The following is a 68249-nucleotide window of genomic DNA, read 5'->3' on the forward strand; positions in this document are numbered from 1 at the left end:
CAGCCATGGCCAGTCATCAGCTGAGTGGTGTGGAAGGTCGTTTCCAAAGAAAACGGCCTTGCAACCAACTCCTCAACCTGGAAGCGATGGCCGCTCTCACGCGCACCCCCGTTGTTCCCACTGCGCCAACGAGATTTTCTTCCTCTTCCTTCCATGCGACAATTGCCCTCCTCTTGGCAACAGCGCCCAGCACGGCCCTTGTCCTAGGGGAGACGGGATCCTCCGCCTCCCGGACCGCTGCGTATACATCCGCCAGCTGCGGCGCCAGATGGTCGAGGGGAATAATCCCCGCGACCATCATTGCCGCATGGAAGGACACCGTTTTATACGCGCAACACACCCTGATTGCTACCCTTCTTTGCAGGGCCCGAACAGCCCGCCTGACCCTCTGATCTTCCACAACAGCGCGCCACCACTCCGGAGCACCATAAAGGAGCACGGAGTGGATCACGCTGCTGTAGAGGCGTCGCTTCTTTTCCCTCGGTCCGTGAAGGTTCGGAAGGATCCTCCCAATGACCGAAGGATCCCCTGCACACTTGGAATTAAGGCCTCGAAGTGGGGCCTGAAAGTCATACCTGAATCTAAAACTATGCCAGGTATTTCACACTGGGCTTAACCGCAATACAAACCCCCCTGAGTCTGATCACAGGGGGGGGACAATCCTGCGTCTGCGGAAGGCAGAGGCAGGGAAGGCCATCGCCTCCGTTTTGTGCGGCGCCACTTTAAGGCCCAAAATCTCTATCTCATTTACCAGGACCTCGAGGTCCCTCTCGCACGCTAACATCGCACAAGCCGGGTCCCGCCCCGCTGACAGGAGGGCGTGTCATCCGCATAGCAGACGACACGAAGACCCCCCCGGCAGCGGGACACGGAGGACCCGGTCGTAGGCGATGTTCCACAGTGTGGGGCATAGGACAGAGCCCTGTGGGACCCCACACGTAATTCTTACATTGCTAACGGTGCCCTGTCCTCCTATGAAGGACAGGAGCCTATTTCTAAAGTAGTCCTAAATTATGTTCACTAGATGGGTGGGGAAGCCACACCCGTAATTGACTCGACTACGGTCATCCAAGGGAGCGAGTTAAACGCGTTGGCGATGTCCAACGATACGAGGACACCAACCCGTCCCGCACTCACGCACTCCTGTATATATTGTTGAACCTCCCCAACAGCCTCAAGGGTGGAATGGCCCACCCTGAAGCCATGTTGGCTTGGCGACAGTACACTTCTTCGTTCTAAAAACTCGCTCACCCTGGAGACGATCACTCTCTCGAATAACTTCCCACCTCATCTAGCAGGCATATGGGCCTGAAAGAACTCGGTGCGGCGTCTTCCCCAGACCTTTTCCTTATGAGGACCAACCTGGCCCTCTTGCAGCACTCCGGGAACACGCCGTTCCCCAAGAGGCCAGAAAAGCAGCGAGCCAGTCCTCCGTTGCAGATATCAGCAGCCCTTTTTACGACTAATCCGGCACACCATCAGGGCCTGGTGCCCTTCCAAGGCCAATCCTGGCAGCGGCCCTGCGCACCTCCTCCGGCAGCACCTCCACCCCAGCCAAGTCCTGTAGGTCTTCATTCGGGGACACTGGTTGGCCGTCCCCCGGAAATAATGTTCCAATGATTGTGGCCAGCAGAGAGGGGTCCAGTGCCTCAGTAAGGGGGGGGAGACCCCGAGCTCTAAGCTTGTTCATTACAAGCTTATATGGCCTCCCCCAGGGATCTTCCTCGATGGTAGTGAGGAAGTCCCTCCAGGCCGAAGCCTTGGCCCTCCTGATAGCACGGACCAAACCCCTCTTGGCCTCCCTCCTGTTGTGAAGGCACTCCCCTATCCTGGCCAGGTCGCCGCTGCGTCGAGCCCTTTGGTATCTTCTTCTCGAGAGCATTGCCTCCCTCCTAAGGGCTGCAATCTCCCGAGACCACCATGGCACTACACTCCCCCGGTTCACTCCTGTTCTGACCCGAGACATACCAATGTCACATGCCCTGGTTAAAGAACTGTTCAGCCACCGCACTAAGTCCTCCCCACTGGCACTATTGTTCCGTGTCCAGTCGGCGGATACGAGGGCTGCGGCGAGCCTATCCTCGTCCACAGCCCTCGCATCCCACCTAGGAAAAATTCTCTCCCTAGAGCAAAGGCTTCGGAAGCCTGCAGCCTCACGCCTATAGTTGAATATTACATACAGGTGGTCCGAAAGGGACTCGGCCTCATCCACCCTCCAATCCGATAAGCGGACGATGGCTGTCGGAGATCCCCACGTAAGGTCTATAACGCTCGACCCTTGCGGCCGAACGCACGTGGGGTGGCCAACCTGGTTGCCCAGGCTTAGGTTCGACCTATTGGCCCACATGCAGAGCAACTCACCCCTTAGGTTACTTCTGCCTTCCGGATCCCACTGTGGGACCGGGCATTGAAGTCTCCGGCAACCAACGCTGGAAGAGTGGGAAATGATCCTAAGAGCTCTTCGAGCTCATCAAGGAGTCTACAAAATTTACTGATATCCTCGCTGGGGGAAAGTAGACAGAGACTACCAGCGAGTCCCCCCATTTAGCGGCCACAAAAAACAAACCCCTGCGCACTAGGCTACAGGTTCCTCCCCTTTGCTCACGAGAATCGCGGCGTGGGGCGACCCCCCCAGGGATGAGAGCCATTTCTCATCCCCAGGGGGAACCCACCACGGCTCCGATATTATGGCGATGTCCGCCTCAACCTCCCTCATTCGCTGGCCCAGCAAATCCTGGGCCCTACGCGCATGGTTGAGGTTGACTTGGATCACCGCCATATTAAGTTAGATAACGTTCAAGTTGCATGGAGGGGCAGGAGCCGCCTGCTCCACCTCCATGACACTATCTTCCAGACCCTTAGGTCCCACACACGGTCCCACGCTATTGTCGGCCGGCACACTAATCCCACGCACTTGCGCGACATTTTTGTCCGCGACTCTCAAATTTGTTCTTTTCGTTTGATAGGAGGCACCAATGGGCACTCCCAGGAACCCGCCCTGTGCGAGGTCTGGGAGCGACCCGCCTCCGCACAGACCGGACACTTGGGGCCGGCCCCACACTCGCGAGCGACGTGTCCCGGCTCACCACACCGGAAACAAACATCCGTTCTCGCACAAGGTGCCGGGCAAAAGGCCGCAACGTGGCCCCTTGCGAGACACCTATGGCATCTCAGGGGCCTGGGTCGAACAGGGAAGACCCGCACTCTCCCCCACCCCACCAGAATGTTTCCTCTATCTATGGCCGCCCGGGCAAGGGCCGTCGGTGCCACCACCGTGGCCTCGTAGCGACCACCCCTGCCCGGTCGGATCTCCCCCATTGATATTAGGTTCGGGTCAATGCCCGACCTCCCCTCCAACAACGCGCACCTAATCGCGGTGAGGGTGGTCGTTGGGTATAACCCTTCCAACCTGATGGGGGAGGTCCTCTGAGGCCTTAAAATTTTGGCCTCAGGGAGGACCCCCCTCATCGCCTCCGCGACCCTGTCCGCCTTCGTTTGGGCGTCTTTGCCGCGGACTTCCCAAATGAAGGAGCCCGTGAGGCCCCTCCTGTAAGAAAGCCCCTTGACACCTATGGTGTCAAGGTTTATACTTCCCTCCAATTTCCTTAGAGCCTCTAGGTAGGAGGCTCCTCCCTCGCAGGTCAGGGAGACTGCGGCGGTCTCCCTGGTCCTCGTGGCTTGCTTCTTCTTCTTCCTTTTTTTAACAGTGGGGGGGGCAACCCTCCCGGCACTCGATTGTTTGGGCAAGGGCCCCCCAATAGGCATCGTAGCCCTACCCCTTCTCCTGACCTCCATGAACCCATTCCCGTCTGGGATGGGGGTCAGTGGCATCTGTGTCGCCGTCGAGGGGGCAACTCGTGGTCGTGCCGCGACCTGAGCGTAAGAGCCCCGTTCTTCTTTCATTGTTTTAGTTCCTGCTGAATGGCTGTGATAGATTTAGCCAATTCAGCGAGAACCCTCATCGTCGCCCTGCCGTCCAAATTCTCATCTTTTCTAGTTGCAACCAGTCTTTCCTCAGCGAAAGACTAAGTACGCTTTTTGGTGCAGCCATTTCCGTCGCTGGAGGGTTCCCGATGTTATTGTTCTTCTTGGAAGCCTTCTCAAGGAGTACATCTTTACGTTTGATTTCGCGTCTAAGACGCGAACACTCCTCCTCGAGTTGTTTGAGCCTGATGTTCGTGGCTCTAGTCTCGGAGCGTAACTGCTCCAACGTCTCCCGAATATCTGCGCTGCAGCTCAACCTGTTCCGAGCCTGCAGCTCCTTAGCGACCTCTATTATACCCAGGTGACAGGACTTCATCTTCCCGGATATTTCCCCCTTGATATTGCCGCAGGTCTTCCTTTTTACTTCAGCCTCGGCAGCATGATCTAGGATTAGTCGATCAGTCTCCCTGATTCCAAATTGGAGACTGATGGCTTCTCCGATAAAACTCCCTCCATACTCGTTAAATCTATTACTTCGTCATCTGATGACGTGGAGTAGACAGTTGGAGAGTCGGACTCCATATCATCCCTTCCTGAGACATTGGTCGATCCGCAGGCCAGGTCGCCTACCTGCGAACAGCTTCCCGTATTGGTTACCAGAGTCGGGGCCGGGTCACCTACCCCAGACTCATAGCAGTCGTATGATGACGACGGAGGGTGGCCTGCCATAACACCACCTAGCACCGCCGGTGTGTGGATGTCCCTTCCACACGGGTTATTTACTGATCTTGTACCTTTCATTTTTTATTCGTCAAATTAGGCACAAGCCCAGTAGGAAAGGAAAGGAAAAGAAAGAAGCAAGAGGCAAAGAAAAGAATAGAAAAGAGAGGATAGAAAGAATTAAAGGTAGGAATAGCTACGCAGAGAACAATCACACACCATTCATACCATCCCTTTTAGTCGCCTCTTACGACAAGCAGGAATACTGTGGGAGTATTCTACTACCCCCTACCAGCGGGGGGACCCTGACGCAACCCTGACGCAACCCTGACGCAACCCTGACGCAACCCTGACGCAACCCTGACAAAACACGCACGAAGATCCTTTCCCTTTATTAGTCGTAAGTAAACTAGCAGCACTAGGAACGTCTCTCATGTGTGGGCGATTTCTTGAAATTTTATCTTTTTTACGGTTATCACTTGGCAAAAAAAAAAAAAAAAAGGAAACTTTCATCTCACTTTTCACTTCTATTGCTAGAAATTCCATGAGTCGAGTTAATCGCCCTTTCCACGAATAGTGGAAGCTCCTGTTCCTCCTATGTAATTAGCGTTTAGTAGTAAACAACTACGTTGCCACGCTCTCAATAATTCTTCTGGTAGTGCTGATTCTACGAGAGGATACAATATGGTCGCGTACTTGTCGTTGGTGAGACCTAAAGATTCCAACGCTCGCAAACGTGATTCGAGGTTATCATATAAACCGGAGAGGAAATGATTCGTAGACCTGGCTGGTTTCCGTAGAACAAGTTGCAATAATTGACGTATATATACTTCAATCTGCAGATCTGTATCACCGTATCGCTCCATTAGACTATCAATCGCCTTTGTGTAATTTCAGCGGTAGGCGGATAACTTTTAATCAATGCGGCTGCACGAGATTTCGGCTCCATAGATTGCATTAAATATTGAAACTTGTCTTCTTTTGTCAACCCGGAGTTTTTCGTGTACTTTCTTGAACGAACTCCAAAATGGTAGCCAATCTTTTATATTACCGCTAAATTGATGCAATCGGATCGTCGGTAAATTACAAGACACTCTTATGTCTGGTTGTGCTGGAAGGCGGCGGCAGCTAGTGCGGAGGTAGACGAACTTTCTGTCTCTTTCAGGAGATCCTCGACTTGTGACTGATAACAAAAAATTTTACTTCATATTCCACGGTTTCGTTCGTCTCTTGCTCAATTTCTGCTTCAGAATAATCGTCTCCTTCCATTCTCAGATCCAAGTACGATCGCGAAATTGAAGACAGTTCTTTTATCTTTGATTCCAATGTGCTAGGGAGTTTGAAATCGCTGTCCTACTCGATCCCTTTGCTGGATCCAGTAATGCATTCAAGACGTTGTACACCTTTGTGAATGCAATGCGAGCCATTGTTCTTTTCCTTTTTAAAAGATCCATTTTAATTATAAAGCACTAAAATAACTTTTGCACAAAACTGTAATAGTAGTAAGACCCCAGTCCTGTCACGGTCACCAAATGTTTGATTAAAGGTCGGGGTGAATGACAATTTTGTGCGAAGTATTAATAAATATGGATCATATATTTTAACAAACACAAGAAAATAGAACAAAATACAAGTAAAAACTACCTTGATATATATATATATAGTCGCACTTAAGACTTAAACACTTACTGCCTTCTAATAATAAGCCCTGTACAACTTCTAAATAATAATCCCTGCACAACTTCTAAATAATAATCCGTGTACAACTTGTAATAGTAATTTTGAATATTCTCCTTTTCCGGTCCCGGTGCCCGTCTCTTATACCCCGCATATAGTGGGAGAGGAAGGACTCTCCTTTTCCTACAGGGCGTTTCTCATCAAATAACCGATTCCCTATTGGTCATCTCTATTTCCCCCTTTTAACGCCTGTAACGCCTTAGCGAGAGAGTATCTTTCAAAGCTATCGGGATTTTTCCCGTTTAAAATTACATTTGTTTACCTAAGGGGGGAACGACCATGAGACCCCTTCTTTTGAGGAGACCAAATATCTTAGAATTTTATTTTATTTATATTATTTTATGATATTTATTATCGGTTTTTCCTTTAGATTATATTACTTATTTATTTAGGTTTTTTCCTTTAGATTATATCACGTATTTATTTAGGTTCTTTCCTTTAGAATTCTTATACAAATAGTTCTATCTCGGCTGTAGGCTGCTCGGTTCGGCGTAATGTGACAGCAAGTATCAATTGTGTTCAATCTATTACGGATAGAGTTGCGATCAGGATTAATGGTTTGTTAGCCTATGCGTTATTAGATACGGGCAGCGAAGTAAGCATTATAAATTCAGAGCTATATAATAAATTAAGAAGACCAAGAATATGTGAAACCACTCGACGATTGGCAGGGTTTGGTAATGCGATAACGAATCCAATAGAGATGTAAGGTGAATATCGATATCGAAGACGGTAGATATAAAACGGATGTATTTGTAGTAAGTCAGTCAGATATGAGATATGAAGTTTTTTTTAGGAAGAGAGTTGCTGAAAGAGTTAGACGTTCGTATAAATAAAGGGCGAGTAGAAATAAGACGACCAGACAAAAGACTCAGCGAGGAGATAAGCGAGGGATCGGTAAAATCGAGCGACTATGGTTATGTTGAGCGACGGACGGATACAGACGATATGAATGCAAATAAAGTAGTAGAAATATAAAGGCGATAATGGAAAAAAATATGTAGATACGGATGAAATAGACGTAAAAGAACCGTACAAGGTGCGCATAAAAGAAGTAATACAAAATTATAAGCCAAATACTAAACCAGACGCGCGAACAGAGACAAAAATAAAGTTGACGGATAATATTCCAGTTTGTTCTGAGCCGAGGAGATTAGCTCCGAAAGAGAAAAAAATAGTTACGCAACAATTAAACGAATGGTTGTACGAGGGAATAATTAAACCCAGTACAAGTGAATATAGTAGTCCGGTAGTAGTGGTACCTAAGAAGGACGGAACTTACAGAGTTTGTGTTGATTACCGTAAATTAAATGCAAAGGTGGTAAGAGATCGATTTCCAATGCCATTGATCGAAGACTGTCTCGATGCGTTGACACAGGGAGTGGTATTTTCGAAAATTAATCTTAAGAACGGGTTTTTTCATGTCAAGATTGAGGAAGATAGCCGTAAATTCATTCGTTTGTTACTCCAGACGGGCAATTTGAGTTTCTTAACACCTTTTGGGTTATGTAGCAGTCCCGCCAGTTTTTTAAGATTTATTGATGAGGTTTTTGGCAATTTGGTAAGGAAGAAAATAGTGTTAACATACATGGACGATCTTATTATCCCAGGTATCGATTACGAAGATGCGTGTAGAAAGTTGGAAATAACGTTAACGGTAGCAACTCAGAACGAGTTAATTATAAATTGGAAGAATGCAAGTTCCTGCGGGAGGAAATTGAGTTCTTAGGACATGTGGTGTGGAATGGGAGTATTCGGCCTTTATCCACGAAAGTAAAAGCGGTACAACGGTTTCCGGAACCGAAGAATAGAAAACATATTCAAAGTTTCTTAGGTCTGACAGGATATTTTCGTAAATTTATTAAGGATTACGCTAAGATAGCAAGACCATTATCAGATTTGTTAAAGACAGGTAAGGCATTTGTCTTTGATACCTTTGAAAGAGAGTCGTATTCGCGATTAAAGTATTTTTTGTCTTAAGAGCCGGTGCTTCGTATTTATGACCCCAGAGCAATGACGGAATTGCATACTGATGCGAATATAGACAGGTTTGGCGCCGTATTATTGCAAAAATACGACAACGAAAATAATTACCATCCGGTTCATTACATGAGTTATAAAACGTCAGAAGCAGAGAGGAAGTACCATTCGTATGAATTAGAAGTCCTAGCGATAATTAAAGCAGTTCAGAAGTTTAGAGTCTATTTGTTAGGAATAAGATTTAAGTTAGTTACGGATTGCCAGGCATTCCAAAAGACGCTTAAGAAAAGGGAGTTAGCACCGAAGGTAGCAAGGTGGGCGTTGGCATTGGAAGAATTTGACTTTGAAGTTGAACACCGTCCAGGAGAAAGAATGAAGCATGTAGATGCACTTAGTCGTTATATGGTAATGTGTATCGAAGATACGTTATTACAAAATATAAAAAGAAACAGGAAGAAGAGGAAAGATTACGTGTCATACGTCTTGTAGTAGAAAAAGAGCCATACGAAGATTATATTTTAGAAAAATATTTTGATAAGCGTGTAAACGATAAGAACGTGATAGTGTTGCCTACGAGCATGCAGTCTAATATCATAAGAAAGATTCACGAAAATGGTCATTTCTCTGTACGAAAGGTAGCCGAAAAAATAAAAGAAGAATTTTATATACCGGGTCTGAAAGAAAAAATCGAAAAGATCATCAGCTGTTGTGTACCGTGTATATTAGCGGAGCGTAAGCAGGGGAAAAAGGAAGGTTAGTTACAGCCGATACCGAAGGGGGATAGACTGCTCGAGACTTATCATGTCGACTATCTAGGGCCGTTGACAGCGACGAGTAAAGCTTATAGGCATATCTTGGTAGTGATAGATGGGTTTTCTAAGTTTGTGTGGCTATACCCAACTAAGACGACAACCGCACGGGAATCGTTAGAAAAACTTGGGATACAGCAGAGAACATTCGGTAATCCGACACGTATTATTACAGATAAGGGAACCGCATTCACGGCAACAGAGTTTAAAGAGTATTGTATGACGGAAAGGGTCGAGCACGTTCTAACTACCACCGGTATACCGAGAGGAAACGGTCAGGTTGAAAGAATTAATCGAATTATAATCTCGGTACTGACTAAGATGTCGATGGACGCGGCTGACAAGTGGTATAAGCATGTAGATAAGGTCCAAAGAGCGATTAATAGCACTTATCAGCGTAGTGTAGATGCGTCACCTTTCAGGTGATGTTTGGCGTAAAAATGAAGCAGCGCGAATATTTAGCTATTTTAGAATTATTAGAGAAAGAGGCGATATTGCAATATTCTGACGAGCGCTTAAGACTGAGAGAAGCAACGAAGAAAGTCTGTTAAAATTTCAAGAAGACAATAGGCGTAATTATGACCGTAAATGTAAGAAAGCGAGTGTTTACAACGAAGTTGCTTTAGTAGCGATAAAGCGCACGCAGTTTGGTGTGGGGTTAAAGATACAAAAGAAATTCTTAGGTCCGTATAAGATATCTAGATGTAAGAGAAATAACCGATATGACGTGATTCGTGTTGGTGGGGATGAAGGACCAAAGATAACCACAACGGCGGCGGATTACATGAAACCGTTTGAAGAGTTCCCTTTGGGGGCCGAAGGAGATGCGTATATGGCCGAGTTTGGGAAGGGAAATTAGACAAAGGGGCTATGAATTAAGATATGAATATTCGAGAACGATCATTGCTAAACATATCCGTATTTCAAGGAAAAACAAAGTTGTTTGTCAGTTAGGAAGGGATAGAAAAAATTTAAGAAGAAACGTTAAGATAGGAATATTGGGGAACGATCGTTGCTAAATATATACGCCTTTAGAGTAAGAAAAAAGTTGTTGTTCAGTATGAATGTTCGAGAACGATCGTTACTAAATATTCGAATAAGTGAAAAGACATAAGAAATATCGCCCTTTATTGTGATGGTGTGAGGGAAATGAGATAGTATGAGTGAGTACGTTGCTATGAGGGTTAGTCATCGTATAGCCTTTAAGCAGCAAATAGCTATTATTGCATTTACATGGAAACATTCTATTCATCTTTGTATTAATCCTACATAAATATAAAATACTTACATTATTAGAAAACAAGCATATTTAAAACGAGCGATAAAACAAATTTTTTTATTCAGTCAGCTGTATAATGATCACGCTTCTGATCTTGTTATTTGAAAAACCTCTTCTACACTATTGGGTAAGTATTAAATTTCTCTATAATAAAAGCGGTTGACGAGCTATTGTTCATTAGATACGAAGATAAACTACAAAACTTAGAACTCATCCCAGCTGCATGGAAATATATTCCCTCTGATCGCTTGGGTTGGTTTTATTTAGATTGTTAATAAGTTTATATTTAAATGCATTTTAAAAATACAAAAACTATACGCAGTTAGTCTTAATGGAATAAATTTTTAAAAATTTATTACATATCATTCTTCAATCAATCGCTAATAAGTACAGACGTGTTTATATAGTGTTTTCAAAAGATTATTAGTATTCAAATATACGCTGCGGTATAGTATAACGTACGTTAAGTATACGTCGCATACACAAAGATTAATTTTCTAATGCCTAAGTGACAAACACGGTGAGTCGTCGTGGTTACTGGTCGTAACAAAAACTTCAATTTTATATGCTAGGTTGTCTATGTTACCAATTAACAATGCAAAAATTGAAAATAAATTGTATAGTGTAATTCTTATTATCCTATTAAACCTTTAAGCGTTTTATGAACTTTTATTGAACCCTTATTTGTCAATAACTTGGAATATTGTCCTTTTGTCTTAGTTCCACTGTATGCATTTACAGATTTTTTATTATTGTATTTTGTCCATGATTACAATTCAACTAACAATTAGATAACTTTTCCAGTGATTCACCGTGGATATTTCTGTATTGTTAAAAAAAATGTTTGTTTTAAATAAAAATCAGCCCGATTCTAAGAATAATTACTATATGCTCTTTTTTAATAAGTTAATCTGTTATCAGTACTATTGTTTCAATTGTTTCGGCTCTTACATCTAAAAAGTGTTTCGGTTGTCTTTTGTATAAATCACTGGAATAATGTGTGTTTCTATTAGTTAATTTTATTCTACTCTAAAACATTTTAGGAAGGTATGCGTGGCGGGACATCACTAAAGCATATCAAAAAAAAGTTATTTAGACTACGAGACAGCAGATTTAAAAAATAAAATCTTAACTAAATAGATAGAAATCTTACGAAAATAAACATGTGCTATTGCAATAGCGATTGCAGTCCTAGTTGCCTAATAAATATAATGTCCTGTTTTAGCGGATACCCTTTCTTTGTTAATCTTCCCAATTTTTATAAAGCTGATCCTATTCTAAGTAATCAGATCGTAGGTATGAGTCATTCCAAGGAAAATCATAGTAATCGTGTTATTTTAGATCCGGTAAGTTTTTTCATATAATAAATAGTAATAAAATGTACTTATTTATTAAAAGATTAGAAATGTACAGTGATTCACTTGCAGTATTTGAACAGTTATTATAAATATTTTATTTATATTAAATGTGTTATAAAACACTTATCGAAATAATAATTACATTGTGGATAGTGGTATGACTTTGTATATTATACAGATATAGTTTCAAGCAAATCGAAATATTTATACAATATTTAAGATTTATTTCTCATAAACGTAATAATTGCTAAAGCTACAAACATTTTTGGACACATAGAACTAAGATAAAGAAATAATGAAAATAAAAGTTTTTCCAGTACTAAATAATACATGGATGGTCGTTAGTTTTAGCCTTATGTACATTTTTGTCAGTCACAGTTAAGTAATCGTGGTAAAACATTACGATATTGATTAGGAGTCCGAAAAGATCTGAAATTTCTGAAAGTAACAGAATATTAATAGTCAAGTGGCGCAATGAAGGAAAAACTTACGGTAAAATAAGTAAATTTTTAAATATAAACAGATCTACGATACATTACATTATTTAAAAATCGAAATCTAAAGGAATTATAAAAAATAAATATCGTTCTAGTTGTCCAAAGAAGTTAGCGGAACGAGAAGAAACAGCTTTGATCCGTGAAATAAAAAAAAATTCTAAGGTTACTGCTACAAATCTTGCAACATAAGTTAGCTAGAACTTTAAGAAAGATGTAAATTCAGAATTATGTAGAAGAGTGCTACGTTAAAATGATTATCATGCTAGGATTCCCAGAAAGAAGGTATACACTAGTAATATTAATAAGAATATAAGATAAAAATTCGTCAAAGAATTTAGTAGCAAAGATGATTTCTTCTGTAATAAAGTAATATTTTTAATTATTAGTGTAAACATCCCACTTCTGAAATTTGTAAACTCCCAACACATAAGAACAAAAGATTAACTAACTCATAAGAACATAAGAACATAAGATTAACTACTTCCTACTACTCAGTACATAAGAACATAAGATTAACTAACTTCCTACTACTTCCTTCTACCACCCGTATTGTCCGACTCCCTTTTATACTTTTCCGTCGAACAACGGAACATCGGCCCCCCTCCATGGGTGACGCATACAGCCTCTGTTCCTCACACTTAATCTTAAGAACGCCGATATCCTAAATAAACATCCGCACGCACACCGGTGCAGGCGCCAAAGTGCACGAACCTGCATGAGACGTTTACAATCGGCCAGTCCTGACGGTGACCGCCCTCGGTCACTAGACCATCACACATACATAAAGGCGCAACGTAAGATGAACATGAACATAAGGTTAATACATACATAAGAAGTACATGAATACAAACATAAGAATACAATCAAAAATTAATACATAAATAAAAGTAATAATCTGAAAGAATAAAAATATAAGATAGTCCATACATAAGAAATACAATTACAAAATAAACACAAACGCAAGGCTAGTATAAAAGGTCTAAAAATACTGATATAAAAGGGTCTAAAGATTAAATAAACGCATACATAAGAAATAAAATCACTCGGATACAATATTTCCTTTTCCCCCTTTTTTTTCTTTTCGATCTAATCAATAACTAAAATAACATTTATTCTTTGGCCTGTTCCGTTCCTCGCCAGGGACGCATGTTACAATATTCCCATGTTCCCCGATACGGTCTTTGAGATATTTGGAAGCCTCTTATATCGGCAACTACATATCTATCGTTTCGTAATTTTTTTATAACCTCGTACGGACCTCTAAATTTTGGTATCAGTTTTTTTCCAATCCCTACAGTGCTATCAACATTCCTTATCACCACATAATCACCAACATTAAATTCTGACCGTATCTTATGATGGCGTTTATCATAATACCTCTTGTTATAATTTTGCTTCTCAGCCATTCTATCTTCGGCCTTATTCCTAATTGCTTTTAAATCGCGTTCGCTTATTGTGACTTTATTTAACGCGCGGTAATCGACGCACATCCTATTCTTACCGTTTTTCTTTTTGACTAACACAATAGGGGACGCGTAATCCGATTCGCTCAGTCGAATTATTCCTCTTTCTAGCAAATCTCCTATTATTTCCCTAACTTGGTTTTTCTCGACAAACGATAAGCGACGGGGAGATAAATGAAATGGCTTATGCTCTTGTAATGTTAATTTCGGCTCCATGCTTATTCTAGGCTTTTCCGGACGAGGTGCATCTAAGTAATTTACCTTTAAGATTTCCTTTAATTCATTTTGTTTTTCCACCGCGATTTTGGGATTAATGTCTAATTCGGTAATTTGATTATCGGTGGAATCATCTATTTCTATATTCATAATCTGGTCTATCACTACCTCCTCCTCGGAGCGCTTATCTTTTCTGCTAAAAACTAATCCACATTTTTTTAATGCGTCGCGACCTAAAATAACGGAGTTCATCATTGTAGTATCTGGTACTACCAACAGACGAGTGTCAACCCTTTCGCCGTCATCTAATTTTAAACTAACTTGTATCGAGCCGTGTACTTGCAGACGACTATGATTAATACCATAATATTCACTTCCGAGTTCCGGCGCAGAGTTGATCGGTCCCATCACTAACCCTTTCTTTATGAAACTCACGGGGCTGCCGGAATCCAATAAGGTGTCTAAAACTAAGATGTAGTGTATATTGCCTGAATCGATATCATAAGTTATCTTCCTGATGTAGTCGTCATCGGTGGTCAAGTTCCTGGTGACGCTGTGGACCTCGCCACCCTTCTCCGGGCATTCTGGTCTAAGATGTCCATGTTTACCGCACTTGTAGCAGCTGCCTCTTTCCCTCTTCGGACGGGGGCAGTTCCCCGCAAAATGTCCTGTCTCTCCACAGTTGAAGCATCTGGCATAATTTTCCCCCGACGGCCTCTTATGGTCGATCGGTTTCCCTTTTCCTTCTCCCGTCGCCGCCGATGAAGCGTCTCCCTCGGTGCCGACACACTTGCGAATGCTGTTATCATAGATTCTAACGATGCATAACATTGCACTTTGGCCTGAGTGCGTAACTCCTGGCTTGGGATACCGTCGATCACGTAGCTAATTATTTCTTTTTCATCAATCGGGATGCGATTAGCTAATGTCACCTTGTCATGCACATAATCCGTAAAACTCTCGGTAGGCTTCCACACTCTCGCCTCGAGTTTGCGCCGTAAAATTAGGGGATCGACTTGCTGCCCAAACATCTTCCTAAGCTCGCGCAAAAGGTCGTTGCTACTCAAATCAACGCAATCCACTCGCGAGTGATACCATTTTAAGGCCTTTCCTCTTAGTCGGCTACAAACTAGGGCCTTAGAACTAGGTGCATCCAGATCGTAACTGGCAAGCAGTCCTTTGACCTGCTTCTCCCATCGGTCGAATTCGACATCACTGCCGTCGAATTCACCGATTAACTCCCTAATATCTTGCCACTTCTTCACCCTGGATCTTTCCGTTTCACTTATCACTGACTGAGGCGTCCTTCTTAAAAATTCCAACTCCCTACGTAAGAGATCAGCTTCTCGCTCAGCCAAATCCCGTGCCCGCCGTAACAATTCCATTTCCGTAGGTGCGGGGTTAGGGGGTGGTACGTAATTCAAACCTCGTACCGACATGACTTCGGTCTGCTCGTCCGATTCTTCACAAGTGCCTCCCGATGTTAAACATAAATCTGCAGCAGGCGTTCTTGCCTCTAATAACCGCTTAACCAACTCGGTCTTATTTCCGGTCGTACTTAAATTCTTTGCACTGAGCATGTCCTTAAGCTGGTTCACTTTCAGTGTACTCATCTTAATGTTTTCGTCCAGTATCCTTTGATCCCGAATTCACTAACAGACCTCTAATTCACACACGACGCGTAACACAATAAATCATAAAATTACCGAACGTCCATAAAAACTTAGAGGATCTTAAACTTGACCTTAAGTCTTAACTCGAAACTGAACGTGAATCTTATCCCACTTTTCATAACACACGCGTGAATCGCGAATTTCTAATTTAGCGAGTTTGAATCCCACTTCTGAAATTTGTAAACATCCCACTTCTGAAATTTGTAAACTCCCAAACACATAAGAACATAAGATTAACTAACTCATAAGAACATAAGAACATAAGATTAACTAACTGCTACCTCCCACTACTCAGTACATAAGAACATAAGATTAACTAACTTCCTACTACTTCCTTCTACCACCCGTATTGTCCGACTCCCTTTCATACTTTTCCGTCGAACAACGGAACATCGGCCCCCCTCCATGGGTGACGCATACAGCCTCTGTTCCTCACACTTAACCTTAAGAACGCCGATATCCTAAATAAACATCCGCACGCACACCGGTGCAGGCGCCAAAGTGCACGAACCTGCATGAGACGTTTACATTAGTAATATTTTAAATTTCGATTCATCTGAATCCATCTGAAGACCTTCCATGTATCCATTTAGTATTAAAAAAACTTTTATTTTCATTATTTCTTGATCTTAGTTTTATTTGTCTAATTACTTTTTCGGCTTTAGCAATCGTTACGTTTATAAGAAATAAATCATAACTATTGTATATATATTTCGATTTGCTTGAAACTATACCTGTATAATATACAGAGTCATACCTCAATCAAATGTTATTAATATGTCAGTAAGGGCTCTATAATACACTTATTATATAAATAAAATATTTCATGACAACTGTTAAAATACTGCAAGTTAGTCACAGAATGTACTAGATTACGTTTATTTTGTTAAAGAATAGTGATATGGTAATAAATTTTATTACAATTGTTTATTATCTTCACTAGTTTCTGTAAATATGATAATAGATAACCTAAGATGTCTTAAAAAAGTATTTGACTTTATTGCAATTATTTTTATAACTTTCATTTACTTTTATTGTTATGGAATAATTTTGTAATTTTCTAGGCGACAGGAGTTATTTTCGAATTTTTTGCTAGATTACAAATTAAAATGCTTCTTCATCTTTACAAGGAGACGTGTACGTATATTTTAGGTTGAAGTAAAATATCAAATAACTAAAAAACTAATTATTCTTCTAAAAAACAAAAGTTTTGTTGATTAAAATCAAATTTAATTTCACTATTTTCTTCTTTTTAGCCCCTTACAAGATTTTTCACAAATATACTTTCTAATATTGTTTTACTCAATAGAATTTAAGACTCCTAAATAAATGGTTTTGGCATTGCCGGATGTGCACTTTAATCCATACTTATATACAATTGTTGGTTATGTACTTGGTTCGTTGAGTATTATAGAAGCTTTCAGTATTATCTATTTTTCAACCGAAAACATTAGAACCATGAGTTATTAATAAACTCATAAATTTCTATTATATTTACTTTTATAAAACATTATTTTTATTTAGTGTTTTCGCCAGCGTCCCCGCGACATTCCATTATTTGAATTATAAAGAGGTAGTAGTACGCAAATTTAAAGGAATACTTTAATTTTAAAACCTGAAGAGTCTGTAAAAAAAAAAATAATTATCTATCATCTTAAATAATTCAAATCAAAGTAAAAGTATTTACGTATAAAGTAACCGTTGATTGTATTTATAAATGCTATTAAAAGAATTTAAAATGTTTATTCCTAACAAATATTTTGTCTATGCCAATTGTTAGTTTAAACAAATTCTTCATGTTAGAACTTATTTATTTTAAAATCTGTTTAGTTTAAACAAAATTTTCTTGTACGAACTTATTTATTTAAAAATCTAAAAACCTCTTCGAGACAAGTATCTGTTAATAATAAATGCAAAAAAATGATCAAAATTTTAATATAAGGAATATATATAATATTAAATGTAAGTAAATATAATATGCAAATGTATGAAATATAGTGTATAATTAATATCTCATGCAAAATAAACATATAAATGAAATAGTAGTACATAAATCAATATCGTAATATTGTAAAATTTAAATGTTTAGAAAAGCATAAAGATTTTTTAGTTGTATCTAATAACATATTTTAATCCTAGACAAATAAATTAAAACTGCAAAATTATCTTCAAATCTTTTAGTTTATCATTTCACAAATAGACTACTCAACTAATATTTCAACCTAATAATTTTTTTGTTTTTATTAACTCCATACATCTTTACAATTTGTCCGTAGACATTTGGTTAATTATTATATAAGTGAAAAATGATAGCATGTGAACGGTTTCTTCAATGAGATAGCATCTCGCTATTGTCACTTATTTCAGTAAGGTTTAATTCTTTACAAGGTCTCCTGGGTGGATTATTTTGAGCCTAATAGGAATATATTGGTTGTGCTTATCGTTGGTTTGCTGGTGTATGTGCGTATCAATTCTTCTTTTGTATCTGCAAGTTGTCTAAGTTATTTCTTTTTCTATCGAGGGAATATATTGGTCCATCCTTATCTCTTCGTTACGGACGAAACATGAAGCATTCACGATTGTTCGTAGAGAGTTTATGGATTGCTTAACCTCGAGCTTTGCAAAGGAACTTTTCACTGCTATACCGCATAGCGGTATTCCATAGGTCCAGATTGGTTTTATTATTGTTTTCCAAATTATTAGTTTGTCTTATATGCTAAGTTTAAATTTTTTACCTTTCTATCTACTGTATACGCTGGGCAACGAAGCAGGGTGTGTTCTGCATCGTCATCCTCATCCTACTTGTCAATAAAGCACTGCGATGTAAGTATATTACAACTCTCGCCCCTGGTATGTTGTAATGATAAATAGGAGGTTTTTTAGTAGGTAAGTAGCCCGTACTAGGACCGGTCAAATAAGGCTTTTCCTGGTTAAGGAAAGAATCTCGGACGGTCAGAATATACAGCATCTGTTCCCCACGCTTAATCTTAAGAATACCGATATCCTAAATAAACATCCGCACGCACTCACACTAGTGCAGGCGCCAACGTGCACGAACCTGCATGAGACGTTTACAATAGTATATTTAACTTTAATATATTACTACACAAATTCATATTAAAAGCTGATTTAAATATTTCTTATTCTCTAACATCATTTATTAGTCACATATGGTTGCTAATTTACTATCGATATTTGAAGTTCTACGGAATACATCAGCTATTATAATTATATATCTGTATTTAAAATGTTTTGATACCGTCTATAATTTTTAAATTGGAGATATCTTTTCGTACAAACAAAAGTGAAAACGTCTGATTGCAAAAAAATGTTTAAGGTATAGGAAAAAGTAATTATGCTAAGAACAAAAAATTAACTTATTCTAACCAAAAAAAATTATTTATAAAAATATCTCTTTATTGTTGTTTATCTCAGATTGTTAGAAAGAAAATATAAATGAAAAAACTGAAAATATAACGAATAAAAGATCTAAAGAATCATCACACAAAAAAACCATTTTATCATATAATGAGCTATTATTACCCTGGAAACAATAAACGATAAGGCGAATGATCAAATTTTAAAAAGGGAAAACATAATATCTGTTAAAAAAAGAGATTGTCAAAAAATTAACTTCTAGTAAATTGTCTTGATTCTTCAACTGTCTCAATCGGGACTTTAAGTATAAATATTCACATTCTCTTTACGTAAGTATCAGTAAAACTATCCCAATAAATATTAGAAACATTAAAGAAGAAGTTATGTTTATCGACTACAGATAGCTTGTCCCATAACTTCGAAACGTTTTCATTTGTGTATTCCCCACTCGTTAAAAGTAAAGAAATTCAGTACATATTGAAACTTTTCTATTTTTCTGTAGATATTAAGCAATCTGAAAAAATATACAAAAAATTGAATGATGTTCTTTTTTATCGACGAATAATAAATCGCATGTTAATATAAAATATTGTCAGACATTACCTTGACTTTCTTCCACTAAGATAAGCTAACGATTCCACTATGATTGCTGTTATCCAGTGCCAAAAAATAGTCAAAAAAATATGGAAAGAATAGTTACGATTAAACCATAAGGAGTAGTACCACAAAATTTTTTTCGACGGAATATTCATCGCATTATTTTTCTATAATTTTCAATAGTAGCTCAAGTACCTGATTTTTGAACAGAGGAAAAAACATTATAAATTGGAATCTCTTTGTTAACACGAAAATATTTCTTGTTTCTGTTGGAGAGATTAATAATCTGTGGTATGGACCTTCGATAAAAGTTCTTTCTTATTCACTCTAAATATTATTTTAAAAGTTGAACTAAAAGTAAATTTCAGAGATTTTTCAAAACAGAAGAAAAAACTTACTGTTTTTGTGCAACGTCCCATGCGGCAGCAATAATGTTGTTGACAACATAGTCGGCAGGAATTATTTCGCAAATAAAGTTCTCATTACAATATATCGTGTGTAAAACACCAGTCGCACTTTCTACAGCAATACCTGTTAGTCCATACAGATTTTTTATCCAACCGGCGATTGGTTCCTTTTCCGTTGCGACAACAATGGATGGCCGAACGATGCAAGTAGGAATTCCATTAGAATATTGCCGTACAGTATTTTAACAGATTTCCTTTGAATATACGTAAGTGATGGGCCAATTACCAAGTAGCCCATGAAATAAACGAATTTGCTAATCGACTTAGCTTTAAAAAAAAGCAATAGTATTCTTGTTTTATTACTTTGGGGTTATTAAGTATAATTGATCTTTTTTCAAAATCTCTGTCAATTAATTGTGTCTTCTGTCTTTATAGGTTTTTAGAATTTTTCTTCAATTTTACTATATACGCAATACGAATATGCCGATCATACATAAAAAAGGCCTAAAGATAACATTTATTATAAAATAAGAACAGTTTATTTTTTAAGTAGATCCAATGTTTACATAATTAATTAGGAAAACAGTATCCTCAAGCTTTTCATTTCCTGTGCGTGCAAGAGGAGATCACTTGTTCCTCTAATATTCTTATGAACTATAAAACGAATATTATCCATAAAACGCACGGATTCTGCACCATGGAATATCAAATAGGTATCTTTAATGCGTTCGAGGTTTTTCTCTGACAATCCTAAATTAAATTGACTCGTGTCTCCTTCTTTTAGAATAATCTTTTTTTCGACATCTTTTTGCTCTGTCTTCAATCTTTCAAAAATCTGAAAATTTAAAACCCAGTAATATTTGTTATATTTTTTATTGACATAGTAATTAGTACAAATTACGTAACTTTACTTACAACATCATTAAAATACTCTTTGAATCGAGTCTGCGGATCCTGCTGTTTTTTGCTCTTATCAGCAATTAAATGGTTGCTATTTCTGGACAACATCTACAAATAGCAATGCATTTATATAAACAATTTTTGGTAGAAAATATATTCATATTAAAATAAAATATCATTATATAAGTTTACATATAGAAGGAAAGAGAAAAATAGAGCAAAGAGAGAAAAGAAAGAATAAATATCTTGAAATTAAAATAAATGAGAAAAAAGGCAAAAAGACTTATTAAACGTACGAATAAGTTAGCTAAAGAGGATAAAAATTATTTTCAAAAACGTATAAAAATAAAAGATATGCGTATCTTGTTTCATCTAAACATTAGTTCGATTTGGGATTTTTTTTAACTAGTTGCAACACCAAAATTATTATAGAAAAAATTTAGGACTGAACAGGAAGCAGTGTCTCACGTGAGTGTATATATGAATACAGAAGAAATTAAGATTTAGATAATACAGAACATTTACTATTGAAAATGCACATATAGATATTTCTACACTAGCAAACTAAGTATGAGTGCATCAGAGTGTGTTTGTGCGTGCTCATGGGTACGTGACTAAAGACAGAGCTTCTATAGTATTAATTTTTATCAGAGATGGCGTGATTTGGAATAAAAAAGAGAAGAAAAGTTAAGGAGAAAGAAACCAAAAATAATTGATTTTAAGCGTTTGACGAATGACGATAAAAGGAAATGACGTATATATATATATATATATATATATATATATACGTGTCCAACGAGCAAAAAAGAGAATTATTATTGTTTGAAAGATTAGAAAGAGTTTGCTTTGGATGATGTTCTGTTAGGAAGTACCAAAAATACATATAATAGTTTTAGTTAAGAAAAATTAGGATATTTATATATATATTTTTATAATATCGCAATTCACACTACTTTAAATCTTACTATTTTCTTCTAAATCTTACATTTTACTTTAAATCTTGCCTTATACTTAAAATCTTGCTCCTTATCTTAAAACCTTGCTTCCCATCTTTAAACCTTGCTTCCCATCTTTAAACATTGCTTCTATCAGTTTCTTTGTTGCCTATATATATACATTATCCCCTCTATCATTCTTTTGTTCTTTCCTCTGTTTCAGTTCTCGAATATTCGAGAAGAATCGGTACGAAACGCAATTTGATAACACAGCACTCTCCTATACAACAAAGGAGTTATATTTAGTTTCTACTTTCGCTTCTCTTATACATATTGTAATAAAAAAAATCTAACAATCTCAACAGTTTAGTAAATAGGTACTACAGGTAAAATAGTATAGGAAGTGACGATATTTATCAGTGACTCGGTAGACTATTAACCAAGGATGGCTAACCTGTGACTCGCGCATTAAAAATTAATCCACAAAAACTTTTGAATTGAATTACGCGTAGATTTTTATAAGATTTAATTTTCAGAATAAAGAATAGGATTTTTCTCATGGCTCCAGACACATTTACTGACAAACGAATATAACGCTGCAAGCAATGATAAGCCAAATTTGACCCACGCATCCAAAAATGTTTGCTATCACTGCTATAAACATTTAAATTTCTATTACATTTTACTTGATTAAACTATATCTCTAAATGAATATTTATAGTTATTCTTAATATTTCCTTTTCTCTTTTTTGAGATTTGTAAGAAAAGCTTTTTATATTAAAATAAAAATAATAAATATTAAAAAAATCCCTTTTTTATACTTACATAATACAATTACAATATCTAAAGATCTTTAAAAATTTGTAGGGACAACTACAATTATAAAAATATAGCCTGCAGTATTTCTAATATTTTTTTTAAATTATTTAAAAATAATGGACTATTATATACAAAAACTCCCTGTTATTTAGATAGAAAGCTTACATTGCTGTACGGCAAATGTTAAAATTAAGTTATAGATTTTAAACTTAAGGAATATTCTTTTTATTTATTTCAAACCATATAAACCTCTGGGAACATAAAAAATTTTGAAATACTCAAAATAAGGACCACCCTTTTGTACATAGTATAAAAATTTATTTAAAACTCATGATTGAAATCTTATAAGGAATGTATAAGTTAATTCGAGAACGAAAACATATATAAAAGATTTTTACCTTACCAGTTTTTCCCTTATAAGCCTTCATGTAAATCCTAAACTTTCTGTTATGAAAATTTTTTTTCCAGAGTAAAATGTAGCAATTTCACCTAGCTGATTATAATAATTCAAATCTTCTACCATAGAAAACAGTTCCTCTTGATACGTTCGGCCGCTTAATGACACCATTTTAAGGATTTTTTTATAATAACAAAAAAATATTACATATAAAAAACGTAAGCAATTTCAATAATTAATAAAAATTAATTCCGTGCGAATTTTAAAGATAAATAAAGATGTATAAGTGTTAGGAATAAATGGATTTGATAATGATTAAAGTAATAAGTTATTCGTTTTCCGATAACTCGAAAATTCTGTTTTAATGAACGTAAATATAATCTATTATTATGACAAACATATATGAAATAATTATTTTTATTCTTAAAAAATAATTATTTTGTAGAATTTAAAATTTTTTCTAATAGCGTGTGAAAAGAAACATTTATTTTAACATTTTTAATGATTGAAGCATCTTTTATAATGAATGCCTTATACATTATCTCATTCAATAAAAGCTCCTAAAAATTTGTTTGCAAGCCGTTTTAATGTTATTCACAAAAAAAATCAAACTTGTGAATTTAATGCGGTTAACTTTTCATCTTATTTACAAAATTTTGCCTTTTGTTACTCTCACAGTTTGGAAAGGTATAAAATGATTAAAAGTAGAAAACTTAACTATTTACCTTAACAACTTTTATCACAAAGAATATAATAGAATATAATAAGTTATACAAATTTACGCTATAAGAAAATACTTTATCATATTTGGAAATCTTATGAAGAACTAAGTATGTTGGTTAGTGATTTAAAAGGATTATTCGAAACTAAGTATCAAAAACGAACTCTTAATAAAATAACCGTTGATTTTATTCAAAGTTATTTGATTCATCTACTGTTATATATCGACACCCGAACATGGTTTAGCTTGTCTCTGGATATATTGAGACAGGAATTATTTCTTTTCAAGACTAAAGAAGTTAATCCTTCACCTGGCGGGCCTGGGTCAAGTATCTACCAGGGCTTTAAGTTCAGACAATATAAAATTTATTAATTAAAAGACAAAATAAATTTTGGGCGTCACAATTAGGTTTTCCATAATAAGTATATTATTAAATTACTCAATCTGTGCAGTCTCGACTAGCAGAAGGAGAATGAGACAAACAAGGGCGGGTGTCATTGGGTGATCCAAAATATTGCAAAATTTCAATGGAAAAGAATTAACAAAGACTTAAGGAGATAACTTACGTTACTGGTGCAGAAAACACTGATCTCTAATCTTACAATTAACTGGTGGTATATAACAAAATAAAATACACTTATACTCTCGGTTGAACTCGTAGTCTGTCAAAAGTAATTCAAGAGTAAATAATATAAGAAAAATAATCATATAAAATAATACAGTAATAAATGATATAATAAAGAATAATAATTTAGAATACATATAATTATTAATATTAATAAAGAAAATAATGAAATAAAAGTTATACAATATAATATAATTCAAGAAACAAATCAAAAATTCAAATCAAGAATATTAAATCAAATCAGATATATAGAATGCTGTTAGAGAATCTAATATGAAAAACTGACGGTATCACTTCTGACAATAAAAAAAATTGTACAAGTTAACAAGTTACAGTTAGTAAAGAATTTCGATTAGTCCGAACTATTAGACGGCTGGCAGAAAAGTGCCGATCTTTTTCTCCCTGACAACAACGTGACATTGAGGAGCTTCATCTGGGGGAATTTCCTGTCACGATATATATAAATAGTCCAACACGAATACGATGTACAGAATTTGTATAATTAATTTGCATATATTACAATAGGAAGCTACATTGTTATGATGATAATATTCTTTCACAATATTACCAATAATTAAATTCAATAATTACAATAATCTCCTACCAACGCATCGTATTGCGTCTTTCCTCGTACCTATTTTTCCACGCATTCTGCTGAGTTAACATTATCACAGGTAGAAGGGAGAAAGGGGTTCCTGCTATGTCCATGACGTGGCATAGAATACGGAATGAAAAGAATACGGTGGAGAATCGAAACTGAAATAATAAAGTCAATACGTATATTATAATTGTGGCGGAACTTCACACTTTCCCCTTATTTTAAATAAAGTCATCGCAAATTGAAAAAAAAGTGAAGCGATAGCTTTATTTACTCTTAGGTACAAAGTCTTATTTAGTAATAAAGCATAGTCACTGCAATGAATCGTTTCATATAGGGCATTTAATTTTTTAAAGAACTCATGTTACGCTGTTGTTTGATCATTTTAATGTTTTGAAAATTGTGTATAATCTTATTATTTGTTTCACAGTATCGGCTATTGTTAATATTACAACAATTAAATTATTGTACTATATTCGATAAGTTTCACTTATAATTTCAAAAGAGATTGGGAATACTCTTGTGTCCCAACAATGTCCTATAAGTTATTTCCGCTACACACTATTTATGATTTCGAGCCTTTCAAGCCATGTTTGTGGACATGCAGGCTTATCTATTTTCCATTTGTGGCATTGATTTCAGTTTTTTCACAGCTCTTTCGAAGTACGTTTCCTTGCTGACAAAGTCTCTTTTCAAATCTTTTTTTATGCCGTTTAATATGGATAGGTAAAAGAAGCATTTGCCGTATCTTATGCTTAACTGCTTTAGAAAAAGTAGAAGTGAAAGGAACAGTACAAATGAGATTTGCAAAACTACGACTATAGTACTACACTACTATACTACTACCGTACTATAACACAAGAGCTTATGGAAAGTAGACAAAAAATATTTTACTAAAATCCAAATTTTGTCCAGTCAATCTCTCATACCTACCATACATTAGATTGACAAATGATCAAAGCTCAGCAGCGATTCCTATAACGTCATATAGGTAGGAAAAGTTCAAAATTTAGACCAAATTTAAAAGTATTTTTTGAACGTTGATATTTAGATATTTTATTATTTACTATTACTATTATTAAAATAAAATAATGGCTTATAATTATGACGATTCTAAAGTTATAGCAGACACTTACCAAAGTACCAAAAAAAATCAAATTTTAAAAATATTTTAACAAATCTGAAATATAATGATGTTATTTATTATAGTATTATTTATACGGCAGATATTTTCCTTGGCAATAACATTCTGGTAGACATCGAAACCTTGTCTACAGCCCGAGCATCACTGATTTTAAAAAACACAGAATACGTACTTATTAATTAAACAGAATATCGTTTTTCCGACTATTACAGAATTATTAAATACAATAATACAGACTTACAGAAATACCGAATTAAATTATATTATGAATAACAATGATAATCGTTCTTTCTTCTTGACCTTGGCTCCACTGAACTCTATGAGTCTACGCTTATGGATCTGATATCCGTTCCTTTACATATTTACTTAGGAATGACATTGAAAAGCTTTACAAGCAGCCGCAAAATTGTAAATATTTGAATTTGATAAGATACGTATTCTTTTTCCTCTTTTTCCTCCGTATTCTTTGCATTTCGTATTCTATGCCACCTCTTGTACATAGCAGGAACCCCTTTCTCCCTTCAACCTCTTATAATGTTAAAGCAGCAAAATTCGTGGAAAAATAGGAGCGAGGTAAGACGCACCACGTTACGTTGGTAGGGGGTTATTTTAAATATTGAATGTATTAATTGGTAATATTGTGAAGAAATATTCTCACGATTACAATAAAGTTTCTTATTGTATTGTATGTAAATTAATAATACGAACGTTATTATCATCAATCTTTGGTACAAACTGACGAAGTATCGTTTTTTGCCACAGCTCGCAAGACCGCAAACTTCATTGGCAGAAAAGCAGAAACTCTTACTGATTGATTGAGACGTTCTACCTCATCCTCCGTACTCCACAGACCTTGCCCTATCCGAGTATTACTTGTTGCTCTCGTTAGAAAATTCTCTTCGTGGTAAATGTCCAAAATCCGAAAGCGAAATAAAAACACAAAACAATAAATATTTTGCAAGTAAGTCTCCAGAATTTCGGAAAGAGGGCATAAAGAGGCTTCTTTACAGATTTAAGTAGGTAATAAAGCAGAATTGGTTATATACAACATATTAAATTAACATAAGCAACAAATAACGTCCAATAAAGTCGCATAAAAAAATAAACTGGTGTGTGTACTTATGTACGCCTGTAGGTAGTTATACTTCTTTAGCGTACCAAAACGAATATAACCTCAATAGTTTAAGATATAACTAAAAAAAAAATTAAAAAAAAAATAAATAATTGTCGGGTTATCCAATTAAATTGAAATACGCAGTATCGTTGAAAAAGGTATTTATTTAACATAACTGAGAAATATATAATATTGCAACTCAATACGTGGCTACCTCCTATACCGCGTCGCGCTAACTCTCCTCTATTACACCATCTGCCAACTACTAAAAACTAAGTGGTTTGGTACCACTGTATCGGAGACGTCTGAGATACCAAGATAGGCAACTCGCTTTATTTTTCCAACAATAATAATAATAATTATTATTATTATTATCATTATTAATTTTTCTTGTTTATTTTTTAATTATTGTTATTATTATATTTTTATTTTTAATATTTTTATTAATTTTGTTTTTACATAGAATACAGTTGATAAAGAAACCTGTTCCTTCCTCCCTGCTTGATGATCGATAATATTCGCTATTGTAAGCCGATTATGTTTCTTTTATTCTTAAATTTGTATTCATTTAATTATTTAATTTTATAAATATATGTAGCATGACAAGGTAAAAAGAGGGAGGTTTGGAAGTATGAGAAGATAAGCTACTAATTATTATTATTTAATTATTTAACAAAAAGAAGAAAAAAAATATTTTCAATCGGTCGATATATATATATATAAGAAAGAATATAAAAAAAAATATCAAAATATAGATATCAGTTTACACTAAATATAAAGGAGATATTTCGAATTACTCAACGCTTTAAGTGGCCATGGTGCGGTGACAGCACGAGCTCCAGCTCGATCATTTCTGTCAAGCAACGCTGAGCACGATTTATGCTTGGATTAGGTGACCTATTTGAGGAAAAACCGTTGATGTGCCGTTTACGACAAGACTCTCCGCCTAGTTAATAACTAGCTAGTCCCAAACCCAAACAAAGTAGGAGGGCTTTGGGGTGATTCTAGCAACCTACCCTTGGTAAAAAAAATAAAAATGCTCTAGGAATTAGTAATAGCGCCTCCGATTGGACGGAAATAACGATGACGGCATGGTGAGCGAAAAGGAATATGCAAAGGAAGAACATAAGAACGCTTAGAATAGGATGCTGGAACGTAACTTCCATAAGAAACAAAGACCAGGAAGTAATAGAGGAAATTAGCATACACAATCTAGACATCTGTGTTCTTTCCGAAACAGAAAAGAAAGGCAAATAAAACCTTTGATATGAAAGATAAATCCTATTCTTAAGCGAGAAAAACAAAAACGAAAGAGCTACCTCAGGAGTAGGCCTACCGATACAAGAGAGATACGAAGATACTGTACTAGAGTCTAAATAAATTAGCGACAGGGTACCACAGATAACACTACAGCTCCAGAAGAAAACACCGATACACATAATCAATGTATATGCTTCAGATATCATCAAATCACAAAAAGAGAAAGATAAATTTTATGATCTGCTGCAAGCGCACCTAGAAAAAATCCCTAGACGAGATAAGACTGTAATACTTGGAGATTTCAATTCATGAATCGACAACGAGATAGTAAAAGGGATTAAAAATCATTTCAAAGAGGATAACCTAAATGACAACTGGGATATTCTGATTACCTTCTGCGCAATGAATGAGCTACGTATCAACAACACATTTTACCCACATAAACCATAGTATAAATTTACCTTCAAAAACACTAGAGGAGAAAAATAAACAGTAGACTAAACGATAACCAATAGGAATATACACCCCACAAAAATACTGGACGCCAGAGTGCTAATGTCAGCAAATACGGGCAATAACTACAACCTGATACTTGCGAAAATATGGAAAAACACACTTTACACCAAAATAAAACAAATGAGGAAAACAATAGAAAAACTAAACATAGTTCTTTTGCGATAAATCAATAAGAGACGTTTAACAAAGACGACTAGAATAAAAAATAGAAAGAAACAAAATTTGAGAAACAGACGACGTAGAAACATCATTGGAAAGAATCAAAACAAACATCAAAATAACTGCAGAAGCCCTAGGAAAAAGAAAATGCAACTTCGGAGGAAAGCGTAGAATTACTCAATGGTTTAAAGAAGAAATAAGGGCCCTAGTTGAAGAAAAAAGGTAGGCCTACCGACAGTACCGTAATAACACAATAACATATGACGATTACTGAAGTACAAGAAACAAGGTAAATGAGTCAATTAGACAAATCAAACGAGACTACTGGGAGAAATTTTCGGCCGACATGGAACACGACTTATACGGAGCACAGAGAAAAGTATGCAAAATGCTACGAAATCGAAAAAAAAGCGTAAACGAATCCGTGCAGACCACCAAAATCACAACAGACCCGTACAACAGAAGCGAGAAAGAAGAAGAGGAGGCACTAAACGATTACACTATCTTATCTGAAGAAATACAAAAAACAATAGACAAACTAAAATACTGTAAAACACCAGGAACTGATGAGATACAAAACAAACTAATAAAATATGGATGTAGTCCACATACAGAACAACTAAATACCCTATTCAATGAAATAGTAAAACACAAAAATATTCCAACCCAATAGAAGGAGAGTATAATAGTTCCCATATTAAAAAAAGTAACAAAGACAGAACCGAAGAACAACAGCGGAATCAGTCTCTTAAGTGCAGTAAAGAAGGTGATAACGAAAATCTTTGCAAAGGTAATAGAGGGGACAGAAACAAGCGAAAAGCAGCAAGATTTTAGACAAAACAGATCGACGGTTAATGTAATATTCATACTACGACAAATAGCTGAAAAAGCGATAGAATTTTACAAAACAATATACATGAGCTTCGTTGATCTCCAAATAGCGTTTGACAATGTGAAGCTTAGGAACTTACTACAGATTCTAGAGCCTGAGGAGTAAATAGCAACATAAGACAGGTAAAAAAAGAACTTACCACCCAAATAAACAATAATAAGAACGGGTAGTTTGGAAGCAAAGAAGATCCTAATAACGAGTGGAATTAAACATGAAAACAGTCTAAGCCTGATCCTTTTTTAACCTGAAAATGGACGACGTAATAAAGGAGGTTAAAACAGCTGGAGAAGGAGTAAAGTTAGGAAAAGATAAAATAAAAATAATATGTTACGCCGACGATGCAATTATCATGTCAGAAGACGAGGACGACCTACAAAGAATACTGTACAAACTTAGGCAGGCAAACTTAACATGATTATTTCGACACTAAAGACTGAATCACTTATCAACTCCAAGGAGCCTTGATGATGCAAGTTAGCTGTATATAACAAAAACGTAAACCAAGTTATGCGATTTAAATATCCAGGAGCAATTATTACAAGCAAAAGAAACCTAGAGGAAGAGGTAAGAGATCAAGCAACAAAAGCCTCCTTAATCTCCTGATACCTTAGGGATATCATATGGAGAAAGAAGTATATGAGCATTAAAAGCAAGGTACGTATATACAAGACTTGTCTCGAACCGATAATAACATATGCGGCAGAGACAAGGGCAGAGTCTACGATATCAAAACGTATCCTAAGAATTACAGAAATGAAGACGCTACGAGCCGTAACAAGGAACTCACTAAAAGACAGAAGAAGAAACAAAGAGATAAGGAAAGAAGGTGAGACCCACGACATGATAAGGTTGATACGAGAGAGAAGAAGTGAGTAGCGAGACCATGTAAATAGGATGGACAACAGTAGGTTACCAAAAGTTGAAAAAACAGGAAAAATAGGGAAAACAAGACAACCTGAAATTCCTCAAAAAAGGTGTCATGAAAGCTGGACATCATCATCACAAGATCAACAAACGCCCTACAAAGAGAACTATATAGCAAGCATATAAAAGGACGAAGTCCTAATAATAAGAATAAGAAAAAATATAATCTCTTGCAGCTTTTTGAACAGTATTAGTATGCATTTAAATTTCTATTTCAGTTTTGAGATTTCTAAAACTAGTGAAGGGAAGAGTAATGCCTTTACTATCGTTATAAAAATGTATCTAAAAGAAATATCCATTTAAAAAGACGCGGAATATTGTAAGGCGTATAGGCAGCGAAAAAATGTCTTGCTACACTGAAGAATTATATCTTCTTACGTGCATAAATAAGAGGATACACTAGTTTTTTTTTCTAAAATTTGGAGCAACAATTTTAGTCCTAAATAAAAAATTTTTCTTAAATAGATGCCATTTTGTCAAAAATCAAAATTTTTATTATTCTTTTTTTTAATACCTGCATTATACTATTCTTTAGAAAAATCCACTATATTTTTTTACTTCAGATAATTGAAATCGCCAAAATGAAGATCACTGCCAAGTATCTATTTTTAGAGGTCGTTCGGGGCATCATCTACAAGAGCGGTGCACATTAATACTTTTACATAATCGACACGCTATTGTATTCTTAAAAGTAGGCTCTATTTTAATTACTATCACTTGTAATTAATAAATAAAAACTGTTTCTATAAAAAATTCATAACAGGACGTCTTTTTTGAGCCTCGCAACTGCGTATAACCCCTTAATTATTCATACAGCAATACCTAATCGTACAGAAAGATTCCATTTCAAGTGAAAAGCGAAAGTAATAACGACTTCTTAATCGAAACTCGTAAGTAAAGATTTTTAATTTTTATTTGTCGAGAAAAAATGATAAATTTTCCAATTTTAAAATTTTAAACTTACACTACTGTAAAAAACGGTTTTTTCTGTTTTCGGTAGAACTTATTTGTTGTTTTTATGTATTTTATAAAAGAGCTTACATGAAAAATAGATAAATTTACCAAGGATTTAGACAATAATAATCCAGTTTTTATAGCGTCATAACTCGTCTCCGAATTTATGTCTAACAAATATGTTCGATACCCATTGAGTACGGTTTCTACATGGTAGTGAATTCTGCAATAATAAATTGTTCACATTATTTATATAAAATACGGATTACCAACCGTGTATTGTTCTTGCACGTGTGCTTTTTTACGAAATAATTTTATTCTCTCTTTCCCTCTCTCTTTAAGTAATCCTAACTAACAAGCCAGCGCATGCAGAGTATGGCAAATTGGAACGAAAGAAATTATATTTTCTTTACATACATATAGTAAATACATTAGAGAGAGAGAAAGCATAATATTAAAAAACGAAAAAATATATAAATTTATTTTATACCAATACATGTATATAATATAATATAATCGTAAGACATGCTGTGACAACATTAAATCTTTGTTATCTGTTTCACAAAAAAGTTGTATAAATTATGATAAGAATAACGTAACTATTACTCTCTTCATATGCATATAAATTTTTTGAATACCAAAATTTGTAACGACTTATAATTTTAAAATCATTTTCAAAATAGCCAGTTTCTTGAAGAAGATCAAGTGACTTTAAGAATGTAGAATACTTTCGCCTATCTAATGTATATGTTAATGCTTCTTAGATTTTGCTAGGTTACGACGGCAGTGAATTAGCATTAAATGTTAACACGTGATCACTGTTAGAAAGGGTAGAGTGAGACCTCCCTTCCTCTACTTCCAGCCAGAAAGAATCTTTCGAAAGACTCTTACAGGTGGAGAACTATGAAGTTATTCTAGAATACTCTAAGAATATAAGTAATAAAACACTTTTTTAAGGTTAACTGAGGTATGTATTTTTATTTATTAGTTTTGTATGGGTTATCGAGATAGATATATTATTATTTACTAGTTTTAATTTGTTTTATTTCTTCTCTATAGTGATCATCAATTAAGGTTTAAAATGAATAAACTGGATTACATGTTGTACGATTTTTTTATTACTTAACTATAGGATTACAATTTGCTGATTTTAATCAAAGTATACCGATGAATTACAAATCATTACCTTTATCCTGATTTTATAACAAACAATAATAAGTAGTATATCTTAAAATTTAGTTAAAATACTTTACTGTGAAAAAAGAATGTTTTATATAATTGTTTATTTTAATTTATGGCTTTTTGCTTCTCTTTTTATATTTTCCTATATTTCCAACATAGACTACTTTCTTAAATAGTTTTAGCAAAGTATGCAGCTCTACATTTTTTATTCTAATCAACGACCGTAACACATCTAAGAAAAAAAATCCTTTCCAGCATCAAGTCTATGTATATAGATTTCATTTTTTAATAATTAACGATATAAAATTTCTTTTAACTAATATCTTCTTCGTATAGATCTCATGGAAATTATGCGAATATAATTTTACCACAGTTACTAGGAATAGGCAAGATATGAATCTGTTAAAAGGTAAAAATAATACAAGGTCTGTTCAAAAAATATCGCGAAATTTGTGTTTTTTCAAAAATTATTTATTTCTTCATGAATATTGTGTTCTTTAAAGTTATCTGTATTAGATATTATACACTTGTGCTTACGTTTTTCCAATCCTCGAAGTACTTCAAAAAATCAGTTTTATTGATCCTCGACGTCCTTTCATGGGCCTTTTCACTTTTGGAAAGAAGAAGAAGTCACAGGAGACAAAATGTGGAGAATATGGTGGCTGCAGCATCATTATTATATTGTTTTTGGCAAAAAATTCTCGCACAAGCTACGATGTGTGAGCAGGAGCGTTATCATGATGCAAAAGCTTCTATTGGGATGATTGAGCTTTGGTTTAAATGTAATGACCATAAACCCATGATTCGTCACCAGCTTTGACCATTTGAATCAAATTAGGGTCGTCGCAAGCAGAGTTCTACATTTCCTTAGCAATTGTAATGCGATGCTGTTTTTGGTCGGAACTGAGCAAGTTTGGTACGAATTTCATGGTGACCCTTCTCATGCCCAAATTATTTATAAAAATCGAATAGAACGAGGCAATCGATAAGTTTGGATTCTACGCTGCTTCTCTAACGGTTATTCGACGAGTGGCTAATTCTATTTTCTTTACTTCTTTCAGAAATTTCTTTTAACAACAATAAAACAATTAACGTTAGGCATTCAAATTTACCTCTAATTTGTGCTTCTTTAAAGACAATTTACAAATCACAAGGAAGGACATATCCCGAAATTGTTTATGAATACTATTGAAAAAATCAATTGACTTTAGTTTATGTCGCTTTGTCACGCATAACATGTATTGATGGCTTATATATTACAACAAACGACAATGATAGTACTTTTTATCACGGCTAAAGACCATCAACTGCAGTAATTAATATAATGCAGTAATTACAATTATAGAGTAAAGGCACCAAATATTTTATAAACTAAAGAAAAGGCTTACAATGAATACATTAAATCCCCAAAGTCTACGAGCTCACTTCGGTGATATTATTAATTCCATTTTTGAAGAGTCTAATATTTTAAATTTAAGTGAAACTTAGTTTGATGATAACGAGTATTTAGTATACCAAATTTTAATTGTATAGTTCAATACAAACGACCAAGTGTTCGAGCTGGAGGAGTTGCTATCTATCACAATGCGAATGATACAACTAACTTTCTTACCCCTAATATACACATGACTGTGAGACAGTCCGATTTTGTTAGTTCTGCAAATTAATCAGTAGATGAATTTCGTATAGCGGGGTGTAAAATGGAAGATAATACAACAATTGTGTTAATAACAATTTATATTTATCCAAATCAAAAAATTGAAGATATTCATTTCTTCAAAAAGGTGCTATTTCCATACATAGCAATTAGAGGGCATATTCTGTGGGTAAAGGCGAGGATAAGCTACCAATTATTTTAAGTAGAGATTTCAATAATAATTTAAACTTGAAAATTCTTATGTACTCATCAACTTTTTACGTAAAGATTCAATACTTTTAATAAATAAGGACAGAACAGTTTCTACATTACGACATGGTACTACAAATGATGCTGTTTTTACACAATATTTAGATAAAGGTCTTACTAGACTATTGCTATCATATTTTTGTTACTATAGCCCTCTTGTAACTCACATAGCATTTGAATAACAAACAGATCAAGTAATGGACGTGAATTATTACATTTCAAACTGTATAAATTGTATATGTATATAGTATTGTAATATTGAAGTTATTTAAATCATTTAAATTATAAACCAGGGTTTTTATTCTTTAAAGTATTTCCTGACGAGCCAATAAAGTATTTTCCTTGTAGTATTGGCTCAGCTAAGAGTTTTATTTCTTATTTCTTTTTTCTTATTTCTTATTTCTTATTTTAATTAAACCCTTTTCTTTCTCATATATAAAAAATAAATTAGATTATACTCTTATTGTATAAACCCTTATGAATTGTATTTAATATCTCAATTTTATTTTATCATTTTATCGTCCTATTGACAAATAGTATTATATTGGAATGCAGGATAGTTAGAGTTTTTTTAAATATTTTTTTTGATTTTTTTCTAGAAGTTTTTTTGAGAATAATAAAGTTACAATTTTTTTTGTACGATAAATAAGTTTATTGTTGCGTACTTATATAAGTACACAGACTAGTTTTTATTTTAATAAAACATCTTGAATAACTATTGCGACTTCGAACTGCTGTCTCCAACAGACAAAGATTAAAAAATGGTCCTTATAAGGCTATTAGATAAATAACGTTTACTTCTCAAAATACAAATAGTATTCTAAAAATATTAGGTTGGGGAAAAAAAATTCCATTATTTTTTCGATGGATGGGTTTAGTGATCGATATCTTGTAAAATATAGATCAAGCAATTTCAGATTAATGCTCGTTGGAAAGCTGACATTTCACACTAAAAAAATTCTCTTGCTATTATTGTTTAATCATTATTAACAACATTTAGGTACATTTTAGTTTTTCTTTGATAAAGGCGAAAATGCATGCCAGGCGACTGGAATTGTAAATGGTATTTACAATCTTGATAGTGTGAAAGCTAATAACGTGCAAAAAAAAGTATAATTTCAAAAAAAACGATTAAAAAAAAGAAAAAAAAGGATCCATAAAAATTTGGATTTCTACTATCAACAGCTGGACCGTGTGATACTAGCGATTGACCAGAAACGTTCAAAATAAGCCAACAGGAGAGGTGTTGTGTTCTATTAGGACAACTCAGACCACACACGTCTATAGTGACTCGTTAGAAACTCTGGGAGCTTTGTTTGGAAGTTTTGATTTATCCACCATATAGTCCAAACTTGGCACTAAGCGATTACCATGTTTTTCTTGTATTGCAAAACTTTCTTAGTGATAAGAAATTGACATCAAGAGAAGATTACAAAAATCGATATCTAGAGTTTTTCGACAATAGAGACCAAGACTTTTATGAGAGGTGCATTATGAAGCTATCTTTAAAATGACAACAAATTATAGAACAAAGCGGTCCATATTTGACTAAAATTTGACAATCCAAGACATGTTAAATAAAGTCTTGAAGTTCACGTAAAAATAATGGATTTCATTTTCCTTAACCTAATATAATGGAAGTGTTTTAAAACAAAACGATATATTTTTATATTTTATTTTATATACCTTTCCCAGAGTTATATGCATAAGCAATGACATTAACTTATGTGTTTTTAAGTAAAACAATTGTCCACTAAATTAGCAAAGTAACCGTTTCCGGAATGACAACTAGAAATATGCTACAGTTCAAGGCAATGACGTTTTTCCAAGATCTCATTAATTTGTAAAACGGACGTAAACCATATACTTTTCTATATAAAGTTATTCTCTATATACTTACAGCAAATATTTTTCATGTAATATAATAATATAATGTAAAAAGAAAGTTTTAAATTTTAATTAATATTCTTTCTAAACTTACAACAGGAACTGTTTCATCAAACATTTTTGTGTGTAAACATAATTTTGCAGTTTTACCCGCCTAAGAACTCTTAGCAATTATGTAATTTAAATGTATAAATCCTAATGTAAACTCCGCCTGCATGATCGCTGGACGGATCAAGGTCAGCGATCATGTTGCCGGTCCTAAGCCCGGGAAAAGGAGGAAGGTTGTTGGATCAGGTTAGCTCCCTACCCAACGTAAAAAAAAATTTGCGGCTGATAGAAACGACACTCTGTCTATTAGCAGAATGGACAACAAGAATCAGCAGAATTGCACGGGATAAATCACCGATTAGCCGCAGAAGTGCGGGGCGCCCACGAAAACGATTGTGCGACAATTTAAAAGTGCAATAGGCAGAAAAACGTCGTTACGAAACAGGCAACTTGCCTAAATTAAAGAATGAAGAAGAAGAAGAAGAAATCCTAATGTAGTAGTAGAAACAAGAACATTTAGAAGATTTCTAGAATTTAATAAATCTTGATTTTACCACGTTTTTGCGACATACATCTTTTTCTTGTGGTAATCCTCAGATAATTGATGTAAAATGAAATGGAAACATTATGGAACTAATTATAATAAGATGATTTACCTCCTCGTCGATTTAATTAGCTTTGATATTTGTCCCATTGTTATGTACTAAATAATCAATATAACATACCACGATTTCTGTAGCATCTGTGCAGAGCAGAGTGTGTAGTCGCTTCAAAAATGATGACATTTTTGTTATATTAATTAAATTTATTTTCAGTGATTTATTTTCAAAAAATTAGGCAATAAAAATAATACCCTATAAATACCAGATTTTTTCTTTCTATTCATAACTTGTTTTTATTGAGGTGTCGTAAGTCACCTTAGTTTAACTTAGTTACATTGGATGACGAAAAAACGAAAAATACCAAACGTAATGGGCAAAGCTTATTGCTAAATTTATCGAATACTTTAGTGACTTTGTAATACTCAGCGAAAGAATTGACAAATTCGTTTTCTTTTCTTGTCGATCAAAAGTATAGTCAAATTGGCTCATATAAATAGCTTCTTTTTTTATTTTCACTATACAAAAGGACTAGTTTTTTTTTTATCTTTGATTAACTAATTAGTAGCTATGAATAATTATCTGAATGAAAGTTATTAATATAAATGAGAGATTATTATTATGTCTAAGTGATAATCCCAATTCACAAACGGCTAACGACAAGAGCTACTAACTAAGCAGTTTTGTTGTAATTTACATAAATAATAATGTTTTTAAATAATTTAATAAAATATAATGTTGTTATTTTCAAGACTCTAACAATCCTGGTTTTATGTTCCTTATCTTGTGTTTCAAAAAAATAATATTAAATTCTTAATCACCTTCTCAAAATACTTTCATTTACTAATTTAAAAAAAATTAAACTATATTGTCATAATATTACAGCATTTTATAAATATTGTACTACTGTTTGCCGTTTGTATCGATTTTCTCTTTAAGGTAAATAATTTCTATATTCTCTTGAATTTAGATTAACTGAATAAATCATGGTTTTAACAAAAGTCATTCTCACGATAACATCGTAATTTCCTATTGTATTGTATGCATATTAAAAATATTAATTCCGCACATACTACAAATACGAAATAATACATATGTAGATCAAGTGATTATTTAACGAATATTAGCCAGTTGATATAAAACCGCAGTCGAATCGAGTTACATCGAGTAATATCTAGAGAGTTTTTATCGGGAGTACGTTTATAATACTTAGTTTCCTACAATTGTTTTAAATCACTCACAAACATACTCAGTTCTTCAAAAGATTGAAAATTATTACAAGTATTTTTTGAATATCATAAAATCAGAAAATTGGTATATTCTTTGCGTAAAAAATTTTTAGATAAATAGGTAAATTTTTTACTTTTCAACCTTTTATATCTTTTCTGACTAAAAGTCAAAAAAAGTAAAACTTTAATGTAAATAAGATGAAATAGCAAGTGAAATAGATTATTACATTTATATGCTTTTTATTAAAATAGACTGTAAATTGTTGATTTGTAAATTAATTCAAACTAAATAGTTGAGAAATCTGAAAGAGTAAAAATTATAATCTTAATCATTATCAAATGCGTCTATTTTATTATAAGTTATGACTTATAAATATTTTTTTATCTTGAAAATTTACTTAGAATTTATTTATCAATTTTATTTATCCAAACTTCTTTCTTTGTTTGTATGTAGAAGAATCAAAAAAATGGCGTCACTGAGCGGTAAAACGTATCAAGAGGAACTGTTTTCTATGGTAGAAGAACCGAATTTTGATAATAAACGAAGTGAAATAGCTACATTTTATTCTGGAAAAAAAATGTTCATAACAGGAGGTTTAGGGTTTTTAGGAAGGCTTTTAATGGAAAAGCTTTTGAGGTAACAATGTTTAACATTTGTTTTCATTCTCGATTAAACTTACACATTCATAGCATTATAATCGTATAATATATGATATGTAAGATAAACTTGTAGTTATTTTGAGTAATTTTGAATTATAATGCTCCAAGAGGTTTATATGGTTGGAAATAAAAAATAAACTAGTGGTTTTATTATGTATGCACTTGTTTTAGGTAATTAAATTGTTTTTGAGAGATATTTTCTTCTAGATAAATTTTTGAAATAATAGTGAAATGATAGTAGGAATTACACTTCTCTGCATTAGTTTAAGAAATATCTTAAACTAAAACAGGAATTTAAATCAATACTGATACTGAACAACAATAGTTTAATAATTATTAATAAAGAAAAGTAATTTTTTTATAAATAACGTATTTTTTATAAAATACAACAAAAATCAAAATTTTAAAACTTTTTTCTTTAATTCTTTCTCAAATTTACTAGGCATTTTGAAAAAACCCTTTACCACGATAACACCCTAAAAGTATAATACTAATATACCAAACTCGTTAAAATCCGTGAGTATCCCAGTGTATGTTCCCCTTGTAAGAACTTTTTGTATAAATCTATTGCTATTTTTATTAGATGTTGTCCAGACATAAAAACGGTTTATTTGCTAATAAGAGCAAAGAAACAGCAAGATCCGAATACTCGATTCAAAGAGTATTTCAATGATGTTGTGAGTAAAGTTACAAACATTCTACTTATTATTGCTATACTTATGAAACAAATCACCTATATTATGGTGTATATTTAAATTTTTAGATTTTCAAAAGATTGAAGAAAGAGCAGAAAGATGTCGAAAAAAAGATTATTCTCATAGAAGGAGACATGAATCAAGTGAATTTAGGTTTGTCGGAGGAAGATCGTAAACGTATTCAAGATACCAATTTGATATTTCATGGTGCAGCATCCGTGCGTTTTATGATAATATTCGTTTTATAGTTAATACGAATATTAGAGGAACAAGGGATCTCCTCTTGCTTGCCCAGGAGATGAAAAGTTTAGAGGTACTTTTTTCTAATATAATCACGGTTTCTCTATATATATCACGTACTTAAAAATATTTCTGAAGAAATTTATTTATTTAGACATTGAATTTAATAAAAAATATGATGTTCTAGTTTTATAATTAATTTTTTCTTTAGGCCTTTGTCTATATATCAACGGCATATTCACATTGCATACATAAAAAAATTGAAGAAAAATTCTACATGCCGCCTATAAGACAGAAGACATAATCAATTTGACAGAGATTTTAAGCGAAGACGTATTAGATTTAATTACACCAAAGTAATAAAAAAAAAGAATATTGTATTTTGCTTAGAGCTAACTTAAGTAGTTTAGCATATTCGCTTATCTTACAGGCTACTTGGTAATTGGCCAAATACTTACGCATATTCGAAGGCAATCTGTGAAGATACTATACGGCAATATTCCAATAAAATTCCATCTTGCATCGTTAGGCCATCAATTGTTGCTTCAACGGAAAAGGAACCAATTGCCGGTTGGATCAATAATTTTATGGAATAACAGGAATTGCTTTTGGTAGTGCGAAGGTGTTTTACGCACGGTAAATCTCAATGATAGGCTTATTTGCGACATAATTCCTGCTGACTATGTTGTCAATAACATTATTGCGGCAGCATGGGACGTTGCACAGAAAAGGTCACTTTTTTTCTTTTTTAAAAAATCACTAAAATGAATTGTTAGTTTATTTCTTAAAATAACATTTAAAGCGAATAAAAAAAATCTTTTATTGTAGGTCCATACTAAAGAGTATTAGTCCTTCAAATGGAAAAAATAATGATTTACCAGCGGACAAAGAGATTCCGATTTATAATGTTGTTTCCTCTGTTCAAAGACCAATAAATTGGGCTACTGTAGAAAATAATATAAAAACAAGTGGTATAAAATTTCCTTCGAAACAAATATTATTTTACTACTCGTTACAGATGATACAGAACTATTATATCTATTTTCTTTTGACAATTTTTTTGCACTGGATACCAGCTATTATAGTGGACTCGTTAGCTTATCTCAGCGGAAGAAAGCCAATGTAATATATGACGATATTTAAATTTACAAGCGATTTATTAATCTTTGGTAAAGAAGCATATTATCAAATAATTGTATATTTTTCAGATTGCTTAACATCTTCAGAAAAATAGAAAAGCTTAAACATGTATTAAATTTTTTTACACTTAATGAATGGGAATTCAGTAACGATAACGTTTTAAAATTATGGGACAAACTATCACTCGTCGATAAACATACCTTCTTTTTCAATGCTGCTGATATTGATTGGCAGTATTATTTTGAAATTTACATTAGGGGAATACGAGTATATTAGCGAAAGACCCGATGGAGACGTTAGAAGAATCAAAAATTTATTACAGAAAGTAAATGTTTAATAATCTTGTTTTTATAAAATATTTTGTTTTCCTATTTATTTAATCAATTTTTGATACATTTTTTTCCAGGCTGAAAATCGCTTATTATACGATGAAATGGATGTTCTATGCCTTGATCTTTTGGATCATCTATTCCTTGATATATTCACTTTTTTGTACTTTATTTTCTCTCTAATAATCTTTGCCAAGCAACAAAAAAGTGATCTTCTTAATATTTTTTTTTTAGTTGAAATATTTACTTTTCATCATATCGTGAGTATATTTCCCTATAACTTAAAAATTTTTTTACAAGTAGTCATTCTGACCTCGTATTCTTGCAGGAAAATATATTATGTTATTAAAATTATCTAGAAGTATGTAGAAGTTGGAATTGTTGTGTCAACTATCTTCTTAGTTTAATTATAATTTGTTGATTATAAGCAAAATAAAACAATTTCCGATATGTATGCATGGAAAAATTTAATACGTTTAAAATATATACTTGATAAAATGAGAATTGATAAAATAGTACATATTCAGATTTAACAGAAAACTTCACATATCTCGAGCAAAATATTATCGATTTACGAAAATTATAAAGCACAGAGAAGTTATAATGAATAATGTTAATATTTTAATTTCAGTGAAATTATTGTAACAACCGATCTATTTGATAGGGATTAGGATATAGAATGTGATTTAGCAATCATATGTAGGAAACAAAAGAGGAGAGATGTTAAAGAATAATAAATATTTAATTCAACTTTTTAATATCTCCTAAGACTACTTTCATGTACTCTTTCAGCAATTGATCCACGGGTGTTCGAGTTCCTCGTAGAACCCGTTTTTAATTTCATCTTCTTTGTCTTTCGTCGGCGCTTGCAAATTGATTATTGCAATCTTGTACCACCAACCCTGCACAACAAGCAGTCCTACTTTATCGTTAATAAATTCAATTTTTCTAACCGTTGATAAGATTTTTCTACTAATCATAAATCTGACGCAAAACTATGGGTCCCCGACCCTCCATGGTGAAGCATTTAAACCCCTGTGTTAAGACTTTACCGACCGGCCGTCGATTAATCAACGTTTTGTTCTCAGCACATACCGACCGGCAATCGATTATTCGACTTTTGCTCCACAGCGCTTACCGACCGGACGTCGATCAATCAACTTTTGATCTTTCTGTTAGATTTGATTAGACTAGACTGACAAGTAGCAAGCTGTAAGCATTTCGCATTCTTTATTCAGATAATTGGTGCTTTTCTGTAAGCTTTAGCCCTCAAAAATGAATGAAAAGGATAGTGTCGGTGAGTTTTATCTCGACGACCTGTCAGATTGTCTTGACTGCCGTTCAGCAAGTAGTACTGATGACGAAAGTGATAGCAGTAGTATAGCGATTTGAAAGCGACGTCCTGTACCGCTAATATACAGTGATTCAGAAGACGTGGGCATAAATGATAACGTTAAAGACGACAATGGTACATGGTCAACGAACGACAAACATATAATTTTGAAACCTTTCAAAGGCAGCTCTGGCGTAAAAATTATACAAAGTTCCTCTAAAAACGTAATAGATATTGTGAATTTATTCATTGGAAGTTACCTGATTGAGCACTTCGTGAGGGAATCTAACAAGTATCATTATCAAACTGTGGAAAAATATAGAATTACATCAAAAGCGAAAAAAATGGAAAGACGTCACGGTGACTGAAATGAAGAAATTTTTGGGCCTGATCGTTCTCATGGGACAAGTAAAGAAGGATGTTCTCCACGATTATTGGTCTACAGACCCATCTATAGAAACGCCGTTTTTCTCGAAGGTTATGAGCAGAAATTTACAAATTCTTTTTTTTTTTACAATTTAAAAAAAAAAATTTACAAAAAAAAGCAGATTTTTACAAATAATGCAAAGCTGGCATTTTTGTAACAATAATGATATTTCTCCCAATTCGCATTGGGTTGTGAAGGTCCAGCCTGTTATCGATTATTTCAAGGAAAAATTTAACAACGTATATAAACCAGATCAACGATTGTCTCTAGATGGATGTTTAATTCCGTGAAGAGATAGACTGTCAATCGAAACATGTAATCCCGCAAAAATCACAAAATACGGAATACTGATCAGAGTGCTGTCTGAAGCTCGTTCAGGATACGTATCTAATTCTTGTGTGTATGCCGCTGATGGAAAAAAATTAGAAGAGAATGTATTATCGGTTATTAGACCGTATAAGAACATGTGGCACCATATATATCAAGATAATTACTATAATAGTGTCAACATGGCTAAAATTTAGAAAAAAAATAAATTGCGAGTGTGCGGGACGATTCGAAAGAATAGAGGTCTTCCTCAAATACTTCAAACTGCCAAACTTCAAGAGGCTAACATCAATTTCTTAGAAATGGCCATATTTTATTACAAGTATGGAATAATGGCAAAAGGAACGTACACATGATCTCGACAATACATTCTGCACAAATGGCGGAATATAGAAACAGAAGCAGGACATCAGATTGATATAAACTTGTAAATATAGTGATAAGCGGTCGATGTAAAAAACCCCTACGACAATGCAGAGTTTGTGCAAGTAAAAAAAAACTAAGCAAAACAGGTTTCGCTTGTAAATACTGCAACGTCCCACTATACAAAGGTGACTGTTTCGATCGATATCAACGTTTAAAAAAATATTAAACAACTTCTTTATTCGACAAATATTGTTATATGGATTATGGAATATTTTATGTAAATAATAAACTGAAAACGATTGTATTAGATAAAATAAATATTGTTTGACACAAATATTATTAAATTAAAAGATTTTATTAAATTTGGTTACTCTACAATAACACAAAGCGTACAATTTTACCAGAGCTTAAGAAAAGCGCATATATTCCCGCGCGTCAGTCTAGGCCGAAACCGAGCCGTGTCTCGGAGGATCTGCGGCTGAGTGGGCGGTGAAAAGGGCATAGTATGTCCAAACCGCTACCGGTCGGTAAAGTGTTTAGCAAGTCTTCCCCGGACTATCTAGTTTCTTGCAGCGAGACAACATCTGCTCCGTACTTATTGTTCTCGCCGACCATCGATTGCAACGCCCTGGATCTGTACATCCTTCGTACGTTCTACGTACCAACTTTGAGATTTCTTTTGTTCTTGAACTTAACTAGACATGAATTTCCTAGGGTAGTCCCCACCCGAAGATCTGAACAGGGGACTAGTTTACCTCCGGAAAATTTTACCCTAGCAGAAATCATGGCGATGCTTGGTTGTTTCCAGATAAAGTCGTTTTATAGTTTGAGCTTATCAGACCTACGCTCAATCCCGGACCAGGAGTGCCTTTTCCCATCAGCTGTCCTCGACTGCTTATTCACTTTGTTCGCAACTAACCTCTATCCCTATCCGAGAAAAATAGGCCATTCATCTATCCGCAACCTGAGGACACACTGTGTCCTGGTGACTGGGACCCATTAACTCGATGAATTATAAAACCTTGTTTTACTTCCCTGAGAATAGCAGCTTTTGGGCTAACACAGAATCTGCAAGAGATTATAGTTTAAAAAGAAATTTTTTTAAAAATAATTTATAAGCAACACAAAAATGCATTCTTTTTTTAATTCTATTGATAGAAAATTAATGCACATGGTTTCTTTCTTGTATAAATAAAAAGAAGACTGTGTCTTCAAAAATCTTTAATGATTTCAATACCATCGGCTTCTTCTTATCGTTGGTAAAAATAATGCGCTCTCTCTACTAGTAAAATGATTGATCATCTATGGAGATAGAATAAGTTCTCTAATGCTTTGAATAAATATTTTTCAAGAGAATCACAATATTTGTTTCTATCAGAAGAAACATTATTTTTTTTACCTTGTAACGAATCCATGCCTTGCTTATTCCTTGTTACAGTGGTTGAATTCTATTCGCATAATAATTCACATGGGATCTCTACGAATAAAAAATTAGTTAAAAGAAATCTTTATATTGTTAACCCATTGGAAAATGAAATTTATATGCATAGATCCGATGCTGGAACAAAGTCTTTTTCTTACAGCCGCATACTCTTAGATAAAACTATTTAAGAAAATAGTTTATGTATGAAATATAACAAATATAAATACAGAAGCAGAGTACCATAAATTGAATGAAAAAATAATATAATAAACATATTTAACTCAGTAAAGTATGTTTCTGAACATAATATTGCTAATCTACTTACTATTGTCTTTTATAATATTACTATAAAGAGTACGATTGTAATTCATCAGTATTCTTACATTTAAATCAGAAAAAAATTCATCCTATAGTTAAGGTATACAAAAACGCACAGCATGTTATCGTTTATTCATTTTCAACTTTAATTGATGATCACTATAGAGAAGAAATGAAAGGAATTAAAACTAATATATTACTATACATACCTTAGTTAACCTCAAAAAATACTTTTATTACCAATATTCATGAATAATAAATGATGATGTGATGTGTATATTAAAATATCAGAATATAGATACCTATCAGTCCAAACTTAATTTAAGGGAGAATTATCGATTTACCTTATGCCGTAATTTTGAAATAGATGTGCAGACGCATCGTAAATTCCGACAAACTTCAAGATGTAGATTTAGTGATTGGTGTTCAAGCATCGTAAAAATTCATTTTCATCATCTTTTCTCAAACACTTTAAAAGAAGTATAATTTCAAGCACTTTTCACGATTTATAATTAAGGTGCAACTATGTTTATAATATTACCTATAAAATTAATATAACATACTCTAATAAAAATTTAGAAAAGTATAAAGTAAATTAAACATACCTTAAAATACCAAAAATAAAAACGGAAACAAAGAAAATCAAGAGAAAAAATTTTTCATGTCGAGGATTCACTTCGACGATATTACGTTAAAGAAACTGTGTTTTAACTCATCACGCTACTGAAATGTAAATAAATATAAAAATTTTTTTAGAAATCCTACTACTCCTTTCTTGCAAAAGATTTGCTGTCTGTATTTCGTTAATGGTGCAATGTATAGTCTTTAAAAACTTTTACATTTGTCAAAGATCTTAAAAAACTATGGCCAGAATACCTAAGATTAAACTTTTTAATTTTATTTAATATTTGTTTAATTAAATATTATAGCATTCGTATAAGCATTTATAGTTGTTAAAAAGGTGTAATAAAACGTTACGAAGTAAATATTAACTGAGAAGAATACCTCTATCTAACTGCATAAGCTATTGTAAAAACTTAAAATTGTTTCTATAGTCGTTTAAATGTTATTCCAATTTAAAATAATTGTTATTTTACATTAGGTCTTATGACGATTCTGCCACACAGCAGAATAAATACATAAGTATTATAAGATCAAAAGCTACAAAGTGTCCTAAATTTTTATTACATTTAACTTCAATTCTTTTAAATTGATTTTGCACAATTATAATAAAATTAAAAGTACAGTCATTAGAGTTTAAATTAAGAACAATCAGAAAAAAGGTTATAAATAAATAAATTAAATTGTGTAATAGTCTAATTAATTATGTATTAGCCAGATATGATAACAATTTTTTTGTTTCCTACGTTGATTAAAAATGCCTGGCATTGTGGACAACAGCAATGAAAAACTCATAATTTTGGCAGGTCAAACTTTCCCTATAACATATATATGATATATAGCGTAGGAGAAAAGAGCTTGTATAAAAAAAGAGTCAGATATAGTATCTAGCAAACTGCAAAACTTTAGAGTGTTTTCACGTTTTCACGTTTTGTTTATATATCAAGACGATGACTACCTAACATTCCTATCATTTATTATTCTTTACGACCGAAAATAAATAATATTTAAATGTCGCGATTCATATTTAGAGATTATAAAAACTTTGATATTCAGAATTAAAAAATGTGTAAATAAAATTTATTATTTCCATAAAAGAAAAGTAGAGGCATATAATCTGTTCAAAATTACACTAGATTTTTTCATATAAGCTATGGTTACTAATTTAATTAATGATTATTGGTAAAAATTGCCACTTTTTTCTTTAACTGATTGACTGTCGTGTAGATCACCGTAACTTTAAAAAACCAATAGTAAAAAATTATAAGTTAAGTAAATATCGATACTGATAAATTTTTAAATAATACTATTGTTTTTATAACAGTAGGAAAAGAATAATGACATAAAATATGCAAAAATAATTTTATCGTTGTAACATGTAACAACGGTATTTCTGTACTTTATTGCTTGATAAGAGGCAATCCTCTTCATTAGAAAATTTCATTAATAAATCGCTAACTTAATCCTGAGATCGGAAAGAAAATATTTTTCGAATTACTTATTAGTATAATATTTTTTAATTTACAGCACAAGTTCAGTTGAAGATATATTGCCAATTTCCTGTAATATTTTATAGTGTTTTTATAGTTTTTATAGCTTTGAATGTTTGCTCTTTTTTCTGTGCTGCTTTCTCGTTTCGTAAAGTTTTCAATCACAACGTTTCTAAAAATGTTTTCGCTTTGAAAATCGTTGGGAAGAAAATGATATAATTAAATATAAAGCTAATTTTAAATGTTCCTTTAATATTTATTCGGAAAGCTCTACTTCCTTTAGCTCTCTTCATTAAGTAATAGGAGTAAACGATCATCAGTGACCAAAATCTTGATGTTAAAACCAAAATTCCGAATCCGTCCTTCTCCACTCAAAGAAGAGAGCTAAAGCTGTCATCGTAGTTACATCGACTCAGCTTTATAAAAAGCAGTTTTAAATATATACTACAAAGATGATCCCATGAAGTACGATCTAAATTTTATTTCTGATCGAATCATATATAGAGATCAAATATAGCATTTTACTTGTGAGAAACGGCAAATGGTATTCGCTCTCTGGTGACAAGTCAAAGAAGTAACTGATTTTTTCTTATATATGGTATAAGTTAACATTAAAACAAGATAGCTTTAGGGCAACTAACTTTATGCTGTAAATTTCAAATCGCTTTGCACACGCACCATAGATATAATTATATTATAAATCTTTTTACTTTTCCATAAACAGGTTGTTATCCTTACTATTTGAAAATCTCATAGGTGTACTGGATATTAATACTGCGTCATTGTTCTTCCTATCTAACTTAATTTCTGTTTAAGTTTCTTCTGCGTACAATACTAGCAGCTGGAAGAATTTTTTTATATATTGCTTTTTCGTAAGATTAATTATTCATATAATGCTTAGAAAAAATAATAATTAAAACGTTAAATAAACAATTTAACTGATAATTAAATTCTTTCAAATGTTATAGATTGTTAATTTTCTGTAATATTTGTTTGTTTGTTTTTATATTAACTCATACAAATTTACAATTTGTCCATTGACATTTGGTAAATTGTTATATAAGTGAAAAACGGTAGCACGTGTACGGTTTCTCTAATGAGATAGTGTCGCTATTGTCGTTTATTTCATTTAGGTTTAGTTTTTACTAGGTCTTCTGGGTGGATTCTTTTGAGCTTTCTACGGATATATTGGTTTTAGTTATCTTTTGCTACCGGGTTTATGTGCGTATCAATTCTTCTTTTGTATCTGCAGGTTGACTTGGTTATCTCTTCTTCTATTGTGGGAATATTTAAGTCTTTCCTTATTATCTCTTCGATACGGACGTACAATGGAGCATTCACGATTGTTCGTAAGGAGTTTATGGATTGCTTAGCATAGAGCTTAGCAAAGGAACTTTTCGCTGCTATACCGCTTAGCGGTATTCCATAAGTCCAGATTGGTTTTATTATTTTTTTCCAAATTATTAGTTTGTCTTATATGCTAAGTTTTGATTTTTTCCAGTTTGCCAATCCATTTGTCTCCTTTTTAAGCAAATTTCTTCGATTTTGTCATTTATATGCTTTTTCTATGTTAGATTGGAATCTAGGTGTAGTCCTAAATTCTTGACTGTTGTTACTTGTGGAGTTTCTGTATTATATAATTGTAGTTTCGGTATTTTGTTTTTCCTCAGCTTAAACGTAATATATTTACTCTTGGTAGGTTTACCTCGGTCTTCCTATTTGTAGCCATTCTTCGAGAGAGTTGATTTGGTTTTGTAACGATTGAATTGCTTGTTGTGGGTCTTTGTTTATGGTAAGCATTGCCGTGTCGTCTGCAAATGTTAAGACTGTACAGTTTGCGTTTATTGGTATGTCTGCCGTATAGAGGGTGTAAAGAACAGGTCCACAGATACTTCTCTGCGAAACCCCAGCTTTGATTTGTTTGATGTTTGAATGAGTATCTTTTATTTTTACGTAAATTGTTCTTTCAGAAAGGTAAGATTTTAGGAGTTTGTAATACGAGTGTGGAAAGTGTTTATTGATTATTTGTTATAATTCGTGATGCCACACTTTATCGAAAGCTTTTTCTACATCTATGAAGACGGCGGAATAGTACTCTTTATTTTCTAAAGCTGTGATTATCGTATTAGTAAGTCTGTATACTTGTTCAACGGTAGAGTGTTTGTTTCAGAATTTAAATTGATGGTCAGGAATCAGGTTTTTGTCCGAAATTATTCTTTTTATTTTATATTATTTTTTCCAGCAATTTAGATAGTAGTGATAAGAGCGATATCAGTCTATAAGAATTTACAGTTATGATAATAGTAATTTTCATGCTACTTATACTAGGTATTAAGTCGTATAAGTAGAGTGTGTATGTAGGCATGCGTGCGCAGAAGCGATATCTGTAGAGAAGACTCTTAACGGAAGTAAGAAGATTAGATGGCCAAGTAGATAACCTAAGTACATGTTCTGTGTATCCATAATTATATATGTAATCCATAAAAATAAAATATTAAATAATGTTAAAATAATAATGGAATGAATCTGATAAGGTGATGAGTAAACCCTTTTCACTCGAGCGGCGCCGATACAGCGCACGTTGATTCCAAGTGTGAATTCGAGCTGCGCTGCTGCAGTGTCCGATTTATTTGAAATCTTAAATCAAGCGACTTAGCAAAACAGCACAAAAAGGGACTGCAAGGTTTGCTCTGACCGTAACACGACTTCTGGGTATAACATTTTGAGATGTAGATGCCCACGCTGCTTCTTGTATACCACATGATAAATTATAAAAAGCTTTTTCTATTTGTAAAGAGGTCTTGAGCGGAATATTACAGTTTAATTTTGATTCTGAAGTTTCTTTTAAGATCATCCAATTTGTACTTTCATTGTACAGAGTTTGTGATTTTTTATATATTATAGGTTTTTTCTGGTAAGTTATTATTATAGGTGAATGGTATGAACTGAAATCAAGTGATAATTCGGTTTTGAAGTGCATTAGGTTTAGGCAATTAAGGACGCTGAAGTCTATTAAGTCAGGTGTTTTATTAGAAGCTGATGGGAAGTATGTTGGTTCACTTGTCGTGAGGATGTCTAGGTTTGCGTTCGTTATGTAGGAGTTTAAAATTTTACCTCTTTTGAGGTGGCTTTTATCCCCAATATGGATGTTCGGCGTTAAAGTTGCCAGCAGTTACAAATTTATTCTCTAATGCCTTGAAAAAGTAGTTCCATTGATCTATTGTAATTTTGAATTTTGGCGGTGAATAAATAGCCGTTAGTTTAAGGGAATTACCCTGAGTTCTTAAGATAATTGTGGTGGCTTATAGGTAATCGTGGGTTGTTTTACTGAATAGATTATGTTTGATCTCGTTCTTAATAGTTAAGGCAGTTCCACCATGCGCTTTACCTGAAGGATGTTTTGTGTCGTACATGGTGTAGTATGAAATATTTAAATAGTTTGTATCTTTGAGATGAGTTTCGAAAACGAGTAGAATGTCTACGTCGCGCGTGTATATGATTGCTTTGGTATCTTGAATTCGTTGTTGTAATCCGTTTCTGTTTCAAGCAAATATTTTTATTTGTGTATCCATTATTTGTTATTAAGTAGTGTTTTTGTTATTAGTCTTAGCATTGTGGTGATTTGTTGCGTTTGTTGTTTTAAAAGAGAATTTTACTCCATTATCATTGTGGTAATGATTTCTGTATTTTTAATAATTGTTTTAGTAGTTCTTTTATGTCCGATGTCTCCTCAGTGTTTAAGTCTTTTGTATTTGTATGTGCACGTTTGGTTACATCGGCGTAGCTTCTCCTTGATTCGCTGAGTTCAACTATCTGTGTATTATCCCTGTTGGCATTTATGATTTGTTATTTTAGTATGTTTTTTCGTAAGAATCTTCTAGAGAAGGTTTTTCCAATACTTTTTTTCGCAGCGTAGGATACAGTTTTTGTTGTAGTAATTTTCTTGTCTGACATTCTTTGTAATTTACTGGGTGGTTACCGTTGAAGTTTACACACATGACTTTTTCTATTTTGCCCTCTTGAGGACAGAGTGCTGTTAAGTGATTTTTTGCACATTTTACACATGCAGGATTTCTGTTACAGTAATTTTTTGTGTGCCCATAGGCTTAGCATCTTGTGCATGGAAGTATTTCTCTTTTAGTTGTATGTGGTTCTACTTTAATTATTGTATTAGGCAATGTTTGTATCTCGTATATATTTTTGCTATTATCTTGAGAAGCCAGTGCGCTAGAAAGTCGTTAGAAAGACGTTAAACTTGAAATCTTTTGACTTAGTAACGTCAATGGATATAAGCCTTTCGCATATCCCTGACCAGGATATGCAAACATTCAGGCCATCGCCGTGGGAAATAGCTACTGGATCCATGCGTCCGAATAATAATTATAGCAGCAAAACACCACGAGCAGAGGATGATAACAACAAAAAAATCATGAAATGGTAGGAGTTTTACAAACAGCAAATAGGTACTAAATCCTGAGTGAGTTCACGAAGTAGATGCATCGGCTCCAGTAAATAGAAAGTCAGGAAAAGCGCCTCCTCCTCCTCCTCAGATATATATAGATGACGTTATTGATATTTAATCGCTGAAGAAATGTTTAGAAGAGGTCGTGCATGAAAAAAGCTACACTCTTAAGATAAGCAATAATCAGGTTCGTGTCCTGCTAGCTAATCCGGAGACTTATAGAAGGATTGTGAGAATTTTGGAAATCATCGAACGCTAATTTTCACACATATCAATTAAAACAGGAACGGTCGTTTCGGGTTATCTTGCTCAACATTCATCATTCCGTTGATTTGAATGCCCTAAAGGACGAACTTCTAGAGCTTGGGCTTGAAGTTGTAAACATAAGCAATATAAGACACAGGGTAACACATAACCTGCTATCAATGTTCTATATTGACTTGGAACAGAAACCAAATAATAACACAATATATAACATAAACAAACTAAAAAATACAATAGTCAAAATTTAACCACCGCTAAAAAAGAAAGAAATAGTTCAATGCAAAAGGTGCCAAAGGTACGATTACACTCAGAAGTATTGCAATCGCACATACCAATGTGTCAAATGCGCAGGTCAACACGCAACAGCTGATTGCAAAAATCCATTGATACTTTACCAACCTGTATTCTATGTAGCGGCCTCCAATACTGCGAACTACAAGAGATGTCTACGGTATCAAGAACAGCTTAAGAAAACATTCCCAAAACCAAGTCTCAGGGAAAATCATAATATTTAGACAAAACTACAAGCCGACCAGGTGGGGAAAAACCAATATTACAAAAAACCACTGTTATCTTATTTTTAGGCAACGAAGGGAAATTATCGCGTAATAATAAATAATAATAATAATAAAATAATTCAAACCTGGAGACATCCAAGAACAAAAATACAAGCAATTGTACAAGATCTTCCGAAAGTCTGAGGAAATTGGAAAAACTCATTGAAAAACAATCTAGTCAAATAAACATCCTCATTTCATTGTTACCAGTTATCATAAGTAAATTGTCAAGTATCGGCAAATAACGAAGACTACGTATCGCTGTTTAGAATGCCAACGGTTTATTGCAACGAAAAGTTGAGTTGGAAGCTTTTTTGAAACATCAGGATATTCAAATAATGCTGGTATCTGAGACACACTTTACTGACAAAACTTACTTAAAAATTTTTGTCTTTAAGGTTTACTGCACGAATCATCAAAGTTGAAGAGCACATGGATGTACAGCGATTATAATTAAATCTAGTCTTAAACATTACGAACTTGCACCCTATAAACAAGACTACCTTCAGGCAAATAATGTAATGATTTAAGACTGGAATAGCCCACTAGCTATCTACGCAGTCTACTGCCCCCCTAAACACAATATTCAAAAAGCAGAATTCGATCATTTCTCGGAAAGTCTAGGCACCAGATACATGGCGGGAATTGATTTTAATGCTAAAAATAACCATTGGGGCAGTAAAATTGTAAACCCAAGGGAGAGAACTCTCTTTAAAAGTATTGAAAAAATTAAAGCAACATTTATTAGTTCTGGAGAACCTTCGTATTGGCCAACAGATGTAAACAAAATCCCAGATTTGCTTGAGTTTTACATAATTAAAAATATATCTCCTAGATATATACAGGTATGCTCTTTACTTGACCTTTCTTCTGACCATTCTCCAATCATAGTAACAATAAACACAACAATTGTTGAGAATAACTCTCCAAGCTCTATATGCAATAAATTTACAAACTGGGCTCATTTTCGAGAGACAGTCAATACTGCTACTAAAGTCGCAACACTATTGGTAAAAACCGACGATGTAGACGTTGAAATATATTACCTATCAAACAATATAATAAATGCAGCTCGAGGCTCTACACCTATTCCTAAATATAGGAATAGCAACCAGTTCCCTGAATATATTATATCAAAAATCCAAGAGAACAAAACCTGAGAATAATTTGGCAAAATAACAAATTACCGGTTGACAAACAGAAATTAAATAAAGCAACGAGGATTATAAGAAAAAATCTTAAAAACTTTAAAAATGAAGGACTATAGACCTTTTTCTACCAAATTTAAATCCCGTAGTTAACAGTAACTATTAACTTTGGAAAGCAACCAGGCGATTCACACGTCCAATAGAAGACATACTGCAAAATCAACAACCGGTGGATGGCCTAGAAGACCAATAGATAAAGCGAATCACGTCATCTTAAACTACTAATAATTCTCGCTGAGAATTGATTTTAAATACATATAATTATAAAAAAATAAAAAAATACAGTTTTTCAATTCATTTGTTATTTTATCTGTATTAGACTTGGAATTAAGTTCTCACATTACGATTTTATAGCTCTTCTCGTTTTTTTCTTGATACGTGTGGTATCTTGCGTTTTTAGTTTTTAGAGCATTTACTACCTTTCTGAACGTATCTGATGTAGTATTTTGTACTTTCCCTTGGTTATCTTTAAGTTGTTTTATTACATAGTTATATTGTCCAACTGTTTCAACCAGTAACTGGAGCAGAGCGTCGATAATCTCTACGTCAATGTATATTGGTGATGGTTTTACAGCTTTTCTTCCTTCCAATTTTTCTATAGTATTTTTAGGTTATTTTGGCTTGTCTAGTAGATTGTAAGAGTTGCTAATGGGTATTTCTTGAAGCCATTTTGTTTGTAGTTGTGCGGAGGAGTTATTATTATAGTTTTTTTGTTCACCCATCTAGCGATTTTTTGAAGCCTGTGTAATTTGGTTCATTTAGCGGGAATCCAGTTTTGCGAATCGTCCGTATCTGTATTCATTTCACTTTCGATACACGAGTTTCTATTATCTATTTTGATTACTCTCTTTTCTGTATTAGCAAGGTTAGAGGATTGTTTGTTTGGTTAGTTTCTATGGTCAAATCTTTTCGTCATAGGATAAAACACGCGGTTGCCCGCGTGAAGCAGTGTTACTTCGTTAGGACGCTGGTCGCTTCACCCTTGTATCTTCTATGTCAAACTAAAGTACGTTACACTGTACCTCAATGTATTTATTATTTAAATATATTCTCTGGAGCGGTAGATAAACACGTCTGTATTTACAAACGATTTAAAGAAGAATATTCTTTAACATTAAATTCTTTGATCTTGCATAAATAATGTTCTCAAAGTGTTTCTACAACAACTATATTATATCGAAGTATATTACTGTTTACGTATGTTCAAAATAATGGGTGCTTCATAGTACGTCCATTATAAAGAGATAAAGAAGGACTTGAATATTCTCACCATAAAAGAAGAAATAAACAAGTAAACCTGCAGATACGAAAAAAGAATGGATACGAACATAAACCCGCTAGACAACGATAAGTACAAACAATATATCCCTAGAAGGCTAAAAGAAACCACCAAGGAGACCTAGTAAAAAATATAACTAATTGAAATAAACGACAACAGCGCCGCTTTCTTATTAGAGAAACCATCCACGTACTATCTTTGTCACTTATATAATAATTTAAGCAATGTTTACGGACAAATTGTAAACATGTATGGAATTAGAAAAATAAAAACGTCTGTTCAACGGATTTAAAATATCTAGAAAAATTTTTTTAATTAATCAAGTAAAACATTTTATTGAATTAAAAAGTATTAGGTATATCGAACCGATTACACTGTAGATGACATACAGATAGTTTTTTCTTATATAGAAAACAATCAATTATTTTTCTTAAAAAATATTTTCGTGAAATTTTCTTAAGCTTTCTATACTCTAAACATTAAATATTTTCTCAAGTATTGCTTTTTCCTTGGAATTATGATCCATATAATGCTCTAAAAAAAATGGTAACTAAAATATTAAATAAAAAAATCTAACTTGTTATTAAATTATTTTATATATTACACATTGATAATTACCTCTAATAATTAAATACGTTGATGTTGCATTAGGTATGTTCGAAATGTATTTGTAAAAAAAACTATGATATATGAATGAATATTGCTATTTACGTCTGTTCAACTTATTTATAAGATCTTAAAAAAAATGATTTATCAATCAAATAAACATGCTACTGAATTTGGAAGTATTAGGAATCTCGAATCGTTAACTCTGTAGATCACATACGGATATTTTTTCCTTATATAAAAAACAATCTTATGTCATAAGTCATCAGAAGCCGTGGGAAAGATTTCTTTTACATGGAAGTACAATAACAAAGCTTTATACGTAAAAGAATTCATTATGCTAATCAAATCGCATAAATAAATATGTAAACATTATTTAGCAGTGCGGTTAAATCAAGGAAGTTTATAATAAAAATCTCTATAGTTACAAAGAGTATAAGCATTGGAATAGTTTTATCTTTTTTATTTTTTCAGTTTTCCATTATCTAGTTTTTATTCTGACTATTTAAAAATCTCATAGGTTTCCAGAATATTTCTAATAAAACATTTTTCTTAAAAAAACTAATTTTACTTTCGTTAAAGTTTCTTATGCTTTCTGTACTACTAATAGGAATTATTTTCTCAATAATTGCTATTTCCTGGGATTTAGGATCCTTATAATGCTCTTAAAAAAATGTTTACTAAAATATTAAATAAAAAAATCTAACTTGTGATTCTTCTTCTTCCTCTTCATTCTTTAGTTTAGGCAAGTTGCCTGTTTCGTATCGACGTTTTTCTGCCTATTGCACTGTTAAATTGTCGCACCATCGTTTTCGTGGGCGCCTCGTGCTTCTGCGGCCAACCGGTGACTAATCCCGTGCAATTCTGACAATTCTTCCGTTGTCCATTCTGTTAATGTCTTCGTTCTATTCTTTTTTTTTTTTAGTATCCATTCGTTAATGTTCTCTACTTTGCATGTTTTTCTTATATCTTCACTTCTCTCTCGGTCCAGTAGTGTTTTTCCAACTATTCTGCGAAGAACTCTCATTTCGGTTGTCTCTAGTAACTGTTTCGTTTTCGCTGTTCATGGTCGAGTTTCTGCGGTATATGACATAATAGGTCTTACCGTTGCCTTGTATATTTTTGCTTTGGTCTCTATGTCCATGTTTTTGTTTCGCCATATTGTGTCATTCAAACAACCCGCTATTCTGGATGCCTTCATTGTCTGTTCTCTTACCTTTTCTTTAACATCACCATATCCTCAGATTTCTATTCCTAGGTATTAAATCTCATTTCCTGCCGAATAACCTTGACTTCAATTTTAGTTTGCATCTTAACGGTGTCTTTGATGTTGTCATGCATTTAGTTTTCTGGGCCGATATTTTCATATTGAATGATTTGGCTATGCAGTTAAATCGGTGTAGTAGACGTTGTAAATCATCCTCATTTTCGGCCACTAATACAGCGTCATCAGCATAGCATAGGATGGTTATTTCTTCGTTGCCCATTTTATATCCTTTTAGCAGTCTTACATTTCTTATTATTTCGTCCATAATGATGTTAAAAAGCAGGGGACTTAAGAAATCCCCTTGTCGGATACCACGACTTGCATCAATCGGTTCAGTCAAGGCACTAATTATCCTTGCTTGGATCTTATTGTTTCTATAGATGTCCTCTATGGTCTTGATAAGATTATTCGGAATTTGTCGGTTATAGAGGAGGTGTATAACATCCTTTAACTGCACACGGTCGAATGCCTTTTCCAGATCAATGAAACACACATATGCTGGTCTGTTGTATTCAATTGATTTTTCTGTTATCTGTCTTATGATGAAAATCGCGTATGTGCATTATCTGCCTGATCTGAATCCCTGTTGTTCGTCTTCTAGATTCGTTAAGCTGTTAATTTTGTTTGTTATAACCTTTGTTGTTAGTTTCAATGAAGTGTTTAAAAGATTTATTCCCCTGTAATTTGTAGGTAGTTTTTTGTCTCCTTTTTTAAACATAACTATAGTTGTGCTAGTTCGCCATTCGTCAGGTACTTTGTGTAGGCATAGTATTTTTTGGATTAGGAATGTTAATTGTTGTGTGAGACTTTGGCCACCATATTTTAGTAATTCGTTTGAAATGCAATCTTGCCCTGAGTTCTTCCTGTTCTTTAGTTTTCGAATAGCTGTTTCTACATCACTAGACTCAATTTGTATGTCGCTTTTAGTTATTATTTCTGGCGTATTTAGTTTCGCTTGAGGTTCTTCTGATTTATAGAGTTCTGTTTGATAGTTAATCCAGGTTTCTCTTGTGATCTGATTTTTTTCGATCATTTCGTTGACCTCCTTTCTTTGATTTCTAATAAATCACCAGATTTGTTTTGGGAGTCCATAGAAGTCACTCTCCATTCTCTTCGAAAAAATCTCCCAATAATATTTTTTGTTTGCCTTACTAATGTCGCTGTTTGATTCCGGATTCGTCTATACATTTCGTATGATTAATCTTGTGATTAAATTATTTTTTATTTTACACATTGTCAATTAACTGTAATACTTAAATACGTTGATGTTGCATTAAGTATGTTTGAGAAGTATTTGTAAAAAAAACTATGATATATGAAAGAATATAGCTATTTACGTCTGTTTAACTTATTATAAGATCTTAAAAAAAATTTTTTATCAATCAACTAAAATTTTTATTGAATTTAAAAGTATTAAGTATCTCGAATCGTTAGCTCTGTAGATCACATACGGATATTTTTTCCTTATATAAAAAACAATCTTATCTCATAGGTCATCAGAAGCCGTGGGAAAGATTTCTTTTAAATGAAAGTACAATAACAATGCTTCATACGTAAAAGAATTCATTATGCTAATCAAATCGCATAAATAAATATTTAAACATTATTTAGCAGTGCGGTTAAATCAAGAAAGTTTATAATAAAAATATCTCTAGTTACAAAGAGTATAAGCGTTGGAATAGTTATCTTTTTTATTTTTTCAGTTTTCGTTATCTAGTTTTTATTCTGACTATTTAAAAGTCTCATAGGTTTCCAGAATATTCTAATAAAACATTTTTCTTAAAAAAACTAATTTTTTTTCTTTAAAGTTTCTTATGCTTTCTGTACTACAAATACGAATTATTTTTTTAATAATTGCTATTTTCTGGGATTTTTGATCCTTATAATGATCTAAAAAAATGTTAATTAACATGTCAAATAAAAACATTTTTCTTGTGATTAAATTATTTTTTATTTTACACATTGTTAATTACCTGTAATACTTAAATACGTTGATGTTGCATTAAGTATGTTTGAGAAGTATTTGTAAAAAAAACTATAATATATGAAATAGTATTGCTATTTACGTCTGTACAACTTATTTATAAGATCTTAAAAAAAATGTTTTATCAATCAACTAAAAAATGTTATTGAATTTAAAAGTATTAAGTATCTCGAATCGTTAACTCTGTAGATCACATACGGATAGTTTTTTCTTATATAAAAAACAATCTTATGTCATAGGTCATCAGAAGCCGTGGGAAAGATTTCTTTTAAATGGAAGTACATAACAATGCTTCATACGTAAAAGAATTCATTATGCTACTCAAATCGCATAAATAAATATTTAAACATTATTTAGCAGTGCGGTTAAATCAAGAAAGTTTATAATAAAAATCTCTCTAGTTACAAAGAGTATAAGCATTGGAATGGTTTTATCTTGTTTATTTTTTCAGTTTTCTATTATCTAGTTTTTATTTTGCCTATTTAAAAATCTCATAGGTGTTTAAAGTATTTCTAATGAAACATTTTTCTTAAAGAACTAATTTTATTTTTGTTAAAGTTTCTTATGCTTTCTATATTACAAACAGGAATTATTTTCTCAAGTATTGCTATTTCCTGGTATCTATGATCCTTATAATTCTTTAAAAAAAATGTTAATTAAAATGTTAAATAAAAACATTTATCTTGTGATTAAATTATTTTTTATTTTATACAATGTTAATTTCCTTTAATTCTTAAATTCTTTGATCTTGCATTAATTATGTTTAAAAAGTATTTCTAAAAAAACTATAATATATGAAAGAGACTTTCTGTTTGTACGCGAGATAGAGAGGACGCGTAAAAGAAAGATCCCAAAAAAAAGAGTGATAAGTTGAAAAGTAAAAGGGTAAAGAGGAAAAGCAACTGGAATAGATAATGTTGGGTAAAGTAAAGTAAGAACTTTAGGGGTCTATAAAGAGTAATAGAGTTTTAAGGGTGGTAATTGTGTAAAAGTGAGAGGACGCGTTATAAAGTGTGTTTAGGATAGAGGATAAAGAGTTGGTGGAAAAATTTGTAAGGTAGATTTCAAACTGGTCACTGAAAAATAATAAAATGAATGGTAAAGCGGGCGGAAATATGAAAACAAGGGGCAATGCAGGCGCAAAAGAGATTAAGTAGTCAAGGTTATGTTTTGGAAAGTATAACCAGGATATTAGTTGATGAATGAGAAGTTGGATCAAATGGAAAGGTAATTAGAAATTTTGATTAGCATATTAGAAAAAAGGGAAGAGGAATAGAAAGAGGAGAGGAAATTTAGGATGAAAGAAATACAACAATAAATGGAGGAATAGAAGACACTAGAGCAGACAATATGCAGACTGGAATGGGATAATGAAAGAGGTGAGAGAGAGAAAAGAAGGAAAAATATTGTGATAAAGGGCACAAGGTGAGCATAAGTTAGAGAATGAAGTGTGGATATATACGCCAAAGGAGGTGGAGACAGGTGGCTCTGTGGGAGTTATTGAGGAAAATATGGAAAGAGGGGGAGATACCGGAGCAATGGAGAAGAGGGACAATGTGCATGATTTACAAAAAAGAGGATAAAGATAATATAAAAAATAATAAAAGAGTCACATTAACGTGCACAGCTTATAAAATATACACTAGTATGATAAATGAAATGTTGAAGAAGAAAGTAGAGGGTAAATTAACAGAGAGCCAGCTTTGATTTAGAGAGAAGAGGGGAGTAATAAAAGCGATTTATACAATCAAACATATCGTAGATGAAAAACTAAGTAGCCCGAAAGGAAAATTACTTGCATGTTTTGTGGATCTTAAAGAGGCATTTGACAGAGTTGACAGAGAAATGTTAATAGAGAGGTTGTGGGAGATGTAGGTGGGGTTCAATTTAAGGAGGAGGCTTATGGATATATATTGAGAAACGATAAATGTAATCAAAGTAGAAGAAGAAGAAGCGGAGGAATTTTTGATGGAAAAGGGAGTAAGGCAAGGATTTCCGTTAAGCCCAACTCATTTTAGTATATATATGGCGGCTTAATTGAGGAGATGAGAAAAGGGCAAGTATTAGAATGTAGAGTTGGGAACGAAGGTGTGGAGTGTATCGTATGCTGATGATATTGTCTTGGTAGCAGATAGAGAAGAAGAGCTGAAAGGTATGCTAAGGAGGTTTAGAAAGTATCTGTAAAGTAAGAAGATGATATTGAGTAAGCAAAAACAAAAATTCTAAAATTCGAAAAAAGAAAAGGAAAGATAGAATGTGGAAGTGGGGTGATAGAGAATTAGAGGAAGGGAGGAGATAAGATACTTAGGTTATATACTACAGAAGAATGGAAGGAATGAGAGGCACATGGAAGAGAGGAAGAAGAAACCAATAATCGTAATAAAGAATACGTGGAGTATAGGAGAAAGGATATTTAAAAAAAGCTACAAAAGAAGAAAGAAATTGTTTACAGCGTTAGTGGAGAGTGTAGCGTTATTTGGAGCGGAAATATGGGGATGGGAGGAAGATGAGAGGTTGGAAAGTGTACAAAGAAGATATATGAAATGGACCTTAGGGTTAGTTAGTAATACGCCAAATTATATAGTAGAGGAAGAATGTAAATATGAAAAAATGAGAATTAAAGCATTAAGAAGAGCGTTAAAATTCGAAGAGAAGATAAGGGATTAGGATATAAAATTGGTGAATGAATGTATAAGAGAAAGGGATAGAGACAGAGAAAGAGAGAAAATGGGGAAAGAGTCAAAGATGAGGGTCGGAATAATAAGAAGAGAGAGAATAAAGCAATCAAGATATATGAGAGGTATGGAGTTCAAAGAGAAGGTAAGAGAAAAGCTATTATTGAACATGGAAAGGAAATTCAAGAAAGAGAGAAGGGATAAGATAGATAACTCAAGGTATAATGCGATATACAAGTATATAAGAGTAGAGGAAGAACAAGAGTATTTGAAAAAGGATATGTCAACGAGGGATAGGAAAATAATAGCAAGATTCAGATGCGGGAATGAATGCAAAAGCAGAGAGTTTTGGAAAGGGGAGGAGGAGAAGAGGTGTAGATTGTGCAATGAAGTAGAGGAAGATTACATGCACATACTGGGAACATGTGAAGTAACGAGTAGTGAGGTTGGAATAGAAGTGATACTAAGTCAGGATGCGAAGGAAGAAGAAATATTAAAACGAGTGATAGGAAAGAGAAGGGAAGCGGAGAGGGTTTGAGAGAAGATTGTTAAGATAATTTTTGTTTGTTTTTATTTTAAGTCAGTTATTAAGTTGAATTTGTTAGTATTAAGTTGATATGCTGGTAATATAGTTTATTTAGGATGATATATATATATATATATATGTTTATGGTAAATGGCAAAGTATTGTAAGATATTGTAGAAGGGAGCTTGTAAGGGAAGTTCTCCAAACCTGAAAGGGGCGGAGTAAGAATTAATAAAATAAAATAAAATATAAACTTGGCTCGAAAGGCTCTAAGTTAGATATAGCGTTTTGCGGAAATAACTTATGGGACAACCTTATATGTAGAGAATTACCAAACCCTTCTGAAATTATTAGTGAAACTTTTAGACTATAGTAAAATAATTGTACCGTAGTAATATTATTAATAGCTGTGGCCGTGAAACCCCTAATAAGATTGCTAACTATTTTCAAAACATTAAAATGATCAAATGACAGCGTAACATGAGTACTTTAAGAAATGAAAAATTCTGTATGAAGCGATTCATTGCAATGACTATGCTCCATTATTTAATAACACTTTGTACCTAAGAGTAAATAAAGCTATCGCTTCACTATTTTTCAATTTGCGATGACTTTATTTAAAATAAGGTGAAAGTGTGAAGTTCCGCCACAATTATAATATACGTATTGACTTTATTATTTCAGTTTCGATTCTCTACCGTATTCTTTTCATTCCGTATTCTATGCCACGTCAGGGACATAGCAAGAACCTCTTTCTCCCTTCTACCTGTGATAATGTTAACGCAGCAGAATGCGTGGAAAAATAGGTACGAGGAAAGACGCAATACGATGCGTTGATAGGGGGTTATTGTAATTATTGTATTTATAAACTGGTAATAATGTGAAGGAATATTCTTACGATTACAATGTATTTTCCTATTGCATTGTATGCAAATTAATAATACGAATTCTGTACATCGTATACGTGTGGGATTACTTATATATTTTGTAACAGGAAAATTTGCATGAAGACTCTCTTTGACGTCATATGCATCATATTAACTACAAATATGAAAATAGACGAATATTAAAGGCTAATTTTATTGAAACTAGCAAATGAGAATAAGCGATTCGTCGATTGCGCAAGCAACTTCGAAAGTTGTTGCCATAATGGAAAAATAAGTTAGCACTCTTCTGTCAGCCTACGAACAGCTCGGACTAGTCGAAATTCTTTACGAACTGTAACTTGTTAATTTGTAATTTTTTTTTGATTCTTAGAAGCGATATCGCCAGTGTTTGATATTAGATTCCCTAAAAGCATACTCTATTTCCGATTTGATATAATATTCTCGATTTGACTAATTGATTTGTTTCCCTTATTAAATATATTATATTTTATAACTTTTATTATTATCTTTATTATTATTATTGATTATATGTATTCCATTAATAATACTTATTATATCATTTATTACTATCTTTTTTTATATTATTATTTCTCTTATATTATTCACACTTGAATTACCTTTGACTGACTACGAGCTCAACCGAGAGTTTAAGTGTAGTTTATTTTGTTACATATAACCAGTTAATTGTAAAATCAGTTATCAGTGTTTTCTGCAGTAGTCACGTAAGTTACCTCCTTCAGTCTTTGTTAATTCTTTTTCATTGAAATTTCGCAATATTTTAGGTCACCTAACGACACCCGCCTTTTCCTGTTTCATTCTCTTTCTGCTATTCAAGACTAAACAGATTGAATAATTTGAATAACATTCATATTAGAAAAAACCTATCTGAAGCCTAAGATTTATTTTGTCTTTTATTTAATAAATCTTGAATTGTTTAAACTAAGAGACTTGGCAGTCACTTGACTAAGGCCCCGCCAGGGGAAGGATTAACTTCCTTAGTCTTGAAAAGAAATAATTCCTGTCTCAATATATCCAGAGACAAGCTAATCAATGTACGGGTGCCGATATATAATATTTGCTTAATCAAATATCTTAGAAAAAAATCAATAGTTTTTTTATTGAATGTGCGCTTTTGATACTTAGTTTTTTATAATCCATTTAAATTACTAACAAACATATTTAGTTCTTCATGGGATTCCAAGTTATTAGAAAGTTTTTCTTAATATTGTAAGATCGGAAAACTTATTATATTCTATTATATTCTTTGTATTAAAATTTGTTGAGATAAGTAGGTAAGTTTTCTATTTTTTATCATTTTATATCTTTTTAAACTGTGAAAGTCACAAAAGGAAAAATTTTCTAAAATGGTTAAAAAGGTAGTCGAAATAAATTAACAAGTTTAATTTTTTTTGTAAATTACATTAAAACGGTTTGCCATTAAATCTAAAAAATAAATCCTTTACCTGGTCACGCTATAAATATATATATATATATATATATATATATATATATTTATATAAAATTAAATAACTTCAATAAATAAATGAGAATAAAAATATAATAGTAAAAGAAAAATAATCTTCTTCCATTAGAAAATATTTTCGATCATCAAGCAGGGAAGAGGAAAACGTTTCTTTATCAACTATATTCTATGTAAAAATAAAATTTATAATAATAATACTAATAATGTAATTATAACAACAGTAATTAAAAAATAAACTAGGAAAATTATTAATGATAATAATAATAATAATATGTTATCATTGTGATAGGTAATCTGTAATTAATTATAAAATATGGAGAACTAAGCATGAAAGTATGGAAACGTATTGTGCAACATGAATTTTTTTGTATTGTTTTGAAGTTATACTTCTTTTTCAATACTAAATAACGAGCGTAGCCTGACGAGGATTTCCTTCAGAAATTGTGAGACACTTAACGTAATTACAATTTATGTACCATTTATAAAGATTATAGATTCTTAGCGTATATTCGAAATACGCAGCTCAATCATTTCGAAAATATTGAAAATAAGGAAATTTTCTTATCGTCCCTCCCCACTTTTTAAACCGTTGTTAAGCACGCCATGCAGGGCCTATTAAACATAGCACTTGTCCCATTCTTCCACTGGACGCCTACGACGACACATCTTAGATAAGCAGCAAAGAATTTTCAAAGAAAGCGACGAACAAAGCGATTTAATCTAGAAGCGAAATAAGAAAAGTATAATTATTCCTTAAGCTTCCATAAACGAGGTGAACCTTTTTGTTCAATCCGTATACAAGCGAAGCGAGCAAGAGGTGAGATACGTGTTTAATTTTCTGTTAAAACCTCAATTCCTTATTATATTTAACTTATCAACCAGAGCTTTTATGCTACAATACTTTTTGCCTGACGAGACAATATAATATTAAACTTTATATTGATTTAACCAAGAGTTTTTCTTTTTTCTTATTTGTTGTTTTATTTTATTAATTTTTTTAATAATTGTATTTTATTTAAATTTTGTCTAATATCTTTATTTTGTTGAAGTTTTTATTGAAGTTATATTTTATGTTATTTACAAATGTAGAATATATATTGGCATTCGGGAAAATTGAGGTTATTTCATATTGAATACAATGAAGATGGAGAAGTAAATGTTGTGTGGCTTAAGTTTCTAGTTTCACTAAAGATTTGCCAAAAAATCGTACAAAAAGTTGCTGGACAGGTTGCAATTTAAATTAATAAAACAATAGTGCCGATCGGACGTAGATCTTAACTATTCTCCTTAGCAACAATACAAAAATTAGTATTAGGCGTTCACACTTATCTATAGTTTAAATTTAATTATTTATTATTAATTATTGAAAATTTATTTATTTTAATTTAATTATTTTAATTATTTTAATTTTGAAGTTATTATTAAACTATAATCTCTTGCAGCTTTTTATTGACCAGGATCAGTATACATTTAAATTTCTGTTTTAGTTTTCAATATGCCTAAAACTAATGCAGAGAAATGTAGAGATTATCGTCTTCGTAGGAAAAAGAATAAGGAAAATAAGGAAAATAATGAGGAAAATAAGGAAAACAAAATGCACGCAAATGCAAAACGTTGTAGGGTTCTTGGCTGCGAAGAAAAATTATTCGAAAAGGTTATGAATTGCCTGCGAATGAAATTTTACGTACTCCGTCAACTTCTAATTTACTTTGCGAACCATAGGCTAAGCCTGTGATTACCGGTACAAATTTAAATAATTTAAATGTCCCAGCAATAACCAATATTATTGCTAATTATTTATTTTTTTGTTTGGTTTTTATGTTTTGAAGTCATTTGAAGTTACTTACATTTATTTTATTTAAGATTTATTTAATATTTATTTCTTCAAGAAATCCAATTGTCTGCGAATGGAACTTTATGTAACCCATCAACTTTGAATTTACTAGTGACTTCTGAACCATTGGCTCAGCCTGGGATTAACATTACAAATTTATAGAATTTAAAATATATAGCAATAACTAAAAGTACTGCTAATTATTATTTTTGAACTTATACTTTTTTTAGTACGTTTGGGAATTTAGTCTTTATTTTTTACTTTTACTTCTTCAAGATGCATCGTTGTCTACTGCAAAAGATGACTATCACAATTATATTACTGTGCAAACTGATGTAAATATGGAAAATACTTCTATGCAGTGTCATCATCGTATAACATCAAAAAACATTACACTAACAAACATGGGGCAAAGTTCACGATCTCAAGCACGAAATAATCAATATTTAGCTGATGCTGCGATTATACATGTATTGTGTAATCAAGACATTCTATCGAATGAAGAACGCAATTCGTTAAACCAAGACACAATCATGGATCAGGAATTACCTCAATTTAATGTATACTCTATTTATTTTAACTCTTCAGACCAGTTAGTAATTATTCATTCCGCTGGAAAGCAAATCGATATGGATTTAGATCCTTCTTTACCAAATAGCAATTATCCTCAATATAAACGAGCTCATAAAGAATAAAAATAAAATTCTTGGGCAATTAATTTGAACATCCATGTTCAGTATGTGACAGATAGTTGTTTAAAAAGGATTTAAAAGAGCCATCTAATAAACATAAGGATATTCTAATACAATTTATACCTAATGAACCTATGGAAAAGACTAAGCTTTTAATACATGCATACAAGCTTTAAACAAGAAGAATATTCCTCTAATATCAACATATAACGGCTTCAAATATCCAGATGTACCTTAGCATCTACCACCTTTATATTTAGTTTTTGAAACAATAATTTCGCCTCGTATTTCTTTTATGCAGATCAGACG

General features: G+C 33.3%; 2 protein-coding genes, 1 long non-coding RNA gene and 1 other non-coding gene across 4 annotated transcripts; 2 read left to right on the forward strand and 2 right to left on the reverse strand.

The window, feature by feature from the left end:
• The first annotated feature begins 1302 nt into the window (after window positions 1-1302).
• Window positions 1303-3371, forward strand: LOC122520361 (basic proline-rich protein-like). The gene is made up of 2 exons (XM_043640453.1): window positions 1303-1587; window positions 2967-3371. The coding sequence occupies exons 1-2, from the start codon at window positions 1303-1305 to the stop codon at window positions 3369-3371; spliced, it is 690 nt and encodes a 229-aa protein (XP_043496388.1).
• A 17472-nt stretch (window positions 3372-20843) lies between these two features.
• On the reverse strand, window positions 20844-21040 carry LOC122520367. The gene is made up of 2 exons (XR_006304514.1): window positions 20954-21040; window positions 20844-20873 (listed from the first exon to the last, which is right to left on the reverse strand). It is a non-coding gene; the product is annotated as an uncharacterized LOC122520367 (long non-coding RNA).
• Window positions 21041-39314: 18274 nt separating this feature from the next.
• Window positions 39315-43612, forward strand: LOC122520362 (fatty acyl-CoA reductase 1-like). Its single transcript, XM_043640456.1, is given in 9 exon segments — window positions 39315-39484; window positions 40091-40184; window positions 40271-40427; window positions 40430-40515; window positions 40654-40724; window positions 40873-40981; window positions 41058-41173; window positions 41271-41413; window positions 43371-43612. Coding segments are annotated over 9 exon segments (1188 nt in total).
• Window positions 43613-48473: 4861 nt separating this feature from the next.
• Window positions 48474-48691, reverse strand: LOC122520373. Its single transcript, XR_006304519.1, has one exon. It is a non-coding gene; the product is annotated as a small nucleolar RNA U3 (small nucleolar RNA).
• Window positions 48692-68249: the final 19558 nt, after the last annotated feature.

Source organism: Polistes fuscatus, unplaced genomic scaffold (genome assembly GCF_010416935.1).
Source record: "Polistes fuscatus isolate 324 unplaced genomic scaffold, CU_Pfus_HIC Scaffold31, whole genome shotgun sequence".
Lineage (NCBI taxonomy): Eukaryota > Metazoa > Arthropoda > Insecta > Hymenoptera > Vespidae > Polistes > Polistes fuscatus.

Coding starts and splice junctions, on each gene's coding strand:
- LOC122520361 (XM_043640453.1), top strand. CDS start 1,303: ATGGGCCTGAAAGAACTCGGTGCGGCGTCTTCCCCAGACCTTTTCCTT. Junction 1,588..2,966: donor GTCTTCATTCGGGGACACTG/GTTGGCCGTCCC, acceptor TTCGTTTGATAG/GAGGCACCAATGGGCACTCC.